We start from the raw sequence: 72,089 nt of genomic DNA, 5'->3' as shown, positions 1-72,089 counted from the left end.
GGATTATCATTAATGAGAAGGCTCTCATCTTTTTGTATAAATAGGAGGTCTCTCTCCTTCATTAGTTAGTCTCTTTTTAGTCTCTCTTTAGTCTTTCCTTTAGTCTTTTCTTAGTCCTTTTAGTTTGTTAGTCCCATGGCTTTTGAAAGCTTTGGAGAGCTTTGTTGTATTTTGCACTTTTGAAGAAATTGAATAAAGCTTTGATGTTCTCAACATGGAAGGAGATGTGAAGTAGATGTCATAGGATGTAAGTAGATTAGATTTCATTTTGTAAATATTGCTTTGTAGAATGTAAGGTAGATTAGATTTTCATTCATGCAATTTTAAGTATGCTTTGATTTCATAGGTAGAAGGGGGCCCCTGCCTTGTACAGTTTGAATTATTGCATTTTATTTTCTCCCGAGATTGTGTGTGTTGTATTTGCTTTAATATCTAATGGTAGTTGCAGTTGTCTTATTCATAGTGCTGATTTTTTGTAGCTGATTTTTAATCTTATTTCTTAAAGAGCTGCTAACACATGAATGATCTTCTATCATAAATTGTTATCTTTTAAGATCAGAATACCACTAACTTGCAGCTGGCTTTGAGTGCTTTTTAGACTATTCTTTCACTACTTTCTAATCATACTTTACATAGTACATATGGCTGAAGTAGAGAGTTAGAAAGAGCAAAACGTTATCACTAGTCTTTAAAGTAGATTTTCTCATTTTTAATCACTTTTCTAATTCAACTTAAGCTACTTTCTTTCCGTGCTTTACACAGTACATGTGTTTGAAGCAGCGAGTTAGAGAGAGATAATCTTTATCTTTGGTTTTAAAAGTGATTTTCTTATTTTCTTTTATTTGTAGCAATATGAATAGAGACTAATGCCATTAGAATGTGGTCATTTACTTTCAAGTCATTTCAAGTTCTTTGCTATCAGTTTCATTTCAAGTTATTTCTTTCAAGCTCTTTCTTTGCAACTTTAAAGATTGATTACTTTCTAGACTTATTTCTAACTACTTCTTAATCGTGTTTAACATAGTACTATATGTTGAAGCAGGGAGTTAGGAAGAGTTGAACATTATAACTGGTCTTTAAAGTGGTTTTTCTTACTTGTCACCTTAGAGCTTGATTACTTTTTGGACTTATTTCTGACTACTTCTTAATCATGTTTAACATAGTACTATATGTTGAAAGCAGAGAATTAGGAAGAGTTGAACATAAACTATAAAACAACGAAGTAAGAAAGAGGTTAACTAAGCACATATAGTGCACCACACTTCATCAGTTTACGATACTCGGATTGATAATTTATGTAGAGCAATTTAAGACGTTAAATTGACTAAACATTTTGGCGCCGTTGCCGGGGAAGTGTAATTAGGAGACCTTATTTCTTACATCTGAAAAAAAAATTAATAATCCTTGAGTATGCTCTCCTCCTGCACTTTGTGTGATCTAGAGGATCAGAAAAAGGATTGTTAAGTAAAAAAAGACAAAATAATAATTCTTGAGTATGCTCTCCTCCTGCACTCTGTGTGATCTGGAGGATCAGAAAAAGAATTGTTAAAAAATAAAATAATAGGAGACAAAATAAACTTCATCACTTCAATTGATTCAATAAAAAAAAAAAATGAAAAAAAAAAATGAAAAAAATGAAACTCAAGTGCTTTGATAGGTTCAAATTGTCCAAAATTGTCTGGTTATGCTTTGTAGTGGTCTTCAAAACACTGTGTCCTGTTCAAATAAGCCTTTGCAACTTAGCTGCAAAAACTGCCCTGATCCCGCAGCTATCTGACAATTCCGCAGCTAGCTGACAATTCCGCAACTGTTACAAGGTTTAACAGGTTACAGGCATCTAATGAAAAAACCGACCACATGGGCATCTCCAGAATTGTCCTGACATGGATTCTATCCTAGTCATCCAGCTCAGATCGATGAAAAACCAACCTAGGACCTCAGTCAAAGTCTTGGTTTTAGCATATTTTTCTTGAAGTGTTTGCTTGCCCTCTTTCTCTCTGTTACTAATGGAAACCTAGAGGGAATTAGTAACTTCTGATTAAAGAACCATTTGCTGATCAACGGCTTAGTAATCTGCTCCCCCAAGTCTTCTCCTAGGGTTTTAAAGTCCAGCCCCACATACTCTTCGTCTCTGTCTGTGACACTTTCCCTTTCACCATCTTCAAGCACTCCAGTGGTATCCAACACACCTTCTGCCAGCTCATCATGGTGAAAAATACCAGAACACTGAGTAATATAAGTGGGAGTTCTGAAGCTGCAAAAGAAAATTATACAGAGGGAATTCACACGTAGAAACTCCCTCTATGGATCTCGGCAGCAATTCTGGTACAGTAGACCAAAACAAGAATATTATACAAGAAATGTCTATGTTCTTGCAGCATTGCAGAGAATTGGATGAGAGGCAACAGTCATGGTTGGTGCACAAGAAAGAAACTTGCTGGAGACTGAAACGACTTGAGCAGCAGCTTGAAGCTGAGAAAATTCATAAACAGCCGAGTGCAGAACAGAAAATTAACTCAGAAAAAAAAAAACGCAAAACCTGAAAAACGTCAAACTTTACATGCTCGATTTGCCCAAATGGTAGCGAATTTCAAAAAAATAAAACATGGGTTTTTTTGCCAGGTGGGTTAATTAGATAACCCAGAAACCGTTTGGGAAACTTCGTGGTGGTCTGGGAGAAATGTTCGGTTCTTTGGAGCCCGTTTTTGACTGCCGCGCGTGAAAAATTGAGTTATTAACTGGTTGTTTGAATAACTCCGCGTGCCTGAGGGAAAGAGTTCTAATAGGGATCAATTACATGCTGGCATAAACAATAAATTACACGACTTTACACCTGTTAGAGACGTGTTTCAATTAAACACGACTCTCTGTCATTAATCGCTGCCGGTTAAATGTTGGGTATCCAAAACACTAACCCTCCTACGCTCATAACACTCCATTTCACGCTGTTCCATTCTCTCATTTCCTTCATTCCGTTCCATTCACTACGTTGCCCCCATAAACCATACTCTGTTTTCTCCTCTCTGCTAATTCTGAGAAACAGTGAATACATATAACCAGTGAACGTATGTTACGGTTGTATTACGACTGCTAAGCCACCGTTCCACTGTGTTAAAGCTGTTAATCCACCTTTTCACTATGTTCAAGCCGTGAATTCACTGTGTCCAAGGCTATTGCTGAAACCATACAACCTCTTTTCCACAAAATTCTGAACAGAGCTGAGAATTTACTGTGTAAAGCCACCATTGAAGTAGTGTTTTAGAACAGAGCCGTAGAGTCAATGGGGAAACTTTTAAGGGCTGAACCAGAAGGTTCAAAATTCCTGGAAGCATATCCTCAAGTTGAGGAGGCATTGCAGAAAGCCAACTGGCTACAGTGCATCAAGAAATTTAAAGGCTACCACAAGGAGGTTACAAAAGCCTTTGCAAGGTCATTCAGAGATAAAGATAGTCAAGTGGAGGTGGAGGTTATTAAACCCTGCAGCTCTGTTTCAAACTCCACAGTTCCATTTTTCAGCCGAAGTTTGAGATGGAGAAATTGCTTAGTTTGTTCGCACACAGCCACTCCATTTCACAGTATTTTTTACACTCTGCAATCCCGCAGCCATTTAGTGATCCCGCAGCTGTTTTGTTAAACTCTAGGTTGTAGGTGTCATCAGGCAAAACAGGTCACATGGGTAGCTAGCGAAATGTCAGTACATGGATGGTGTCCTATTCATTCGGTCAAATTTGATGAAAAAGACCCCAGTCAAAGGGAAGTCAAATTGGGTGTTATCATAAAGTCGCCACACTGAGTCGCCACATTAAGTCGCTGCATGTCAAGAAAAAATAATAATTTTGAATCGATGAAATGAATAAGTTATTTTCTCACTTTTCTGAAGGTATTGATTAATTTTGGACTGATAATGAAAATTGAATGGCTAACTTTTTATTCAAGATTTTTAGCTACAGAGCTGTTCCTCAATTCCGCAGCCAGAAAAACCTCATTGTTCAAATCAGTCTATCTTTCTCATACAGAATCAGATTTTGATGATTTAAGTACTATTGGAAAGATCTCAACAAGATCTATACAATAAGAAATATATCATTAGAGTTTGAAATGGCAAATAATGAAATAAATTGCTGAAAAGAAGCAACATCAAATTGAGGCACTAATTCCAAAGCAGGTATAAATTCCTTTGATTTTTCCTTTGAGAACTTGTTTCATTAATACAAATTCTTAGTTTTGTGTGTAAATATCATAACTAGAGAGATTGATCACCTCTCTCCTTTGATAATCTTACATTCCATTGCAGAAGAAGTATTAGTTTTTTTGCAGGTTCCAGGAGGAAGGACAAATGACTACAAGGGAATGATGTCTCTCTAAGAGACCAATTTGTTTCATAAGAGGATGATCAGCAACAAAGAGGAAATATGTTGATGCAAAATCAGATCCAAATACTTGAAAAACTTTCAGATACTATTGTCTCCATCACATCCATACTCCATAATAAACCATTCACCTCATTCCACTCCATATTTTCCATTTTCATTCACATACACTTTCCATCTCTTTTTGTCCATTCATAACCCACCAATAAAAGCAAAAGGCTCATTCACATGCTTATTGCTCATTGTCATTTCTGTTCTCCATTGCCATTTTCCATTTTCACTTTCCATTCCTTGTCATTTTCATTCCTTGTCATTTTCATTCCGCAAATAAGCCCTGCTTCAATACAAATTATTGAGTCCATAGTCCTTTGAGTCTAAGTTCTTTGTAAAAACACCTTGAGACTTGCATGCCTTAATGGCAAGTCCTCATGCTGACAAACAAGGGAATACATTAATGTCCCTTGTTCGTTAGATCTTCTAGGTGACTCGACATCAGCAAATTCATTCGTACCTAGCAAGATGTGTTTGGGCATCTTGACTCTCATTGACATCAATGGTGAGAGTACTCGTGTTGACTAGTGGCATCCATTAATGGCCACTAAGCCAACAATTTCCTACTATGTTCGACATCAGAACATCTTTTCACATAGTAGGAATTGTGCCAATGAGTTTTGAAGACATGAAGACTATTATTTTCAGCATTTTGGAGCAGATTCAGCAAGTTTTAGTAGAAGCAATAAAAAGCCATCTTATCTCTCTATCCATGACTCCTCTTGTTCAGCCACTTGAAGAAGAATATGATCAGAAGTTTTCAGCCACCACACACATACAATTCATCCATTCCAAAGGGTAAGTAAAGGTACGGCATTTTCTAACTTTTAACCATAGAATTCCATAAAAAGCTAGAATGATACTTGTTGGAAAAACATTTCTCTTCCTCATTGCATAAAATTGCCAATACCATCAGTTGGGGGGGGGGAAATACATTCATATTCATATCTTTCCATGTCCATAACATATTCAAGAGCTCACATACTTCCAACATATATTAATTATTACATTGCTATTATGAGCATACAATGGCTTTTGAAAAAGTGCTTAAAGGATAAATTGGATACAAACAAAATCATGGTTGTCACACAAGAACCAACCATCATGCAATCCAATAAAGATATACTTTGCAACAATAATCAAAATATCATTATGCAAAGTTCAAAGATCAAAATAGAAGGCAACAAAAAAAAAAAAAAAAATGGTTGTAACACAAGAACCAACCATGTTGCAATTCAAGTAAAACACTTTGCAGAAATATGAAGTTATCAAATGATATCATGCAAAGTTAAGCCAAAGCTCAAGGATCAAAAGAGTCAATGTAATATATGTTGCATGAGGACATGCAATAGCTTCAGTTGGGGGTATGTTGAGTCTTGAAAATGTCATTCATTTCCATTACACTTTCACTATTATGTCCATTATATCACCTCCATTTCACCTCCATTTCACTACTATGTCACCACATTCATTCCACTTTCATTGTCATTGGGCTACCTTTATGTTTTTCCAATATTTATTATTTCTAAGCCTTTTAAGTGAATTTGTGGTTAAACATTAGAAAATAATGTGCATATGCTTATACCTAACAAATGGGTTGAGTTTGTTGACATGTGTAGGTTGAAAGGAGACTTCTAGAAGACCCTTATGTGGCACTCTAAGGCCAAATTCGAATTTGGTTGGAAAGAATCATGGGATCATGAGGATATGTGTCACATCTCCTAATTGTATTGTAACTCTAAAAGACATGTGTCTTATCAGTTCCTATTTTGATTAGGACTCTAGAGGTAGAGGGTGAGATTCATGGATTATCATTAATGAGAAGGCTCTCATCTTTTTGTATAAATAGGAGGTCTCTCTCCTTCATTAGTTAGTCTCTTTTTAGTCTCTCTTTAGTCTTTCCTTTAGTCTTTTCTTAGTCCTTTTAGTTTGTTAGTCCCATGGCTTTTGAAAGCTTTGGAGAGCTTTGTTGTACTTTGCACTTTTGAAGAAATTGAATAAAGCTTTGATGTTCTCAACATGGAAGGAGATGTGAAGTAGATGTCATGGAGCATATTAGGATGTAAGTAGATTAGATTTCATTTTGTAAATATTGCTTTGTAGAATGTAAGGTAGATTAGATTTTCATTCATGCAATTTTAAGTATGCTTTGATTTCATAGGTAGAAGGGGGCCCCTGCCTTGTACAGTTTGAATTATTGCATTTTATTTTCTCCCGGGATTGTGTGTGTTGTATTTGCTTTAATATCTAATGGTAGTTGCAGTTGTCTTATTCATAGTGCTGATTTTTTATAGCTGATTTTTAATCTTATTTCTCAAAGAGCTGCTAACACATGAATGATCTTCTATCATAAATTGTTATCTTTTAAGATCAGAATACCACTAACTTGCAGCTAGCTTTGAGTGCTTTTTAGACTATTCTTTCACTACTTTCTAATCATACTTTGCATAGTACATATGGCTGAAGTAGAGAGTTAGAAAGAGCAAAACGTTATCACTAGTCTTTAAAGTAGATTTTCTCATTTTTAATCACTTTTCTAATTCAACTTAAGCTACTTTCTTTCCGTGCTTTACACAATACATGTGTTTGAAGCAGCGAGTTAGAGAGAGATAATCTTTATCTTTGGTTTTAAAAGTGATTTTCTTATTTTCTTTTATTTGCAGCAATATGAATAGAGATATTAGAATGTGGTCATTTACTTTCAAGTCATTTCAAGTTCTTTGCTGTCAGTTTCATTTCAAGTTATTTCTTTCAAGCTCTTTCTTTGCAAGTTTAAAGATTGATTACTTTCTAGACTTATTTCTAACTACTTCTTAATCGTGTTTAACATAGTACTATATGTTGAAGCAGGGAGTTAGGAAGAGTTGAACATTATAACTGGTCTTTAAAGTGGTTTTTCTTACTTGTCACCTTAGAGCTTGATTACTTTTTGGACTTATTTCTGACTACTTCTTAATCATGCTTAACATAGTACTATATGTTAAAAGCAGAGAATTAGGAAGAGTTGAACATAAACTATAAAACAACGAAGTAAGAAAGAGGTTAACTAAGCACATATAGTGCACCACACTTCATCAGTTTACGATACCCGGATTGATAATTTATGTAGAGCAATTTAAGACGTTAAATTGACTAAACAAGCACCTCTTCCACTCTCAGATGTGGTTAAAGGGTTTCCCGCTACAGTTCATTGTCGACAGTGGGAGCCAAAAGAACCTCATTTTGGCAGAGGTCGTGAAGCGGTTAGGCTTATCGACCACAGCACATCCACAACTATACACCATTGGGTGGCTTCACCAAGGATAGGATCTTCGTGTGAGCCAATAGTGCTACCTTCCATACAACATCAAGCCTTTAACAGATGAGATATTATGTGATGTTTCTCCCCTTAATGTTTGTTATGTATTATTAGGCCAACCATACTTATGGAAGCGATATGTTGTGTATGAGTCAAGGATTCATGTTGTTATTGTTACTTTGGGAAATAATTTGTACAGGATACCGGAGGTAGCACTGCCTACTGCCATGTCTTTGGTGAGTGCAAAGAAATGCAGTAAGCTCATTTCCAAAACTGGGAAATTTGTTTTCCTAATGATACGCCCTTAGGGAAAGAAGAAAATGATGGCCACGACCTACAGACAGGGCTCCTCCACACGACAACAACAGATGGACAAGGTTGTGGAGGAGCATGAAGACATCTTCACCTCCCCCGCAAGGGTTCCTTTGCACTGTCAGGTCAAGCACTCCATCAATCTAACCTCAGGTGCACCGCTACCCAATGGACCAATCTATCAGTGCTTCATTCTAGAGAATGACAGAATCAAGAGGTAGATTCAGGAGCTGCTGTAGAAAGGTCACATCCGTCCGAGTTCATCGCCATGTGGAAGCCTAATCGTGTTAGTATAGAAGAAAGATAGGACTTGGAGACTCTATATTGACTATCGGGCGCTGAACAAGATCACTCTCTAGAATAGTTACCCGATCCCATGGATTGATGACCTTCTGGACCAATTGAAGGGGGAAAAATATTTCAGAAAGATCGACTTGAAATTAGGATATCACCAGGTACCAATCGAACCCTCTGATGTGTGGAAGACTGCCTTCAAAGCCAAGGAGGGCCTTTTCGAATGGTTGGTTATGCTTTTCGGGTTGACAAATGCTCCTGCAACCTTCATGAGGCTAATGGATGACATATTGTGGCCATTCACCAACTCATTTGTAGTAGTATACTTGGATGACATCCTGAACTTCATCTAGAGTTCAGAAGAGCACCTCCACCACATCCGACAGGTGCTCCAAACACTATGGCAACACAAGCTATGTGCCAATTTGGAGAAATGAACTTTTGGCATGACCTAGGTTCAGTATCTGGGATACATTATTGATGGACGGCAGGTGCATGTGGATCCAACCAAGATCCAAGTCATTCGGGATTGGTCAGCTCCAACCACACTAAAAGAGCTCCACATCTTTCTGGGTCTTGCCAATTTCTACCGCAGGTTCGTGTTGGGATTCTCTCATATCACTTGGCCCTTGAATCAAGTCACCAAGGGAGGAGTGAAAGAAAAATTCTTTTGGTATGGATATCAAGAGAAGGCATTCACAGAACTGAAACATCGCCTCTCCTCTACACCAGTTCTCACATTACCAGGCTTGCAACATTTGAGATTGAGACAAATGCCTATGACTATGCTATTGGGGTAGTCCTTACTCAACAGGGGTATCTAGTGGCATATCCCAGTGAGACACTTTCAGACACAGCTCGGAAGTATCCCACTTATGACAAAGATATGTATTCCATTATGCAGGCCTATCGACAATGGAAGCATTATATTTTGGGGAAGGAAACGATCATCCACATAGACCACCATCCCTTACAGTTCATACAAATGCAAGGGAAGTTGCAGAATGATCGCCATGAGAATTGGTCCACATAACTGTAATAGTTCGATTTGAATATCAAGTATAAGAAGGGAAACACTAATAATGTTGCAGATTGCCTCAGTTGACCACCAATCATGGAGTTAACCACCGTGCTCAACTCTTATGGGCACGAGATTTCTAAATGGCCACTTCTCTACAAAAGCGACCCAGAATTCGGCCACACATACCATACGCTCTTGGAGGGTCAGCAAATTCTAGATTTTCACCTCCAGGATGCCCTATTATATCACCTGGGACACCTTTATGTTCCTTCAAGTGAGCATGCCAAGATGATTTGGGAAGCACACTACAGTAAAGCTGTTGGGCATTTTGGGGTCGAGAAAATGGTGGAACTATTATAGAAGTATTTCTATTGGCCGAATCTTCAACAGGATGTCGGGAAGTACATCCTATCTTGAACTGCCAATGTCATTGCCAAACCAACAATCAAGAATCAAGGCCTCTATATTGCGCTACCCACCCCTAGTCGACCTTGGGAATCCATCTCCATGGATTACATGGCGGGCCTTCCTTCTACTAAGCATGGCAACGATTGTGTTTTTGTGGTCGTCGACAGATTCTCAAAGATGGCCATTATGGTTGCCTACAAGAAGAATATCATAGTGGAAGCCACAACTAAACTCTTCTTTGAATGAGTGTGGATACACTTTGGGATTCAATAGTCTATCATCTCATATTGGGACAACAAGTTCCTCAGTACATTTTGGTCTAATCTCTGGTCGATGCTGGACACCAAGCTCACTAAGTCCACAGCTTTCCATCCCCAAACTGATGGCTAGACAGAGGTCGTCAACAGGATGATCGTACACATTCTACGCATGTACAACTCAAAGCATCCACGTACATGGGATGAGAGCCTCCCTTATGTCTAGCACAACTATAATCAGGCTCTCCACAGCTCGACTGGCCATAGCCCTTTTCAGGTGGGCTTGGGATTCCAACCACTATGTCCCATTGAAATAATGTAAACTTTGAAATGGGAAGTGATACTGTTACCCATTTCGTAGAGATAGCAAAAAATTGACCCAATTTTGAAATGGGGTGATCCAGAACACACATATTTTTTTTAGAGCATAGTTTTTGGCACTTTAAATAACTGATACGATTACCCATTTCGTAGGGGTAGTAAAAACGTGACTCGATTTTCAAAAGTGGTTAAACAGAATACACTTCATTTTGTTGGGAGCATATTTTTGACATTTTAAATTTTCTTATGTATCAAATATAAACATTTGTTTTTAAATATTAGTGATTTTCATTCTGATTTTGAAATGTGTAGATGCAACGTGTTGATGCAGCATACCTTCTTTTAGAGGACTTATTTTTCACACTTTAAAATTTATTATCTCCATTTTTTTTAATGTATGATTACTTAACGAATTTTCAGGTTGTTTAAATTTTCTTTTTTTAAATGCTGATTAGTTAAAAAACATAAAAATAAAAATATATATAAAAAACAAAAACAAAAAAAATAAAAAAAGTTAAAAATAAAAAATTATCTCATAAACCATAAAAGAATTTGGAAAAAAAAAAAAACAAAATTATATATATATATATATATATATATATATAAAGTTAAGTAACTAAAAATAGAAAAATTAAAAAAACATTAGAAAAACTAGGAAAAAAATTAAAAACAAACTAGATTAAACAAAAATAGAGAATTAACCCAAAAAAATTTAAAAAACTAGTAAAATTAATATTAAAAACATTTTAAAAAAATAAAAAAACAAAAATAAACTGAAATTACTAGAAAAAACTAAAAAAATATAAAAATTAAAAAAATATGTCTTTTTAAATTAAAAACAAAAAAAAATAATCAAAAAACATTTTAAATGTATAAAAAACTGTGTTTTTTGAAAAATTTAAAATAAAATATATTTCATTTTTTGTTTAAAATTTAAAAAACATAAAAACTTTAATTTTTTTTTATATTTTTTTATGTGTATTTATATTAAAAAATTAATAAAATAATGGGATGATGGCTGGAAGATTAGTGGCTGGAGGTAGAGCGTTGTCTTCCTAGCCTCCTCATTCCCCTTTGGTTAGGTCTTAGGGTTTCTGTCTTCCCTCTCCTCAATTTCTGTTTTTGGCGGGTGCGTCTTGGAATGCAGGAGGTAGTAATTTGGTATTAGTGGTTTTGGGCCAATTATGGTTTTAATCCTATCCGAGGGGGTAATTTAAAATTAGATTAGATTCTTTGCATTGTTTTTAACCTAGTTATTTCCTTTAACTGAATTCATATATATTTAATTAAAATAAACCTTTTTTAAACCTTGTAAGTAATAAAAAAGTTAGTAATAAATATTGATTGTTTAATGGATATAAATTACTAAGTTAGATAAACATGTACTTTAATTATGGTATTTACTTAACTAGAATACTATTTATAAGATAAAAATTATTAAGTAAATATAGAGTATTTAATAAACATAATTATTGTATGAACTTATCATAATTAATAAAAATGTTTTGGAGATCTAGTTCACCTTTGGACCCTGAATTTTAATAAATATTACACAGTTACCTATTGTAACTATATTATAAGAATAATAGTAATTTAATACTATTTATTATATCTAAATAATAATAAATTTAGGTTATTTGAAGATTTAATTTATTAATGACCTTTATATTTAGTTTACCATATTTATTAATGACCAATATTTCTAGTTTACCTTTGGACCCTTTGATTTAAACAGTTATTATTAAATTAATACACACTTACCTATTGTAACTAAATTCTAGGAATAATAGTAATTTAATACTATTTAATTATATTTAAATAATTTGGGGATAATATTAAATATAGGTTATTTAATAAATATGATGATATAATGACCATTATATTCATTACTTAATTAACTAATAATAATTAATTATATGCTTCTATTAATAAAAATCTAGGGTTTGACTTTGATCCTCAGGTCAAAATTAGCCGTTGCAATATAGCCGTTGGAGTCTCTGCACACTCTATTTAATCAAGCTTAGCCTGATCAGTTCTTCAACTTGTCCTGACGATGAACCACACTGGTTGGTTCGAAACGCGTCGACAAAAGATTGATTATGTGATTTTGCCGAAGATATCTAGACAATGTTATGGATCACAGAAGTCTAAATTCCTTAAAAATAAAAAATATTAAAAAATTTTCAATTTTTTCTTTTAAATTTTCAATTTTTTTTTTTAATTTTGTTTTTATATTAAAAAAAAAAATTAACCCGCCCCCACCGGGCGGCTGTCCGATTCTGAGAATCAGACCGCCCGCCCCCCGCTGCCCGTTGGGGGCGTGGCCGTGGGCGGAGGGGCTGGGCGCCGCCCGCCAGCCCGCCGCCCGGCGGGGGCGCGGCCATGGGCGAAGGGGCTGCACCCAGCCCTCCGCCCACAACCGCGCCCCCGCCGGGTGGCTGGAATCAGCCAGCCGCGCCCCCGCCGGGCAGCTGGAATTGGCCAGCCCCCCACCCGCCACCCGGTGGGGGCGTGTTAATTTTTTTTTTTTTAATATAAAAGCAAAACTTAAGTTCCCATTTCAAGGTTTACATTGTTTTGATGTGGCCATGCCATTTGCAGCTACTCAGACAGATTTAGCTCATGTCCATTCCAAAACCAATAAGGAAAAAAACTTCATTAAGAACATCCAACATATATACCAGCAGGTCCATGACATTCTAGAAAAATCAAATGCCAAGTACAAGCAGCGACATGATCAACATCAGGTTCCACACAAGTTTTAGGTGGGCAACAGAGTCTGGTTTCATTTGTAAAAGGAAGGCCTTACCAGAGCCTATCAAAAAATGAGACCACTCCAATATGGTCCTTACACCATTACCAAGGCTGTGGGAGATAATACATTTGAGCTCAGCATTCCCCCATTCCTTGGCCTGCACCTAGCTTTTAATGTGGGCCGCCTTCGACCATACTTTCTGCCATTGCTAGACACATCAGAAATTGTAGAACAACTCACACCTACAGAGTTAAATCCAGATTGCATGGAACAAGCCACAACTAATCGAATCATGGACACACAGATCAAGCACACTCGTCAGCAGAAGATCCAACTATATCGAGTTGTCAAAGTAGGCCAACTCCTTCACCAGGGCAAGTGGCTCACCAAGGACCAAGTTCACTAGATGTTTCCCCATCTCATAGAGGAAGTCAACACAATGGGGACCATTACTTCCTAAGGGGGGAGGAATGATCCAGGTGGATATTGGTGGCCACCTGATAATTCCACTTGAACCCCCACCATTGTTTCTTTTTATTTTTCAGTCTCCTTAATTGTAGCACAATTTACTATTTTTAGCAGTTTTTTGGATCCTAAATTTCTGGAGCCATTTTGAGGCCCTAAACGATGTTTTTTGGGAAAACTAGTAGCAATGTGGGTAATGAACCAATGTTGCTCACTCAAAAGTTGTATTCCTCAGATAGATCTTTCTAATGAGGTATTGTGTGCGTCAAACAAAAATCGTATGGCAAAGTTACGACCCAGGGAAGTTGATGTACCAATTTACCCAAACGGGGCCCACAGTTTTGCGTTTCATCTCCTAGGGTTAGGTTTTTGGATGTTTATGGTTTTCTGTTGTTTCTCAATAATAAATAGGCCTTTGAGCTTCATTATAACATAGTTCAAAGGCATATAGCCGCCACATCTCTTCTAAGAGATAAGCTACCATCGTCTGAGCTAGTCTTATTTCCATTCTGTTTGTAAGCATATTTCAGTATTTGATATTAATGAAATGAACTGTTATTTCTACTGCATCTTTGTATTTATGATTATATCTGTAATTGTTTGCGTTCCGTTTTAAAGCCGAATCAAACCTGCCCATATTTTTCTTAAAGCGCGCCAAACAATCTGACCTTTGGGGAGGGACACGTGGCGGCCTCTGGGCTTGCCACTTGTTTCCTTCTCATTGGCCCTTCATAAAACAATAAAATCAAGCCAATTCACCAACCTAAAAACTACTATAAATGCACCACTTAGTGAGTCGTAATTAAACATTGACCATCCTATTCACCTGCCCAGTTACCTTCCACGTCAGCAGTACAAACTACTGACTGTGCAGTGACTGTACTTTTTTTTGGCAAAAATTCTTTTGTCTGGCAAAGCGGACAGAACGCGATATCTTCCTCATATGAGCTCAGTTTGGAGTGAAACAAGTTGCGTTGGGATCGTATCATTGAGACGGATGCGGTCATTTAGTTTGTGGGAAATTCTGAGAACTTTGATTCTTGAGATAAATACTAAGCACCTGATCATTCCTCCCCACTGGAAGCCTTTTAGACCCCAAAAGATACTATCAATTGTTCATCAGGTGAGGGTACAACTCCCTCACCTTCTCGATCTACAATCATTTGGCCTTAGAAGGTTTTTTTCCCTTGAGTCCCACTTGAAGGTATTCGACATTCCCTCTCTGAGGTTTTGGTTCTTCTTTCAAGTATGAGATCTTGCTGAAGTTCATCGAGACATTCTACCGAGAAATCATCTATCGATGGCAGCTGAACATGCTCTCCTTGATCATCAATCAAAGGAGGCTCAAACAATCTCAAATTCTCAACATTAACAACAAAGTGTATTTGCATATAAGGAGGCAAGTCTAGCTTAAATGCATTGTTACCAATATTTTCCAGAATTTTAAAAGGACCATAATGGATTGGCTTCATATTTTTACCTTCCTTTTAAAGTCGCTCTTTGCTAATATATAACCAAACTTCGTCTCCAACTTGAAATTTATGATCGACATGGTGTTTGCCATGCCTTGCCTTGTAGCTACTTTGACTCTTTTCTAGTTGTTCTTGCATTGTGTGATGTATCAACTGAATTTTTTTTATGAACTTCCTTGCCTTATCGATGTCGCTATGACCATAGATGGCGACATATTTCTCAAAGATGAATTCTAATTGCTATCTTGGGAAGTACCCAAAACATGCCTCAAATGGCGATGTGCTTGTGGAATAATGCTTTGCCCTATTGTATGCATGCTTTATGTAATGCAACTGCTCATCCCACAACTTGGGATGTTTTCTACAATATCCTATAAGAAGATGAATGGCTGTCTTGTTGACCACCTCGGATTGTCCATCTATTTGAGGATGAAAGGCTGTACTCTTCTTCAACTTAGTGTCCATCATGTCCCACAAATTTGACCATAAATTCCCAACAAATAGAGAATCTTAATCACTTACAATGGAAGTAGAAAGACAAAAATGAACCCAAATATTTTGAAAGAAAAGATGAGCTGTTTTTTCAGCTGTAATTTTCTTTTTACATGGTGTTAGAATACACATTTTTCTAAACCTTTCTACAACTGCATATAAGTAATCATGACCTTTCCTTGACAATCACTACAAGAAAAAATGACATTGGTGAGGGTCGAAAATTGTCACCATAAGCTCATTGGTGACAGTTAAAAGAGCCTTCGTCACCAAAAACTGAACATCACCAAAGGTGGCGTCACCAAAAGTATAAGTGCTGTGGTGACATTCAAGTGACGGACAATGACCGTCACCATTTTATATGAGCAACGATGACATAGCTTAGTCTCCATCACAAAAAAATTGAACGATGCCAAAGGTGGTGTCACCAAAAGTATAGGTGTTGTGGTGACATTCAAGGTCCATCATAAATAATGATTATAATGACGGATACTAACCGTCACCATTTCATATGAACAATAATGATTTATTGTGATGGACCTTTCATGCCCGTCACTATTGATGCATATATACGATGATGTTCTTTTACCATCACCATTTCATATTTTGGTGAGGGTAAAAAAATGTCACTATAAGCTCATTGGCGATTCTCAAAAGAGCCTTTGTCACCAAAAATAGAATGTCGCCAAAGGCCACATCAAAAAAAGTATAGGTTTTATGGTGACATTCATAGTGCATCACGAATAATGATTATAATGACAGATAATGACCGTCATCATTTCATATGAACAATGATTTATGGTGATGGACCTTTCATGGCCATCACTATTGATGCATATATATATGGTGGCATCTATTTACCCTCACCATTTCATATTTTGGTGAGGTTCAAAAAATGTCACCATAAGCTCATTGGTGATGATCAAAAGAGCCCCTGTCACCAAAAACTAATCATCGTCATTCCATATGAATATCAAGGAATGATGGAATTGAACCACCAACCTCCTACTTGTAAGGTAGGTGCTCTTCCATTAAGCTAGCACCCTTTAAAGAATTAGACTTTAAAAAATTAGACCTTGAAACTTCATAAATTGTAAATTCTACAACTTTCAATAAATTATAAAACTTTGTAAAGTCTTGGAAAATCTTTTATTAAACAAGAAAAATAGCATCGAAGTTGCAGGTCCTTACCTAACAGTTATGGAAGTTATGAAAAGTGAGTGGAGGGAAAAATAGTTATGTATAAGATACTCAATATGTTCAGTTGAATACTCAATTAGAAGTGAAACTTTGAAGACATTTATAGCCTATAAATAACTTATAATTATCAAACCTAAAATTTGTAATTACACCAAAAATTGATTTCTCACCTTGTGAATCATGTAAATATGTTGTGACAACATAAAAATTTGCCTTCTAAACATTGGTTTGTATGCCAAAAAGTAAAAAACAATGAGTATATATGATGCAATTATGAATAATGAGCTACATGCTTGAATCCTACTGGCTATGGGGTCTAGAAAACTAATTGGGAGTGCTTCTCATTATTAATTAATTCAAGATGTTAAAATACAACAATCAATAATGACCCTGAAATTAAACCACTAAACAAATGTTAAAATTGTAAGCACAAATTTTGGCTAATATCTGTGACACCAACAAAATATCCAAGGGGCATTCAAACACTTCCAAATCCACACCAAGCACGAGTATCCAAAAATGAAATTGCATGGATACAAGGAAAGCACTCTCTACCTCTCAATGATAACTATGTCCTCCCACAAGTACTTCAATTGGAAAAGGGGTGTGAGGACAAGAACCTCAAAGAAAAAAGAAGTACACAATACAAAAATACACTTCATCCCCCTCTACCTTTATGGAATAGATCTAGGGGAATAACAAAAAAGATCCATAGAGAATAGGAATAAAAATTGCCCCTAAAGGTGCAAATATACACCAAAGGAATAGAATATTTGTGTCTTCCAAGCCCAAGCATGCAAAGAGACACCTTTTATGTAATTATGTTGCTTTGTCTCCATGTAGCTAAAAAGAGGTTAAATTCTCTTAACAAAAAATTGCAAAGTTTTCCATTGACATGCTTCTATTCTTTGCTAACAAGAGGATATTCTATAGTTCACTAAGTTCATGCTTCCCAAAACATTTTGGATGCTCCAATAGTTCCACTAAAAACATGCAAAGAGCCTATCCATAATACTAAAGGTAAATTTTGTCTGAAGTTGTTTGTTTCCCAAAAACAAAATTCAAGTTCAACCCAAGTTGCATACTAAACAAAAACAAGTCTTGCATCAGTTAATGAGGGAAATCAATTCTTTTGAAAACTAAACCATTCATGATCTCTTAGAATGATCAGTGATTCATTTCATGATCTATTTTGTTTACTGTATAAGGTCAATGACTACACCATCTTGTTTTCTGTATTGATTTCTTGCCAAAGACATGTCTTAATATCATCATGAAAGATAATAGGATATATTATGTTTAACAATTTATATACTCTCCACAAACTATAAGAGTTTTTTCTCTTACAATAACCATAGCTCAAATAACAAAAAAAAAATCAGTAAACTAGATTGACTATTTAGTGGAAGCTTATGGTTGGGCTCTGCATTTTACATGTGCATGTCACTTTATAAGGGCTAGAAAGTCCATGGTAGAATGAAATGTTACATCACTACAATGTAGTTGAATAAAAATAGTTAAAATGAAAAATGGTAGCTACGTCAGAGTAATAAATTCATATATGAATTTATATATAAAAATAAATAAATAAATAAAATAAATCTTGATTTTGGCACCAAGTGGAAATAAATCTTACCTTTGTGTTTCTTGGTTGAATGGGAAGCTCCCTTCTCATACTAATTAAAATGTACAAATCTAAACCAGGTCATATAATTAAAGGAAATTCTAGTAGGTTTTATCAAGAGACAACACCTCCTTACACTTATTCATTGTAGGTACATGTAGTGGTGTGTTTCCATTTATGTCAGGTATTATAATTGCTGTTGGATCAAACTGAAGTAGTTCCTTCACCACATCCAAGCAATTGGATCCATTAGTTTCCATGTGCATTATTGTATGGTCCTTTCTGTCTTTTCTTTGAGACATTTTTGGATCTTTTACTAGTAAAGCTCTCACAACATCTATGTAACCACTTCTTGCAGCCAAATGTAGGGCATTCTTTCCATTGCTTCTGGCAATCCCTGTCAACTAACTTTCTCTAGCAAGAAGCTCATTAACCACCTCAACATGAACCTTAGTTGTAGTAGAAATAAGAGGCGTGTCATTTCATAAATCTAAAGTTTTGCTCAGATTAGGGTTGTGGTTCTGAAGCTCCTTGACAACACCTGTCTACAATTTATTAACAAACTTCTTATATAACACAACACCTATCTACATATATACAAACATTCATAATATGTGATCCCATAAACCAATTCAACCTTAATAGATAAAAAAAATTAATTCCACTATTTATTAGTCCACAAGTCACATGCATCAAAAGAGAAAATGGCATAGAGATTTCTCCATGGCATGTCAAATAAATAATCACGCACATAACATAAGATAAGAATTTGATTTCATATGCATTATTTTTTTGAAACTTGATCTAAGAATTTGTTTGAGCAGCTTTTGAAGGTAGAGTATTGAGTATCATTTCTTCTATTGTGTCTCTCCAATGATAGCCAATAGCACATAAGAATCATGGAAGCTTTCTAGTGCAAATGGTGATGCTAAATCACCTTGGACTAGAGGTAGTTGTACTGCATTCTTTGTTTGGTAGAGGGGAAGTATTTTGATTGAAGGGTGGTTCTCTCACTTTTATTTAATCTATTGGATGCATGATGACCATCACTTTGCATTACACCCTTTTCTATCACTATTGAATCATGTTCCCGAGACTAGAAGTGGCGAAGTAAAGTATTTTCCCTATTTTGGAATTCATTGATTATTATTGTATACACATTTCTCTAAACCCCTTTACCCAATGAAATACTTTCATGATGAGAATGCACTAGGACCAAATGAAAATAGCCTCAGGTGTTTAGATAGCAAAAGCATAGCATGAATATTAGTCACAATTATTTTCTCCAAGTACACCTTAGCTAGAGAGGCTTCAGTTGGTTAAACTCAGTATTAGGGTTTGTCTCTATCAAAAGTGTGTTGTGTGGTTTTTAAAGGTTTGTGGCTTGTGGTTGGCCCTATGCATGCACTTGGCATGATGATGTGATATGGTATCAACCATGGGAAAATAACATATTGAATGTTGGATCCATTTCGTTATTTACATATATTAGTAATTTTTGAATTAGTAACTCAACACTGGGAATGCATAGGTGCTTCCCTGAATTCTTCCACACCTGAAATGCTTACATTGAAGAAGCTACTTCTATTGATTATGTCAATATCTGAAACGGGACACCAGAAAATGTTAATACAAGAATATAGCATGAGTCAACAATTTTGTAGAGGACTTTTGCATTCCACTTAGTAATAAGTAATAGGAATTTGTGGGTATCTTAATTGTTTTGGATCGTTCATCTAAAAAGTTATGTTAATTTTTTTTAATAGTACTGGACTATAATCTAAATCCTTATCTATGGTGTTTAAGTGAACTTGGAAGAAATATTATGGAAAAAAATGGGTTATACATCTATAGCAACCATTAGAGGGTATTTTTCTACAGTTATTATGCTTTGCAATGTTTACTCAAATAGTCAAAATGTGAAACAAGGTTAAGAAAAATGATCTAACAAGAAATACACTAGCCAATTCCCAAGAGTTGTTTAATAAAACTTGAAATTTATCATCATCTGCATCAAAAACATATGTACAAAGACTTTGATCATGACAATATGATAATGCAGAAGGAAATTAAAAATTGTATTCGTACTCGATGATAAAAGTCAAAATATAGCTTGGTAGATAATAACTGAGAACAACACAGGTTAATGCATAAGGACCATAACACCTTCACAGATGCCTTTAGTGGCGGATCATAAGAAGTTTAGATGCATCTAGTTTTCGCAATCATAACACAACTAGAGCATCATTTTTTTCACCTCCTAAGCCTACAAAAAGGGACAACAAACCCCTCCACTTGGCACAAAATTATCAAAAGCTTTGAAAAATTTTCCATCTCAATATTTGTGGGGCAAGCTAAAAAATATGTGGATGAGATTATTCAAGTGCATGTGATATGTAGAGATAGAAAGGAAGCTAGCAACGAGGAAAAGAAAAATATTTAGTAGGCAAGGAGAGATATAAATAATTCAAAAAGCTAATGTTGATAAGGACACCTATAGAAAAATATATCCCAATAAGGACACCTATAGAAAAATATATCCTAATAAGGACACCCTCTTAGTATGTGTACTCATTTGTAGTGTGTGTTACAGGTCTATTTGGTCACATCATTGCCGACATACAGATCAGTACAATTAGGGCTAATCAAACCCTAATTTAGTTGTTACATACCCTACACAAGTCATCACATTTAATGCTTCCATCCATGAAAGTTTCCTAGCCCGAAGCCTTGTTGAAATGCCTCCTTAGGACACCATCCCAACCTTGGTCAGGGGTAACTGCACTACAATGCAAGCAGGCCCATTCAGGCCTGCACTACAGTGCACTTATGCCCTCTTTGACCTGTGCTGGGCGAGAATGAGCGAAATTTGCATAGGGTTCTGGGAACATTCCTTGACTCTAGATCATTCTAGAAGGATCCCATCTCTTATCTCATCTTATGAGCTCGAATTTGGATAGGCTATGGATCAATTAATCTCCTATCCTCTCATCCCTTGCTCCATGGAAACTAAATCCAATTTTGGAAGGCCATTCAATACCCAATTTATGACAAAACCACCTCCATTTCCCTATAAATTGAGCACTCATCATAGTGATCAAGGGAGATAGAATTTGAAGTTTGTAAGGAAATACTGTTGGTTTGCTATTTGAGTTCATATAAAGTAATGTTATGCTGCTGGATTGGTGTGCTTTTGGTGTGACTAGGGTTGGACTGAAGCTGGAGGAGTGGCACAGGATCGAACTGTATTGGGTGAAGCTCTTCCTTCTACATTAATAAAGTGTTTATTCATATTTTCATATTATTATTCATATATATGATGATTATGTGTTTCAATGTCTTTTATTCCATTGGTTTATAGTAGATAGATCATGTATGTTTTGATCATTGGTGTTTCTATTTCTGTTGACACAGGTACCTATTGAGCGGATTTAGTTGAAGTGGAAGCAATGGAGGCAATTCAAAGGGGATTAAGGAAGTGAAAGACTACAAGTAAGTTCCTTCATCTCATCTATCTACTATAGCAAAAGGTTAAACTACTTTCTTTCTATTTTTCTAGGTGTATCTACCCACCTAGGGAAAATGTGTTTATCCGTAGATGCAAATTACATATAACGGTGTGGGTATCAAATTCTACAACCATATTTATGATTTTTCTTACAAAACAATAGAAATAAGCTCGAATATCAATGTTGTTAAAACTCAAGTAGAAGGATGAAGGCAAAGAAATGGCCAAGGAGAATGCATAATGCCCCAAAAGCTAAAGAAGAAAAGGATGCAACTACTACAGCTGAAGCAAACAAGAGAGGAGGAAAGGAATCAAAATGGGGGATTTCAAGAGGAGGCATGGAACAGGACGACCTGGGTCATTCCAGAACCAAGAAAAATATTTTACTTTGTAGAAGATGTCCAAGATAAAGCTTGAAAATTTCTCTTAGGAATTAGGCGAGAAGTTTTCAAAATTTAACAAGACTATTATCAATCTATGGAGTATAGTAAAGCACAGAGATGATCTATGGGGCATGAAAAAACAACCGCAACATATGATAGAAAATATAATAAAACAACAAAAACAGGTTGAGGAACAAACATACAATTTGACAAGGTATTAGAAATGTTGTATGAGACATGAACAAAATGAGTGCATTGATTTACAATGTCAAGGGAGTGAAAGAAAATTTAGACTGGGGATGAGGAAAAACTCCTTAAGCTGCTGGAAAAACACCATAGCCTTGACCCAAAGGGTATATCCCTTAGAGAAGTTTGGGTTTGAGCCAGGAGGTTATAACTGTAATTTTGGGATTTTTGGGTTGCAGTTAGCCTAGCTTCTTGTCTAGGATTTCTGTATAAATAAATAAATAAAATTCTTTTATTGTTTAAAAAGAAAATTTGTGCCAAAATATGCTGCTCTACTTGGCTCCTTTTACAAAAGGACCATGGATGAATAATATTTTAAACCAATCAGATTAGGAGCTTGTAATTAATACATGGTGCTGACTCCTAACATCTAGGATCTACTAGAGAAAAGATAATCATAATGAACTGATTTGTTCACCATGAGAGAAGATATGTGCATGGCCCAGTGATGGAAAATATCCATCCTCAGAGGGGATTTCTCATACACCAAAGGTGAGAGAGCCCAAAGAGTGAATTCCATTTTTATCGATACATATCCAATGACTGTTACAATAGGTTCATTTATAATTATATTGTCTTCATATCTCTTCATCAAATAGTCACATTGTTGTCTCTCTATTAATAGCTATTAAAGAATGCTATTATTATTTATTCAGTTGTGATTGTCCTATTCATAATTACCAATATGGTACGTAATATCTTGACACAATGTTTTCCCTTATGCTTCTATTTTTTCTCAACAAAGAAACTATAAAATCTATAGTCCTATGCCACCATACACTACTCATAGCTTCCCATAATGGACTTCACATTTCTACTGTCCCTTGTCAGACATGTGAGAAATATCCATGGTATAGGACATCAAAATAACCTATAAATTTTGTATATCCTACAATTAAATGTGTCTAACTAATTATTATACTCAGAATTATCTAGAAGCCCCACTGCACAGTCATCAAAATAACCTTAAGTGACACCCTAATGAAAAATAATTCCCTAACTCATCTCTGTAATAATAGTAAATACCATCTTACCAACAAGAGACCATTATCCTATGATTGATGCCTAACTAATCTTTAGAAGAAAGATAGGGAAGTGTATTATCAGTTCCAATTTCCATATCATTGCATGATTAGTTTACAAAAAACATCTTCTCAAAAGGGGCATGTTAAAGGGAGTTTGTATATATGTTAAGTACAACACTTAAGATAGATCAAACTGCAAAGAGAAGAAAATGGACAGGAAAAAAATTGGATAGACAAAATTGTGAATGAAAAACTTGTCCTTCCAGCATTCTAGTAGTGTAAGGTGACATCTAGCATGTAGCCCATGTAGGGAAGACTGACAGCTTATAAGTTTTTTCAAATTTATAAAGTTCAAATCTTATGTTTCAAATCTTAGTAGATGGTTATAAATCTTATAAATTGATAAAGTTCAACTTATAGGTTTCTAGGTTGCAATGTAAGATGCATACTCAGATTGCTAGTGGCATACACATGTGATTTACAAGGTTCCAATTTTTCCAACACCTAGATCCATATCATATTCTTTGAGGAAATCTCACCTATAACATACATGAGCAAGGCATACTGATTAAGATTTTCAGAGGCACATTTGTATTCAATAATATCAAAAAATAATCATCTCTGGTTCAAACTCACTTTGTTGTAGACTTTAGGGACAAAATTTTGGGTTCTCTTTTGTGTTTTTGTCCTTTCCACCTATAGTAGGAACTAAAATAAGTGGTTGTATGATCCATACAAGGCTAACCACCCAAAGGGTTGAAATTTGTAGGCCTAAAACACTAGAAAGTACACACTAGAATAAATTCTAAATGGACACATTAAATATAGATTCAATATAGAAGCATGAGAAAACACTTACCCTCATCCTCTGTTGACCCTAAGTTCATATATTGAATATTTTTTTTATAATAACGAAAGTTATTTAAAATTGAAAACAAAAAGGAAACAATTGCCTGAATAATAGTTTCAGATCATATAAAATATGTTTCACATTATTGGATATTGGCATTGGTCATATGACATTATAAACATAGAGAACTTCTCATAAATGTTTGCATACCTAAGTGCTCAAATACACTGGTGAAAAACACCACGTTATAGGACTACCCAATTAAAAAGGAAATCAAGGAATTTTTGAAGCAAATACCTGTATTCCCCATGAGATCTCTACTCTCGCACTAGCAGCTAAAGTTTTGAGCTTCCCAAGTCTCACAACATGTGGATTGAATCATAAATATGACCCTTAGATGTAACAACCTTTTTTCCCTTTCAAGTTGAACAAGTAGGAGAAATGGTAGAAGCCACACTTGCTACCTTCTTTGTTGCCTTTGCTCTCCTAGCTCTTCTTTCCATTTGTCGACTAGATCTTGCCTTTATATTATATGTCTTATACAAAGGGGATATGGAAGTGTCATTTCAATTTGTTCAAATATATTACACTCCCTTCCAATTGCAGGTGTAGAACTGGTGGAGCTTGAATATTGAGATTCACATTCCTCTTCTGAGTGAATTACAAACAATTGAACTCTTTTTGAAAAGATCATATCTTCTAATCATTCCATTTCAATGAGTCTATCCCTTCCAATCCTTAATAATTCCACCTCGGAAGGAAATTCCTTCAAGTACTCACTTTATTATGGTGTTTGACCTTCTAATAAAGAAACCACCTCTCTGGCATCCTTCACAACTACCTTTGCTAAAGCCACAACTAATCTATTAAACTAGGAAATAAAAAAATGGCCTTTTCGAGAAAAACAATTTGAATGGCTTACAAAATCTTCCTAAGGTTAAAAGACTATTTCATTTATAGATCAGAGAATTGTTTTTGCAATTATCACATATTCTTTTCTTTTAGCATAATCTAAACCTATATGTAAATGCAAATTTCCACAATTATTCATGTTGGATATTGCTTTTGAATTTAGATTGTGGGTGAGCAAAAGTGATGTCTGATGTTTCAGGTGGACACTCCAACCATTTCCTTTTTAACTTCTTTTCCCCTGATGATGGGTGGAGTGTTCACCCAAAATGGAGGACACCACTTTTGCTCACTCTAAATCCAGAGACAATATCCAATTTGTCTAAACCTTCTACATTTTCGCCTTTTATTTGGGCATATTTTCTGATGAGTTTTTCTCAAAGTCCAACAAAAAATTGTTCGACTGACAAATTTTAGTTGTTAAATCAGTAAAGACTCAGTGCCCCAGAGGTTTTTCTAGACTCTGAATACATTTATGTTTTCAAAAAAAATTCTCAACAATGAAAAATAACGACCTCACCAAGAATTTATCGCCAGATTTCAGTGAAAAAGATAAAAATGTAGAATAGTTACACTTCACCCTTAACTTCTTCTGGTTCATACAAATGGTCTATTTAGATATACATTTCTTTGAGAAATATAAAACCTATACCAATTTTTCTATAAATCTATTGGAACGTGATTGGAACAAACCATTGTTTCATTCACTCCTTCGTATGCTTAAAATGTTGATGTTCTATATTTAGCACAACATCAGGCAATAGCTCAGACAGGTCTATGACTTATCCTTCCAATTAATAAATTTCTTGAAATGCTTTATCCTTTGACTTCGTGATTGTTATGTTTGAATTTGGGTCCATCTTTCCAAATTTTACAATCACTGGATTGTTGAATTGAGTTTTTTGTATGACAATTTTCTTGAACTGGATTTGTGATGTTGTTCATTTCTTGAACATAAGCTTTTATTTTGATTTATACTTTTCTAATACTTTTAGGATAACAATAAATTTCAAATCTAGGTTAAGTGTTGTCTTGACAAAATGGGCATCTTTGCAAACTAACTTTTCAATGTGGCAGATCTATTCAGGAGGGTGTTTCTCCATCGTTGATTTTTGAAGTATTCCTTTACCTAATAACATGGAATTTCTAAAATGGTCTTCAACTTTTCACCATTGCACTTATAACAAATTGTATTCTATAAGAGCTGCAATATAAACTTGGCTTGAACAAACCTTGCAATTGCAGCAACATGCAGATAAAGATGCAGCTCTAATGTGTTTGGAAGAAAGTCGGCTCATGCTTCTAAGAAGGCTCACAGAACATTTTGGCAGACAATTCATCGTTATTCAAGAAACTCTAACATTTTCTAGTGACAGAGATGAGGCAAAGGATATACATTCAAACCATTGTGCTCACCAAAATTATAATCAAGTGTTCAATATATCTTGAATCATGGTCTAATCTAAATAAAAAATAAAAATACAAGAAAGGTATCAAGAGTTAGACAAATTCATTACTTGAACATTCTATGTGAAATGTTCTCAAAAAATTAATCAAATTCCATTCATATAGAAATACAAATTTGCAAGAAAAAGCTAACAAAATCATCATTTTAAAATTGTATTGAGAATTGTTTTACAAATTGTGATCATCGAACATAAATTTCACATACAACACTAGGATTATACTATTCTACCTGAGCATTTAGTACACATAATTGTGTCCAACATTATTAAAATTTAAATCTATAGAAAAAAGATGCAAGCAACCACACATGTAATATTTTTTCCGAAAGTGCCATAGTTTTGTTTGTTAAGAAGATGAAACTAAGGAAACAAACATATTCCCACATGGAAATCAGAATATCTATAAAGCAAAACAATACATTGATAGGTAAATACCAACACTCTTCTATAATAGAAATTTTTTAATGCTAAGCACGAATTGTTAAATATGACCATTGAAATTAAAACCCAACTATTGAAGGGATGCTAATGTGAGGCCATCTCATGAATATCTTCAAATTAGATCTATTTCCTCACATGTTAGACACTTGCAATGTTCAATAAGGCTACAAAGGATAATCCAATAAAGCAAAAAGAGGAGGGATTAGCTACGATTCAAAAAGGAATCTTTTGATAGCCTTATGTTTGGAGCTAGGGATGACATCCAATAGAAAAAGCATAATTGTCTTCCCTTACTCAAATTTTGAAGATTTGTAATCTAAACTCATCAACAAGGCTTTGGTTCATAGGTGATTTTGATGGAGAGTTAGACTATCCACCAAGGTTGCATTCTTGTTGTAGTCCGCCCCAACCTAGTGGCATGTCAAAAGGCGATGATGTTAGATACAAATCCTAACCAAATTTGTCAGGATAGATAATCCTCAAGCTTGGAACATAATTCAAAGGAAGTCCATGTTATGTGGTAAGACGGTGATCTTGGGGTGTGTTTATTGAACAATCTTCCAAAAAAAATTACTAGCCTCCTTGTGGTAGAAAACTACAAGACTATTTTAAAGAGACCAAGCTTAGTCTTTCCATTGAAAACATTGATTTTCTCTACATCAAGATATGTTTAAAAATTTTGGCTGATGAAAATTCCAAGAGGGAAGTTAAGTTATTGGAGGGAAAGGTGGTAATTTCAACATATCCTACGCTATCAGTGAATCCCAACTTTTTGGTTCACAACATAATTTAATGAAGGAAAATAACAAGAGGTTTGTGTGGAGGATTAACTCACACCAACATGAGAGTTCCTGCATTGACAACATTCATGTGTGCACTGTAGGCAGGACAATTGTTATATGGCAACTTGCCTTAGGAAAATGTATTGGTTTTATGTTCTCTAGAGACTCTCCTTCTCATTGTTGGTCTATTGAAACTTGAAAGTCACAGGGGATGGGACAATATGCATAATTTGAAAGGCAAAAAAAAGAAAATTAATCCTAAAATTCAACCAAAGAAGCAAATAAAATAGGTTTTTATAATAAAAGTGACAAAACCGATAAAAATAGTAAAAACTTACAAAACAAATGCCCCTCATGAAGCAATTGATGGAGGTCCCCATTTTGCATAAATTCACAGATTAGCAATTTCTCTTTCCCTGCAATGTAGTACCCTAAAAGAGGCAAAATGTTGGGATAGTTAAGGCAACCCAATGCATCTAGCATTGAGACAACTTCCTCTGCATTTAGATCATTTTCCTGCTTTAATACCTTGATTCTACATGGATTTCTCCCGGTAATATGGCTCTGTAAATGGGGTCATTTTGTCCTTCAGCCAGCTGGGATTCTTTGCTGAAATGAGAAGTTAAGGCTAGGAGATTAGAGAAGGTGAGGTTGAGCAGGGGTTTTTCAAAAATGATTACTGGAGCTAAGGATGAGTCCTTGATGTCAACTACCCACGTACTAGAATCTGTCTCGAACGAGAATGGCCCCGATTCAGTTATGGATCTGTCAGTTTTCCATGTAAATGGAGGCTTTTGGACCACCAATTTCTTCTTAGCTCGGGCTCTTCATCTTTTATAGAAGCAAAACAAGAAGAATGCCATGGTAGTCATTGTTACTGCAACAACTTATACAATTGCTACCATTTCTCCTTTCCTCAAAGAATGGAATATCGTATAATGCGGAAGAGGGGGAGGCAAGAGAGGCTTGAAATGGGCATTGTTCGAATAGGGGGTTTTGGATGGATTGTTATAGAGTCTAGAATTAATAAATGCCGCGGGACCAAATTTCCTGACATCCTCTTCATTGGCTCTTCCCGAGAAGTTATTGAAGGAAATGTCGAGGAATTGAAATTTTTGAGCATCAATTGGGAATGACCCGGTTAGATTATTATGAGAGAGATCAAGATAGAGTAGAGAACTAATGCAAGCCAGAGAAGAAATGGTTCTGCTGAGATTGTTGTTGGAAAGATCCAGATATTTAACCCTCCTTGAATTCTTTGAAAACAATGGTATTGAAAGCAAACTATATCGAGACACAAAAATATTAGTGAGGCTTACCAAATTGAACAACTCAGCAAGTATATTGTTACCGATAATCTGGTTGTGGGATAAGTCCACCATCGTAAGATTTTTGAAGCCAGAGAGATCCAGCATGTTTTTGAATGTATGCAATCAATTTAAAGAAAGATTCAGAGTCTGTAAAGCTGAGCACGTTGGACGATTTTCGATAGCCCAATTAAAATTCAAGCTTCTAATGAATAAATTCTTCACCAAAATCAAGTATGTTAGATTACCCATCGTCCATAGGTCTTGATTTATTTTACCAGAGAGGGAATTGTTTGAGAAATTGAGGGTTTTCGGATGGGCTAATTGAGTGATCACTCACCAGTTCACAGCTCCTGATAGGTTCCAAGAATTTAATTTAATTTCTCAGATGGTGTATAAATGGCCTCCCAAAGTCATCAAATGCACATGCCATCCCTACAAAAGTAACAAAGTGAAACACAAACATTAAAGCATAAACGTAAAATCAAGGATGCAAAAAAATAGTGGATTTTGAACCAGAGATCTGAGGTGTGTACTCCTCTCTATGTGGAAGAATACTGAAAATGGGGTGGAAATGCAGCGAAGTTAGAAATGAAACATACCTAGGCGTCGTTAATGGAATGAAGATCCAATGGTGGGGTTCCATATCAAATCTGCTACTGGTAAAACCCTAATTCACAACTCTTCAATTTCATTTTCCCTCAGGCCCTATGAAAAGTGAAAATACACTACTTGTAGTTTGGAGGGATTTTGTACATCAAAATTAAACTTTTTCAAAAATGTTAAAGTTTTCTCCCTAAAAAACAATAAATGCAATATTTTATTTAATATGTTTGTAGTTGTATTTGACAAACTAACCCCCCTTTTTTCTAATGTTTGTGTTTGAAAACATTTCTTCCATATTTTGTGTATTTATCATAATAACAATAATATAATTTTAAGATTACATTTCTTATGCAATGATTTTGTTGTTAGTTTATATAGGTAGACATGTACTTTGGAATTTGAAAATGAAACATGTGCTCCTAACTTGTTTGTATTGAAAACTTTTAAGTTAAAGAAGGAAATATGCCCTCTTAACTTGGTTGTATTGAAAGCATTTAAGTGTTCTTATATATTATGTGGGTGCAAACAAGAGAGAGTATATGGTAAGTGGATTTAATAGCTAAAAACAAGTGTTAGTTTCTTAAAATTCATATGACAAATTTGCAAGGAGTAGGGTATGTACCCTTCTTTAGGTTAAATATATTCAAATTGTTGTGTGAATAGGGTTGTAAGTCAATGGAGTCCTCTCCAAGTCACTCACATAGCTTAAGTTTCCATAAGAAAAGTAGGTGTTTTTCCTTAAGATGTGAACATTTCATTTTAAGTAGTGTGATAATGTGGTTTCAACGAGGCATTCAAAGATGGAACAAGCATGCACATTTGGGATGCTAGTGTTATGTTCTACTTGAGGCATGAGTGCATGTCTAAGAAGACTCTAACAAGGGTTGAAGAGGTGGAATAGTTAGAGAGGTTGGGGGGTTTTAGTCTCACTTAGAGGTGTATACAAGCAAGTTAAGCACCATGAGAAGTTGTGAAGAAAACTTAAGACATTTGATGAGTTGCATGAAGGCAACGGTACTAAGTGAACATTCCTTGATCGAAGTTGATACCCTCTCCTTGGCACTACCACTTTGCAAGACAAAGAAGAAACATGAAATATATGTGCAACCCACTAAAGAAGTTGGCAAGGTTGTTGCAACATATATAGGTGGTTTTGTCGTGTTGCAAAAGGAGGTGTTGGAACTTGGAAGGTGACCATTGGAGTATATTTTTCATGGAGTGTCAAGGAGGTGCAAGGATTTGATAAGGAGTAAATTACACAAATCTAACAAATAGGCTATATTGGGTTAGGATATTACTATTTTGGGACATCCAAAGTTGAAGGTACATTTTATGGAGGTGTAGTCTAAGCACTTGGGTGTAGGGCACATCTTATGGGTATCTTGGACTTTTGGTGTGTGTTAGTGGTGTTAGTGCATTATGTTTGATGAGCACTAGCTAGAATGTGTTCCATGAAGACAAAAATCCCACAAGTTTGAGATGGCTTAACCATTTGGCATTGTAAGGTGTGTTATGCCCTAGTTTTGAGGAGACAATTAAAACCATCTTAGAGTGTGATGGGTTGTACCATGGACTTAGGTCCACTTGCATGGGTTGAGGTGTAAAGGTACCCCATGAGTTGAGGAAAATTATTGCAATGTTTACCTATATAAATCGTTTATAATATAAGATTAATGAGTTTGTTTTGGAGAATGGAAGAGGAAGATAATAAAGGAGAGGCATTGAGGTTTGTTGTAAATCAATCAAAAGGAAGGAAAAATGTCTCCTATTAGCAGGATTTTTCAAGTTTCCTCTTCAATAGGACTAAATTTTAGTTGGAGCTAGGGAGTTGGCCTCAAAAGTATTGATTCAGTACTTTAGAAATCCAGGACTTGACATATCCAAGCTAGTCCATTAAACAGATTTGTCTTAGGAAAAGGTTGAAAAGGCTAAGGTGAAAATATCCCCCTTTTAATGTGGGTTTTAAACCTTCCATTTGAAAATGATAAAAAAACTCAATGCCAATCCTTAATCCAAGGATGAGGGGCAATGGAGTTTACCTCCTATTACAACATCTACTATTCCACCATTTGATGTGTTAGAGGGCACTGACTTTAAGGGTCATAGGTGAAATCTCACAAGGATCTTAAAAATGAGAATGTATGTGTGATTTAGGATATGATTGATTCTTCAACAATTGACTTTTTGGGTGATATTTCCTATTAAATGGAAAAAATTGAAGCCCTACCACCTCCATATTTTTTCCATCTCTCCATATTTTGTCCATGAGATACATGGAAGTTATGTTCAAGTGTTGATAACTTGTGTTAAGATATCATCTTTGATTTAAGGCACAAATAGTTCTTCAACTAGTGGTGGAGAGTCCAACCAATGAGTAGGCAAAGTTGTTCATTTGCAAGGTCGGAATCATTCATGTATTCTGCCTATATACCCAACTCTAAGATGAGGAGTATGGATAATGGACTTATTATTGTAATAAATTGCAAATATTGGATTATATTTAAGTTCAAGGGCTTGAAGTGGTTGCCTCAACCTACACATATTTAAAGGAACTATTTGTTTTTCAATTAAACCCTTGTGATCAAGGAGCTGCAAAAGAGGAAGACCTTATGGCTATTTCTAAGGGGTTGTAATGACCCTAGTCTTGGGGTAAATATGTAACTATGATGCTAATGGTATTGACCTTAGCACATTCATGTATATAACGTAAATATTTTCCTATCACCTTGCATTGTATAAATATGATAAATATTTTGTGGTTACCTTGATGTACACGTTGAAGTTGCACTTGCATGATTATTGGAAACACTTCTCAATTATTCTTGTGTACGTGGGGAAGATCATAATTACACTATGCCCAAAAATATAATAATGAATAGTGTCTAACTGAATCAAAACCCTAGCCATCCACCCAACCTCCATTGATGAAGCTTCAACCAATGGTCCTTCCTTAAGGTAACCACCTATAATTATTGATGGCACATTTTTCTAACTCACGGAACCTTGTGTTAACTAGGGGGAGTTATATGGAACCTCAATGACTTCAAGGTGAGGGTAATAAGAAAAGTTAAACATATACCACAATAACCTAGACATGTGTATTTATACCAAGGGCATGATTTAAGTACAAGGAACTCTATCAATGGGGGGGGTACAGAGCATATAGCTCGACTCATATAGTTAAAAGAGAGAAAATAATTCCACCCAAGACCTAAGAAGAGACTTGCAGACACTCACATGCATACGATTTACAGGCCTTGATGCAACCAACAAGGGTTGGGAGATATTTTGCAACCTATTAGCACACGTGAATATATTTTTCTCCTCCCTCACACCTTGTCAATTCTAGAACATGCCTAGGAAGAGGGAAAATGACAAATAGGGAGAAAATGGGAGGCCAAATGGTAGGAAAGGGAAAATGCAGTTAGCCAAGCCCTAATTAATCAGAAGCATGGAGCGAGAAATAGAAAAAGGAGAGAAATTGGGATAAGGAGAACATGAAGCAAAATAGAACAGTGAGGGGAGAGTAATGGAGAAGGAACAAAGGCTGAAAAAGATGAGGAGAGGGAAATCAAAGGCAAGGAATTCATTGGGTAACTACTTGAATAACTTTGTTGCAAAGAGGGTATCACACTTGGACATCGTGGGGTCTGCACCACGAAGATAGAAAATTGAATTATGATGTCAAAGGTAAGCCTCCATCATGTTGTTGAACTATACATTTGACATTTACTACATCAAACTACCACTTCTCTACATCTAATTAACAATCGAGTTCTTAGGTCTAGTGGAATGGAAAAATCACTACCATGACTCTCTTCTGAGCACTACAATTTCCCAAAGATATTATAGTCATATAATTGTTGGTTAGTTTTACAATCCAAGATTTAGGAATCTTACCGTCATGCTTGTTTCTTAGCCACCTTCCAACTGGTGTGGTAAAGACACCTAGTAATATTTTCACACTGAACACTATACAATAAACTTAACCCTAGTCTCTTAGTGAAGAACACATAACTATCTAGCCTCTGGAAGGGTTTTTGGATTGTCTATTGGTGAAACTCATTATAGTTAAGTGTGCCAATGTGTACTGAGTGTTAGCAAGTGTTAGGGAAACACAAGGGAGCACTAGGTCAAAGTGCATGGAAATTAATAAATAAGAGTGTGTGGCAGTGAGTGTCAGGGAATTCCAGGTGTGGTAAGGGGGGAATGACATGGTATGCTAAGCAGCATTAAGTCATGCTAGTGTGCCAAAGGGGCATGTAGCCAATATGTTCTAGGTGCTAAGGTGTGCCAAAATGTGTCAGGAAGTGTTAGGGAGTGCTAGGGAAACACAAGGGAGCACTAGGTGAAAATAATCCATGAAAATTAATGATTAAGGGTTTTTTACAGGAAGTGTCAGTGAGTTCAAGGTGTGCTAAGGAGGGAGTGACAAGGCATGCTAGGCAGTGCTAAGGCATGCTAGAGGGCATGGAAAGATGCCAACATGTGCCAGGTGCTAGGGTGTGCCAATGCAAGCTAGGGAGAGTTATGGAGTGTCAGGGAAAAACAAGGGAGCACTAGTTTCAAATGCATGGAAATGAATGAATAAGAGTGTGTGATAGGGATTTTTAGTGAATTCTAGGTGTGCTAAGGAGAGAGTGACAAGGTATGCTAGGTAGTGTCAAGGAATGCTAGAGTGCCAAGGCGACATGCCAAGATGTGCCAAGTAGTAGGGTGTGCTAATGTGTGTCAGGGAGTGTTAGGAAGTGCCACAAGAACACAAGGGAGAACTAGTTAAAAATGCATGGAAATGAATGAATAAGAGTGTGTGATACGGAGTGTTAGTGAGTTCCAATTGTGCTAAGGAGGGAGTGACAAGGTTTTATGCTAGGCAGTGCCAAGGCATGCTAGAGTGCAAGGGTGATGTTATGGAGTAGTATGGTGTGCTAGAGAGTGCCAAAGAATTCCAAGGAATGTAGGGTATTGTAATACTTTCCATGCAATTCCAAGGGATTGTTAGATGTGCCAGTTGCTATGGCATGTGAAGATGTAAACTATGTTGCTTAGTTGTTTTATGGGCATGACTCGATATGAGCCTTGACTTGGGAAATTGTTAAGTGGGATGAGTTAATATTGGACATGAGAAGCCTAAGAAGAGTTATAGGACATTCTTAGGTCAAAAAGGCATAGTCTATTTGTAGTAAATGTAACTTGGTCAAGTTGTTGTAGTTGAGGCAAGAATTGGTTGGGTTCCCAAGTCTAAAAACAAATCAGGGTAGTTATGAGGGGATGATAGATAAGGAGTTCCAGGGTGTTTCAAGGAATGAAAAGGCATGCTAACATATTCCAGATAGTTTCAATGCATGTCGAGGAGTGTTTTAGAGTGTCAGGGCATCACAATGGAGAACTAGGTCAAAGTGCAAGGAAATGAATGAATAAGAGATTATGACAGGGAGTGTCAGTGAATTCTAGTTCTCCCATAAACGAAGTGTGTTAGAATAATTTCATAATAGGACTTGGAGGAGGAAAGCCTACGTTTGTGATAATAGGATGTAAAATGTAGTTTCAGACAAAAGGAGACTATGAGCTAGGCATAACACTATTTTTTCAATGACTTGGTTAGGTCCCCAAGTAGCAAAAAAAGTAAGGCTATCTATGAGGTCATGACAACTAGGGAGTGCCAAGGTGTACAAGGAATGCCAAGTGATAAGGCATGCTAAGATGTGCTAGGTTCTAGGATGTGGCACCAATGCATGCTAGGGATTTCCAAGGAAACAAAAGGGAGGACTAGCTTATATTGCGTGGAAATGAATGAATAAGAGTATGTGATAGGGAGTGTTAGCAAATTATAGGTGTGCTAAGGAGTTAGTGACAAATTATGTTAGGAAGTGACAAGGCATGATAGAGTGCTATGAAATCTTTCTAAAATGTGCCAAGTTCTATGGTGCACCAATGTGTGTCAAGGAGTGTTAGGGTGTGCTAGGGAAACACAAGGGAGCACTAGGTCATAATGCTTGGAAATCAATGAATAAGACTGTGTGACAGGGAGTGTCAGTGAGTTCCAAGTGTGCTAAGGAGGAGTGACAAGGAATTATTGGCAATGCTAAGGAATGCTAGAGTTCTAGGGTAGCATATGACCAAGATGTGCCAATGTGTAGAAGCAAGTGTTAGCTGGGAGTGTTAGGGAAAGACAAGGGAGCACTATGTCAAAATGCACGGAAATGAAAAAATAAGAGTCTATGATTAGAAGTTTCAGTGAGTTCCAAGTGTGCTGAGGGAGTGACAAGTTAAGCTAGGAAGTGTTAAGGCATGCTAGAGGCCAGGGCGACATGCCAAGATGTCATACATGCTAGGGTGTACCAACATGTGTCAATGAGTGATAAGGAGTGCTAGGGAAACATAATGGAGCACTACGTAAAAATTCATGGAAATGAATGAGTAAGATTTTTTGACCGGGAGTGTTAGTGAGCTCTAGGTGTGCTAAGGAGAGAGTGACAAGGTATGCTAGGTAGTTCCAAGGAATGTTAGAGTGCTAGGGTGGTAGGCCAAGATGTTTCAGGTTCTAGGGTGTGCCAATGTGTGCTAGGGAGTGTTAGGGAGTGTCAAGGAAACATAAGGAAGCACTAGGTCAAAATGCATGGAAATGAATGAATGAGAGTGTGTGAGAGGGAGTTTCAATGAGTTCTAGGTGTGTTAAGGAGGGAGTGACAAGGTTATATGTTAGGCAGTTCCAATGTATACTAAACTACCAAGGTGTGTTAGGAAGTGCTACGGTGTGATAGGGAGTGTCAAACCATGCCAAGGAATGTAGGGGATGTTTACACATTTCACATACTGACAAGGCATTCTAAGACATGTTAAGTGATATGGCATGTCAAGATGTAAACTGTGTTGCTTAGTTGTTTTACAACCATGGTTAAATGTGATGAGCCTTGTCTTGCTAACTTGTTAAGTGGGATGAGTTGAGATTGGACATGAGTATCCTAAGATGAGTGACATGTAGTTCTTAGGTGAACAAGGCATATGTTGAACTTCCATGACACATGAGAATCTTGGTTTGGTTGTAGAATCTTTGATGTGAACACACTCAAGTGCCACAACACATCTACTTTGTAGAACGAAATCTAGACACACAGGGAATCAACTAGTGCACATGACAATTTTTAACTTTTTCAAACCCTTCTTCGTTATATTACAAAATATAATAGAATAGGCTAGAGCTTCCATACCAGGGATGATGACCCTTTATAATCACAATGATACAAAGAATACAACTAAGACTTGGTGTTTATCCTTTGACAACCAATCTACCTTGAACAAGACAATACTTGACCTACTTGCTAATGGTGGCCACACACAACCCTTTCAATCCACATGTCCTGAACACATCTAGCAGGTCCTCTTTCCTCCCATTTTGCAACTCCTAAATCTACCTCTATCAATGAACTCAACTCCTTTAGGCTACTGAACTCGACTCAACAAAATTTTCCCTCTAGCTACCTCCTTTTTCATTCAAGGTCTGCAACATTTAAGGTGTTTGATCAACTGTTCACAACTTCGTTTGTGAACAACTCTTTCGTCTACTAATTTTTCCATACTGTTGTTCCAAGATGACAAGTCTAGGGCTATTGAGGTTTCCCTTCTTCTTGCTAACTCAATCCTCTACAATACAGTGAACTAGGGCTAGTTTTCTAGCCCACTTTACTGTTACTTTAGTCCTTCAAAGTTTGCACATCCTTAGGGTCAATACACCTACCCTTTTACCAGTGTTGTTGTACTTCACAAGTATAGGACTTAGGTCTCCTCTATGATAGCCACCTAATAACCCTCCAACTGTACTTGGATCTCCATCAATTTTCCTAGCCACGGTCAATTCTTTTACTGATATAGGGCCCACAACACTTCCCTCATCTAGGGCTCTTCAAATATGCACCTAATAGTGATTTGTGTCCTCTCAAAATCACTATTCTTGTGTGTAAATTTCTTTTTTGTCCAATCTATGAACAAATCTAAACTATTCCTCTTATCATCCTTCTAATAATTTGTAGATGACTGAACTAGGGTCACAAATCATCCACTAACAGTCCATTGACTAACTGTTTATAGGTTGCTTCAGATCTTTGTCCAAAACTCTATGGAAAATCCACCAAAATCAACTCCTCTTCATGTCAATCCATTCCTCATATGGCACATTTCTTCTGCTCAATCTTCTACTCAAGTTCCACCCTCCTTTGGATCTGCTATCTCCACACATACTTCTGCAAACCATCTTCCAGATATGTGGTCTATATTGTAGAGATAAACCTTACTCTAAGGGTCACGACCCCTCTTATTCTACACATATTTTTCACAGTCTTAAGGGCATACCTTATGGACTAAACATGCTAGGAAACCACCCTAACTAGGGCATTATACTTTTGTTCTAATTGCTTTAGAACAAACCCTATCCACCCATAGAAAAAACAACAACTCTTGCCTCCATAAGAGACTCGGCCTAGCTCATATGGATCCATAGATTCTGGGCATTTCTTTGACTAAATCTTGACCTGAACTTTAGATATCTATGACCCTCAAACTATGATTACCTTAGTCAATATTACACTTGTGACTACTTCTGTTCTAGCCCTAAATTCCAGTGCAGGCCCTCCTCCATTTTTGTTATTCTTTATCACAGAAATTGTGGCCTACTAACCACCACAAGATAGGGTCTCAACCCTCTCTATTATTTCATGATTTGATGCAGCCTTCACACAGAAACACCACTGAAATCACATGCCCAAATTCTCATGAGCCACCTCTCTTAAGCTCAATCTGCCAAAAGAGAACCAACAGTATGTCATCCTACTTCCTAGCTCGAACCCATTAAGGTATGCAACATTATTTTGAACCCTCACATGATGATATTGCTCTTGGTGGATGATCATGGCCTCCCTTTAGAAACCCTTACTCAGCCCTCTAACTCAACCTACTTTAGGACTACATATCTCCTCGCCTCCTTGATCAAATGAGGTCCTTCTCACTTGATGTTCTTGCCTTCATACTAAGGCATACTTAAATATATTTTCCTAGCTAGGCCTCCTAGGAACCCTCTAGAACTTACGGGTTTTATCCACTTAGACCTTAGGAAATATTAATTTTCCTTTTTAATTTTCTTTTATATTTTAAACCCCATCTTGGGTCCAAAACCCCTTCACTTGGGTTCTTTTCCCACAAATCCTTTTGTGACCAAACTCATAAACCCATCTCACTAGGCTTATGGAGTACCTCCCAAGCTACATAATTCAACAACATAGTCTAGTTGTAGTAACCGTAACTTGGTCAAGCTCTTGTAGTCAAGCGAGGACTTGGTTGGGTTCCCAAGTTGCAAATTAAGTAAGGGTAGTTATGAGGGCATGATATCTAGGGGGGGTCAAGGCATGCCACAAAATGAAAAGGTGTGCTAACACATGCAAGACAATGTTAATGCATGATGAGGAGTGTTAGGGAGTGTTGAGGCATCACAAGGGAGAACTAGGTCAAAATGCATGGAAATGAACAAATAAGAGCGTGTTCCAGGGAGTGTCAGTGAATTCAAGTGTGCCAAGGACGAAGTGTGTTAGAAGAAGTTCATAATAGGATTGCCGAAGGCAAGCATGTAGTTGTGATAAGGGACCCACACAAAATTTTTAGATAAAGGGAGACTTTGTTCTAGGCACAACATTGTTTTCCCTTTATCTATTATTTTTATATGACATGTAGCACACTTTGGCTTAATTCTCATGTTTTAAACTATTTTAGACAATTTCATATTGTACATTGTTGTGTATAATTTTTGGGGCACTCGACTTGTGTCAACTTATATATTGTATGTCTTGTGCATCTTGTGGTTCTTACAAACTCTCAGTTAATGCTCTATTGTTTATATGAACTAGACATACATGTGAAATATTTCCTATGTAAGCTATGTTTCTTAGTTGTTTTATGGACATGGCTAGATGTGATCCTTGTCTTGGTAATTTATTAAGTGGGACAAGTTGAGCTTGGACATGAGTGGCCTAAGATGAGTTATAGGTAGTTCTTAGGTGAACAAGGCACAATCTACTTGTAGTAGGTGAAATTGGTCAAGTTGTTGTGGTTGAAGCAGGCCAATGTCACAAGAACTGCAATAAGGACTTGATTGGGTTCCCAAGTCATGAAAAAATGTAAGGCTAGTTGTGAGGGCATGAGTGCCAATGTGTACTAGGGAATGCTAACATGTGCTAGATATTTCAAAGGCATGTCAAATATGCTAAGATGTGTCAAGTGTTAAGGCATGCCAAGATGTGAAAGGGTGTTACAATATGTGCCAAGGACTGTCAAGGACACAAAAAGGAGAAACAAGTTAAACTATAAGGAAGTGAACACATAAGAGGGTTAATAAGTCATTAATTTACCTTTTCCAAGGAGGGTATGCTAGGCACACCAACACTAGGTTCCAATTGGTGCCAAGTGCCTAGTGTTAGTGCATTCTAAGTGCTAAATCTTCCTCTATTACTTCTCATCTACTTTCCAATAATTGATCTCAAATAAATTTAATATTGAACCATGCAAAAGCATACACATGCATCTCAATGAATGTTAGACATGCTAGTACTTGTCATGCGCCATCATGTGCCATGTGCCAATATGTGTTAGGGAGTGATACACATGTTATGAAGTGGCAGGGCATGTTGAAGAGTGTCAAGGTGTGCCAGAGAGTGCTAATGCATGATGAGGAGTGCTAGGGAGTACTAGGGAAATAAAAGGGAGCACTAGGTCAAAATGCATGGAAGTGAATGAATATGAGGGCATGCCATGGAGTGTCAATGAGTGCTAGCTAGAATGCCAAGGAGGGAGTGACAAGTTATGTTAAGAATTGGTAAGGCATGGTAGGGAATATCAGGGCATGTGAAGAAGTGCCAGAGTGTGCTAGGGAGTTATAGTGTGTGTTAACATGTGCCAAATAGTACCAAGGCATGCTAGGATTTGTAGGGTGTCAAGGTATGCCAATATGTGTCAAGGAGTTTCAAGGCAACAAAAGGAAGAACCAAGCTAAAATAGAAGGAAATTAATGCATAAGAGGTTTAATAAGCCTTTATATTTTTCAAAAGGGGCATGCTATGCACACTAATAATAGGTTCCAATACATGACAAGTTATAATGTATGTTAATGCATGCCATAGTGTTCCAGGGCATGGTAGGGACTACAAAGCATGCCAACACATGCTAGGAGAGCTTTATGTTATGCTAGGGCCTACCAACATGTGCTTGGGTGTCCTAGTCATGGACATATGTTCTAAGTATAAATATGTTCCAAGACATGCGAGGTGCCAATGAATTTTAGTGTGTGCCAAAGCATGTTAAGTTGTGCCAAGAGTGTAGAGGAATGATAGGTATCTATCGTTAATAAAATTGATAAAGATTGATTATGTATTAAATAATATAGTTCCTACATGCACTAGTGGAACTTTATCTAAAGGGAATTTGTTAGATAATAACCATAATAAAGATGAATCAGGTAATGACTCATAAGAAAACTATATTCTCATTACTTGAGGGAAATGATACACACTAATTAATTCTTAACAAATTGACTAACTCTAACCACTATGGCATTGGACACATAATGAAAAATAATCCACAACAATGGTCCTACATCATTATCTTTTGATAAAAAATATAGTAACATGCACATAGCATTTTCAAAAACTCATTGGAATGATCAATGTTGACGAACATTTTTTGACCATCACCAAAAGTAACAAAAAAGAGAATTGGTCAAGGTCAATAAAAGATCGTCACTAGAAGTGTCACCAAAGAGAGAATTAGGGACGGGCCTTTAACAACCCTCACCAAAAGTGTCACTGAAAATTTCTTTGGTGACAAACCTTAAAGGAACATCAATAAATGCACTTACAAAAACACTTTTTTAAGGACCGTAATCATATGTGAAATGGGTGATGAACCTTAAAGGTACATCATAGGCATGACCCTCATCAATGACCTTTTTTGTTGTAGTGAATGGAAGACCTCCTACAAAATCCATTGAGATACTCTCCCATGGATGTGAAGGTACCAGAAGTGGTGTGTACAATCCTAGTTTCCTATTGCTAGGCTTACTTGTTGCACACAAAGAAAATCCTCTAATGAAATGAGATACATGATCAAACATGCATGGCCAATAACAATACCTTTGGAGATTTGCTATTGTCTTGCCTACACCAAAGTGTCCAACCATAAATGAAGTGTGTGCCTCCCTAATGATAATGTTTCTTTCTCCCTGTGGAATAAATAACTTTCCAAAGTGATACAACAAACTGTTATGTACATGGTAATCTAACTCTTCAATTTGGTTTCCTTGCCTCAAGCTTGCATACACATCTTGAAAGTCATTATCATATGCATATTTCTCAATGTACCTTTCATGTAAAAGAGAATTGCGCTTAAGTATAATAGATGAATTTACAATAGGCCTAGAAAGCATATCAAAAACCTTATTGTAGATTCCCTTTTTGTACTTGATAAACAAATGAAACTGTTGTAGAAAACCCATCCATATGAAGTGTCATGATTGCTGCAACTTTGACTATGACTGTAAGTACTGCAATGGTTGATGGTCGGTATGGATAAATGTCTCCTTCACCGTCAAGTAGTGTTTCAATTTTTTGACACTTTGTACCAATGTGTAAAGTTCTTTGTCATAAGAGGGATAGTTGGTCATAGCTCCATTAAAAATTTCATAATGAAATGAAATGGGCTTATTGTGCTGCATAAGAACTTCTCCCATGGCCTAATCACTAGCATCTTGTTTGAATCTCAAATGGCAGTCTAAGATCAGGAAGAGCCAATATCGGTGTTGCACTGATCTTTTGTTTTAAAGAAGCAACTACTTTCTACTATACATCTCCCCAATGGAAGGCTTTCTTGACACTAGTTGATGCATGTAGTGGAGCTACAATGGAAGAAAAATTAGCAATAAATTTTCTCCAATATTGTGTTGCACCTAGAAAGGTTCTTACCTCTGTAACTGTATTGGTCTTGGGCAAATTTAAAATGACCTCAACCTTAGAGGGGTCTATCATTAGCTCACCTCCTCCAAAAATGTGTCCCAAATACACTAAAGAAGTCTTGCCAAATTAACACTTTGAAATCTTTAAAAAAAACTATTCTTTTCTCAAGACATCAGGTAATTTATTCACATGCATGACATGTTCATCTCTGGATTTGCTGAATATGAGAATATCATCTAAGTACAAAATGAAAATTTCATCTAGAAATGGTCTCAATACATCGTTTATAACTCTCATGAAAGTAGTTGGAGCATTTGTAAGACAGAAAGGAATAACAAGCCACTCAAACAATCCTTGTTTAGTTTTAAATGTGCTTTTCCAAATGTCCTCTTCAGCTATTCTAAATTGATGATAACCACTTCGTAAGTCTAACTTAGTGAAATAGTTTTCATACCTCAACTAATCAGGAAAATCATCAATTCTTGGGAGTGGATAATGATTCTTTACCATTATTTTGTGTAGTGCACAGAAATCCACACACGTGTCAAGTCCCATCCTTCTTTGGCACCAAGACAATGGGTGAACCACATGGCGAAGTAGATGGGCGTATGATACCTATGTTCAACAATTCTAGAATTTTCTTCTTGATTTTCATGCTCTCCATAATCGACATATGATACATGAAGTGGAACATCCTGATGCAGTTGTATTTCATGCTGAATTCCCCTCTTGGGAGGTAACCCCTTTGGTTCTTGAAACATCCCTCCATGCTTTCTTTTTTCTGTGTGGTTCACGAGGCACCTGAGGTGGGCCGCTACGTCCACGTAGATAATCGGGGCAGCTCCACCCGAAGGGAACTCCCGTTCGGCCAGATCGGGCCTAACCCCGAGGGCGTCGAGGAGATTTGACCCCGTGACCTCCCAAACCGGGAGAGTACTATCAACGGGAACTCGACCATTTGAGCTATCCCTCGGGGCTCCCTCCATGCTTTCTTACCACATTAAACAAATCATATTTTAATTTATCATCACAACCTTCAAAATATTCATAATCAATATCATTATTTTTCTTGATAATGAGAAGCACAAAATTTTTACTTGCATTTACTAGTCTCTTCATCTGCCCTGCATTAACCAAAGAAACATTTAACATTTTGCAATGGGCTCTCACAATATACTCCACTCCATCCTTGAGAAATAGATATTTGTTCTCATGGCAATAAAATACTACTTTCCTATCATACAAATAAGGACTTCCCAAAATTATTCTTGAGATGTCAAGTGAAAATACATCTAACTCAACTTCATCAATGAATTTTTCAGTGATGGCAAACCTGAATAAGCATTTCCTTGTAACCTGTAAATTTGCATTATTGACTATCCAGCCCAATGGATATGGCTTATGATGATGATCTAGGTGGATATTGGTGGCCACCCACCTATTCCAATTGGACTCCCACCATTGTTTCTTTTAGTTTTTCAGTTTCCTTATTTGTACCACAATTTACTATTTTTTGCAATTTTTCGAGTCCTGAACTTCCAGAGCCATTTTGAGGCCCTAAATGACATTTTGTTTAGAAAACTGGGACCAAGGACCAATGTTTGTCACTCAAAAGTTGTATTACTCAGATATATATTTCTAACAAGGTATTGTGTGCTTCAAACGGAGATCGTATGCCAAAGTTACGACCCCGGGAAGTTGATTTACCAATTTACCCAAATGGGGCCCATAGTTTGGCACTTCATCTCCTAGGGTTAGGTTTTTGGATTTTTAGGGTTTTCCATTGTTTCTCAATAATAAATAGGCCTTTGAGCCTCATTGTAACACAGTTCAAAGGCATGTAGCCGCTACATCTCTTCTCAGAGATAAGCTACCATCGCCAGAGCTAGTCTTATTTCCATTCTGCTTGTAAGCATATTTCAATATTTGATATTAATGAAATTAAGTGTTATTTCTTCTACATATTGGTATTGATGGTTATATCTGTAATTTGTTGCATTCTTGTTTAAATCTGGATCAGATGAGGTATAGTTTCAAGGTTAATATTTCTGACCAAGTCTTCTGAAATTAAGTTCGATTGTAACCCAATATCAAATAATGCATCAATCTTTGTATGATTTGAAATTACCCTTACATGGAACAACTTTATCCTTGATTCTTCATTTGGAGTGTTGTTATTATTATGTGAGGAACTAGTGCTTACAATAACTTCTTTTCCTTTTGTGACCATGGCTAAAATCTTGGTCTCATCACCAGAATCGGATCCAAGGTCATGTTGTGTTGTAGCAGTCATCTTTTTTTTCCCTTATTGTTTGGTTTCCTAGGGCTTAGTTTGGGATGTAGTTTCCAACAATGGGTTTCATCATGCCCCGCTTTGGAACAATGTTGGCATATAGTTTTCTCCCCTTCTTTCTTCACATTTGCATTCTTCTTTCCTTTTCATTTTCCACCCTTCTCTTTCTCCTTGCCCTTGAATGGATTTTTCTTACTACCCTATTCCTGAATGTTCTTCCCTCTTGCTTCAAGGTGTGTGGCTTGCACACATTCCTCATCTAAGTTTCTTGGCTTGAACATAAGGATAGTATGTTTTAAGTAGGAATGTAAACCCCCAATATATTTCAAAAATGTATCTTGGGAATTCAAGTTTACTCCTAACAACAAAGCCCTCTTTCTAAACTCCTAGGTATAGTCTTGAACTATTTGACCCTTGAGTTGCCTAAAATTTTTCCAACTCATAATGACTTTTTGCATATAAGCTAAAGGATAAAACTGTATCTTAATTGCAGAAACAAATTCAAAGCAAGAAATGGATATCTAACCATGAATTTGCATTTCCTCTTAAATCTTTTCTTCCCACCAAACTAGTGTTGCCCCTTCTAGCCTCAATGAAGCTAACTGGATTTTTGTGTCATCTTCTTGAAGGTTATGAATTATGCAATAAACCTCCAATTGTCAAATCCAATTGTCTAACTTTTTGCATTCACCTCACCATTGTACATGGGAAGTTCAAACTTAATGTCCAATTTGAGTAATGGAGTTTTTTCCTTTGGGGTTTTTGAATGAGTATGAACAATTTTTTTGGTGGAAGTGGAATATGATGTTGTTTGAGATGATGAGGAAGATGAACATGGTGGAGATGGAGGAGGCTTTCCTCCATTACCCTTTAAATCGTTCTTTTCATCTTTTTTATCCCTGAGCTTCCCTCTCCATGTGGGGGCTTAGAACTCTCTCCAGCCATTCTAGTATTCCTCTCTTCATAGAGGACTCTAACCATGTCAGTTAAGTCATATAAAGCTTTCTTGATTACTTCCTATTCTGAAAGACCTTCAGTCTCTCTTGCTCAAACCATGATGGCTTTGGATTCAATCTCAACTTCGGGTACTTCTTGTACTTCCTCAGTCTCAATTGAAGGCTTGAGGTGTTTCAAGTGCAGCTAGGATTGAAACTTTGGGTGGCGATTGTGGCCTTGTGGCTCTCCTTCTTCTAGGCATTACCTCATGAGTTGCAACCAATAGTTTCCCTTCTCCTCTCTGCAACTTTAACCTTGTAAGCATCACAAATTTGCAACCATTAAAACCCTACTTGCATAGAACTCAAGCAATCAAGAAAATAACCTTTTCTCTGATACCAACTTCGTCTATTGTTCAATGTTATTTTTGTTGTGCTAATTTCAACTTTAGAATTAAAAACAATTGTTTATAATTTGCTTCATGTGCATAGGTTTCCTTTATGGTGTTTGTGAATGAACAAGTAAATTTATGTCAAGTTTTATGTCAAATTCATGAGAAAAATAGCATAAAAGTAAAGTTTCGAACAACGGCAATAAAATGTACAACAAAACATCAAAATGAACATTTAACATAGTGTTTTGATGAAGGAGTTCACCCCTCCTAGGCTACATCTCCTTGGTTCAAATTCCATGGCTTTGGCCTCTATATTAGCTCAAAATGGAAAAAAGTGTTGTTTACATTACTGTATTGCTCCTAAAACCTTATTTAATGTGCTAAGAGCATCAAAATCATCTAGGAACACCTTTTCATGTTCCCAATTTGGTCAAATTTTTCAAAAGTTATGACAAAAACTGTTTCTCCTAGTAAAACTCCACTAAAACTAGAGGAACTCCAATTAATCCAGCTAACACTAGAGGAATCACTGAATTTGGAGGGACAGCAAAAAACTCCTCCATCTTAACTATAGTTTAATTAAATTTTAAGCATGATTTAATTACAGACTAATCTGTAGTTGGCGCATTTAATTGCAGTTAATCTAACTGTCAGCCTGCAGTTTAAGCAGTAGTGGTTACATGTGACATAAATGCTAACGGTTTTGTGTTTGCTTCGGCCATTGGTTATGGATAGCTATTAGCTGGCGGTTAGTGGAGTGATCACATGGGAGGGGTTGGCCTATGGGTTGGCCCTCTCCTCCCCCCAACCATTAACATGTTACATAACAAATATAACTTAAACCCGTTATATGTTAAGTCTTATGTGTGCAGTGTAGTGGTAATGCATGGAGTTTGTTAGGGCAAGGTCATGGGTTCGACTCTGCCGCCCTGCCTATAAAGCACACCAAATAATCTAACCTTTGGGGAGGGACACGTGGCGGCCTTCGGGCTTGCCACTTGTCCCCTTCTCATTGACCTTTCATAAACCAATAAAATCGAGCCAATTCACCAACCTGTAAACCAATAGAAATGCACCACTTGGCGAGTCCTGATTGAAAGTTGACCATCCCGTTCACCTGCCTAGTCACTTGCCACGTCAACAATATGGACTGTTGACTATGTAGTGACTGTACTTTTTTTGCAAAAAAATCTTTTGTTTGGCAAAGCGGACAGAACGTGATATCTTCCTCATACATGCTCAGTATGGAGTGAAACAAGTTGTGTTGGGATCATATTGTTGAGACGAACGTGATCATTTAGGTTTCAAGAAATTATGAGAACTTTGATTTTTGAGCTAAATACTAAGCACCTGATCAGGAACCAAGTGGGAAGAGTAGCCTTGACAGATCTACAAGGTCAGTGTCATGAGGATATGAATTGATATTATGTGTTTATACTATGTCTATGTTTATGCTATGAAAAGTAACATTGAGGGATACATCAACTAAATGAAAGTAGTGTGATCTACAACATGTTAGGACAAGCATGGATCATGGAAAGAAACTAGATGCAAGGTTTCTTGGTAGATTCAGTGTGTGGTCTCTGGATGTGCAATACTACTATTGTCTATATGTTGTACATGTTGTACCTATGATGTTCTATATATATGGTTTTTGTACATACTGTATATGTGATGCTATATACATATGGTGTTGTGTACGTATTTTATATGTGTTTTTGTGTACATGTGGGATATGTGGTGTTGTCTACATATGTTATCGTGGGCATGTTGGATATGCAGTGCTCTATACATATGGTGTTGTGCGCATATTGAATATGTGGTTTTGTGTGCATATGGTGCTATTTACATGTTATATATGCAGTATTGTGTACATATGGTTTTGTGTGCATGTTGTACATGTGGTGCTGTGTACATGTGGTGTTGTGTGCATGTGGTGTTGTGTACATGTTGTACATGGGGTGTGATGTGCAAGTGATGTGGTGTACATGTCATGCATGTTGTACTATATACATGAGGTTCTATGTACATGTCATGCATGTGGTGTTGTGTACATGTTGTGTTGTGCACACGCTGTGCAGGTGGTGTTGCATACATGTGGTGCTATGTACAAGGTGAGCGGGTGGTATCATGTACATGTAATGTTGTGTACACGTTGTGTATGTGGTGTTGTATATAGGTGGTACTATGTACATGTTTTACATGTGGTACTGTTGTACATGTAGTATTGTGTGCATATCATACATGCTCTATTGTTCACGTGTGGTATTGTGTGCATGTCGTACATGCAGTGTTGTGAACATGCAGTATTGCGTGCATGTCATACACATTTTGTTGTATACATGTGGTACTATTTTTTGTGCATTGTGTAGCCATTGTATCATAACATGTGTAATCGTTGTGTTGTACTATGTGTACACATATGTATTGTGTTGTAACCGAGTGTAGATGTATGTATTGTGTTGTTGGGTACACCGAGTGTAGGTGTATGTGTTGTGTGGCACACTGTGTGTGGGTGTGTATGCATATGATGTACATTATATGTATGTGTACGTGATTGAATAGGAGAGAAGGTTACTGGGTGCTTATCAGGTGCGGCAATCGATCTAGCGTGTACGGAATTGCCAAAGAACAAAAGAAGAAGTGAGGACCAATTAAAGGATAAGTATCATTACCTTATTTCAGTTTTATTATGCATGTGATCTATGATTCTCATTTATGATGGTTACTTGTGATATATTATTTTGATTATGTTGATTGCATTTTGAGCTAACTAGATTTTGTATGTTTATTCATGATGATTTGATCAAAGAGCTAGCTTGATTTGTTGTGATAGGAAGTAAGGAGAATTGCAAGTGAACCTTATTGACAGGCCACCAATGATGTATGATGTGAATTTATTCTAATTTATTTTAAATATAATATCATTTATATGCTTGGTATAGGAAATCATGGTTTAAAATTACCGGTTTGGATGGATGGAACCAACTATAAGAATGTTAGCAGCAACGGTGAAAGGAATTGGAGAAAGTAGTAGTATGTTGGTAAAGCACTTCAGGAGTAGGGCCATTGTGGGACACTGGTACCCAATAGTGTCCATCGATTTCCATGAGCATGTTATGATTGGTATGATGTTATGAAATTAGCTCAAGAAAAAGATAGTAAAGATAGATCAACGCCTTAGAATTCAGCCTCTTCGAGGGGGCAACCTCCTTTACATTACATAAATGAACAAATCTTCGATGATTCAAATGAAAAAACCTCCTTTCTATATATAGGACTCTAAGGAGTCACAAAATAACCCAGCCGACCTAACAATAATAATATAGAGCCGAAAAAATAACAATAGAGGGATTCTATGGGGCACAGTAATAACAATATGGGGACAATAGGGGCACAACAATATTAATAAGGGATACAACTACAGTAGTAATGGGGTAATCACTAGTATTATAGGGACCCAACATGCTCCTCTCCTTCAAAAAAGTGTTGTCCTCAACGCTTGAGTAGTTCTGGATTCTTCTATATAAAATTCTCATCCTCCCATGTGGAATCTTCAGCGGATAAGTTCTTCCACTTGATAAGATACTCCGAAATTGATCGATTTCGTAGCTGTCGAGTTCTTGTTTCTGTGACTGCTTCCAGTTCCAATATAATTTTTCCTTCCTCATCAAGTTCTGGCAATATTGTTTGAACTGGGAGCTTGTCACCTATAACCTTCTTTAAACATGAAACATGGAAAACTGGGTGCAATCGAGAAGCTGCAGGAAGCTCCAATTTGTATGCCATAGTACCAATATTTTGCAACACCTTATACGGACCATAATACTTTGGTGATAATTTATTATCCTTCTTATCTTGCTTGAGGAACATTTGCTTATATGGTTGTAGCCGTCGGAATACCCAATCACCTACATTAAAACTTCTTTTGCTGCAATGTTGATCTGCCTGTTGTTTCATTCTATTCTGTGCCAACACGAGGTTATCCTTTAAGAGTTGGAGGACTTCTTGTTGATGTTCGATGTGATGTTCCACTGCTTGAACCTTAGAATTTTCTCTTAAATATGATGTGATGGATGGTGGCTGATATCCATAAAGTGCCATAAAAGGGGTCATTTTTGTTGTTGTATGGAAGGAAGTGTTATACCACCATTTAGCTAGAGGCAACCATTTGACCCAGTGTTTCTATTTATTAGATACAAAGCAACAAAGATATGCTTCCAAACATTTGTTTACTATCTCAGTTTGCCATCAGATTGAGGATGATAAGATGAGCTATGAGCTAATTGAGTACCAAGACAAGAAAATAATTCTGTCCAAAAATTTCCAGTGAAAATGGGATCTCTATCACTTACAACAATCTTTGGGTTTCCATGTAGCCTTTGAATTGTTTCCATAAATGCAGTAGAAATTGTACTCGCTTTAAATGGATATAATAATGCACAAAGTGTGCATACTTGGTAAGTATGTCAACTACCACCATGATGACACTCTTTCCCTCAAACTTGGGTAAACCTGTGATAAAATCCATTGAAACCTCCTCCCAACGTTGGCTTGGAATGGATAAAGGTTGTAATAGACTCGGTGACTTAATTATTTCAACTTTATTTTGTTGGCAAATGAAACATTCCGCCACAAACTTTTGAATATCTGATTTAAGGCTATCCCAAAAAAATTCCTTCTTAACCCTGTGGTAATTTTTTAAAAATCCTGAGTGCCCTCCTAAGGGAGAAATGTGCAATTCCATAAGAATGTTTTGTTTTGGCTGGGAATTCTTATAGAGGTATAAGCGATCTTTGTCCCATAACGAATCATTTTGCCAGCTAAATGTATCAAACGTACTGGAATCTTGTTGTAACTTTCGAATAAGTGCCCACACTTCTTCGTCATTCTTCCATTCCTCCCTTGCTTCGTTTATCCATTCTGGTTGGATAATAAAAATGGCGCACAACAATGCTTCCACATCCTCATCCTTTCTTGAGAGTGCATCTGCCACCACATTTTGCTTCCCCTTTTTGTAGATGATTTCAAAGTCATAACCCAACATCTTTGTGACCCACTTTTGTTGCTCTTCAGAGGATAATCTTTGTTCTAAAAAATATTTAAGGCTATCATGATCCGTTTTTACCTTGAAGTGTCTTCCTATTAGGTACGGTCACCATTTCTTAAGTGCATGGAGTATTGCCAACATTTCCTTCTCATAAATAGCTTTGTGTAAAAACTTTCCCTTGATTGGACGACTTTCAAAAGAAATGGGTCTTTCATCTTGCATTAAAACAGCACCAATTCCATTTCCTGAAGCATCACATCCACAATAAAGGTTTTTGTGAAGTCCAGTGTAGCTAAGGTCGGTGCTTGGCACATTGCCTCTTTAAGATGTTCGAAGGCCTTTGTTGCTTCTGGAGTCCATGAAAATGCATCTTTCTTCAATAATGTTGTTAGAGGTGCTGCTATTCTCCCATAATTCTTAACAAACTTGCGATAATACCCTATCAACCCGAGAAATCCTCGCAGATGCTTTATGGATGTGGGGATTTTCCATTCCTTAATGGCTTTAATTTTGCTAGGGTCTACCTTAACTCCTTCATGAGATACAATATAACCCAGATATTCCACCTCTTGTACTCCAAAGAAACATTTAGATCTTTTTGCATATAACGGTTTCTCCTCCAATAGTTGTAGCACCCTGTCAACATGTTCAACATGATCCTTAGAAGACTTGTTGTAGATTAGTATATCATCAAAAAATACTAACACAAATTTTCTAAGGAATGGTTTGAAAATGGAATTCATCAAACCTTGAAATGTTGAAGGTGCATTGGTAAGGCCAAAAGGCATGACCAAAAATTCATAATGACCCTCATGAGTTCTAAATGCTGTTTTCGAAATGTCTTCAGTCTTCATTCTAATTTGATGATATCCTGAACGAAGATCCAACTTGGTGAAGTAAATTGATCCATGCAATTCATCCAATAAGTCATCAATGACAGGAATGGGAAACTTATCTTTAATAGTGAGCTTGTTGAGTTCCCTATAGTCTGGACACATGCGCCATGATCCATCCTTCTTGTGCACCAATACTACTGGAGTAGAGAAAGAACTTTGACTCAATTGAATTATACCAACGTCTAGCATTTCTGCAACCATAAGTTCAATTCCACTCTTTTGGACATAGGGATATTTGTACGGCCTGATGTTTGGAGGAACACTTCCTGGAATCAGATGAATACCTTGATCATGATCACGAATAGGTGGGAGACCTTTGGGAGTCTCAAATACCTTGGAATGATTGTCCAAGACTTTTTGGAGATCTAGAGAAATAGATGATTCCAATGTGGAAACATCTAGCGAACATAATTGTGCAATTACACATCTTTGTTCCTTTTTAGAAGCTTTGTCATACCGTTAGAGATGATTACCTTTCCCAGTTTCCCTGCAATACCCCTTAATTCAACTTCCTTTCCTTCCACAAAAAATTTGATGAAAAGTTCTTGAGAATTAAAAGCTATTGTACCCAAGGATTGTAGCCATTGGACTCCTAGTACAACATCAGCACCTCCCATTGGAATGGAAAGCATTGGGCTAGTCAATACATATTCTCCCATGGATAGCTTGATATTATGGCACTTTCTGGAGCAATTTATTGTTCCTCCATTTGCAACCATCACTTGACACTCTGGTGCTGGATATAAGAAGCAATTCAATTCTTTTGCTACCTTACAATGAATAAAATTGTGGGTACTTCCTGAATCAATCAACACTATTACCTTTTTCTTCTTGATTTGTCCTTCTATCTTGATGGTTTGAGGAGTGGTAATTCCCACCAATGCATTACAAGATATGGTCGGATTCATTTCTTCTTTATCTAGGCTTTGTTCCTGGAGCATATCCTCTTCTTTTGACCTTTCTTGCTCCTTTTCTTCTTCCTCTTCACAATCTATGTAGAACAATTTCTTCTCAGCACACTTATGACCTTTAGTGTATTTGCTATCACAACTGTAACAAAGCCCTTTTGCTCTTTTTTCTTCCAATTGTTTTAGTGTCAACCTTATAGGTTGTGGAAGACTAGGGGCAATAACACTTCCATCTTTATAGTTGTGAGTGGTATGCTTCCTGGTTGCCATAATTTTTCTTTCCATTTTTCTTGCTAACCTGAATGCCTTCTCTAATGAATCTGGTTCCCAAAGGTGAACATCATGTTGGATATTATCCTTTAAAGTCCCTATGAACACATCAATCCTATGCTCCTCTGGATATTTTTTACTCTTATGTTCAATTTTTGGAACTCCTCAATGTGCTCCATTATTGAACCCTTTTGTTTTAGACTTATCAATTGGCTAAAAAAAGTGTTCCTTTTTGTATCCTCATAATGTGTTGTCAATTCTTCCATAAAAATTTCCCAAGTGATAATTCGTTTACGAGAGCAAAGCCATTGATACCATACAAACTGATTTGGTTCCAAATATAAAGTTGCAATACGTACCTTTTGTGTGTTTTGCACATTATTGAGATCGAAAAATTGCTCCATCTGTAATATCCATGTTGCGGGATCCTTTCCATCAAACTTCCTCATATCGATTTTTAGAATATGGTGGGTCTTCGATCCCACATTAGAGTCTATGAAATCATGATTAACATTTCTTTTGTTCGCATCATGAGTTTCCTTTACTACCTTTTCACCATTAGTAAGTATTTCTTGTAGAAAATTTGTCAAATTTGTCATCAAATTTGCCATGTCTCTCTTCAAATCTATCTTCAAATCATCCATCTTAGCTTCCATGCCCTTTATCTTAGCTTCTATTAGCTTTTGTGAGAGTGACATTTGTTGCACTTGGTCTTGTAATTTTGATATATCATGTAGCATTTCTTCCTCTTCTTCATGAGTCATGCTAGAGCTTTCAGGTTGCTTACTAGGTGTTAGCATTTTCTTTCCTCGGGGCATCAATTACTGATAATAATGCTCTACTATCCCCTTTGAATTCCTTCAAAATAAATTTTCAAACCAAGCTTAAGCAAAAATTAAAAAAAATATACACACCGTTTTTCACTTTGTAGGAGCTCGATATTGCCTCTGATGTATCTCTGTACTTTCGGATCATACAGTTCTGAAATTGCGACCTGCAGTATCCCTCTGTGTCCTCTTTCCAATGCCACCAGTGTGATCCAAATTGGATTCTCCAAGGAAGAGTTATGCGAAATCTCCCACAGTGACCTGATTGTAGACTAGTTCAGTAGAGCGAAGTTGTACAACATGCCACGAGTCACTGTTTTGACCTTTGGCTCTGAAAGATATATACAAGAAACTACAGTCCATCCTCTTTCTGTACCTTCTTACAAAATTTCAATTTGATGCTCAGAGAGAAAGTTATGAAGATTTTTCCCCAGGTCACCTATTTGGAATGTAATTCAGGAGTCTGCAAAAAGACCAACTTCCTTAGATCATATCTCCGCAAATATAGTGCGAAAAGCTCTGAAATTCGGATCCGAGATTCAGCACGATTTCTTCTCAAATGGGTTATTTTTTTAGCTTCTGAAAGGTCTCACAAAAAATTTATAGCAAAAATTCCATGATGACCTATTTGGAGCAGCGAAACCCTAGAATCCAAAGCTCTGATACCAAATGTTATGAAACCAGCTCAAGAAAAAGATAGTAAAGATAGGTCAATGCCTTAGAATTCAGCCTCTTCGAGGGGGCAACCTCCTTGTACCAGATTCAAATGACAAAACCTCCTTTCTATATATAGGAGTCTAAGGAGTCACAATATAACCCAGTCGACCTAACAATAATAATATAAAGCCACAAAAATAACAATAGAGGGATTCTATGGGGCACAGTAATAACAATATGGGGACAATAGGGGCACAACAATATTAATAAGGGATACAACTACAGTAGTAATAGGGTAATCACTAGTATTATAGGGACCCAACATATGATGGTTTTGAGGTAGGTATATGCCTTGGTTTTTGGACCTTCTGATGCGAAGAAATCTTGCCAATCGAGGGGTTTCCTGAGGGATTGCGTAGCAAAGAAGGGGATGGCTAAAAAACTTGGAAGGTGAGTGAATTCATAGAACAGGGTGACCAGATTTCCTAAGGGACTATGTAGCAGATAAGGGAAGGTCAGGGAATAAATTGATTTTGGTCATTAGCATTGCCAGATGGAATCAGAAGCACATTGGGATTGTTCCCTAGAACAATGAGCCAGTAATTGTTCACTGGGAGAACAAGTAGCACAGGATTGTAGCGCTAGCCACTGGATGCATGTTTGACTTGGGCAATGGATTTTAGACTTCCTGTGAAGGATGTGAATCCTAGTACTACTTTGAGGGTGGAGATGCGAGCCTCTAAATTCCCTTGTTGGGAAAATGTGTATATGTGTATATTATTATAAATACTATATCAAGTTGCATTTATAAACATCCATAGACATATGATTATTTCCTAGTTGAAGAAAATGTGTGTGAGTATATATGTGGTTGTTATTGTAAATATCGTAATGAGTTATGTTATAAAGCTCCATTAAACGATACGCTTGTCATGTTTTCGCCAGTTGATCAATGTAAATACTGTAACAAGAAGTGTTATAAATATCCATAATTATTATGTTTTGTTCATTACAAGAATCATTGAACACCAAGGACAGTGTTCCCCCAAGGTGGAGGGGTTTGTAACAACCCCTAGTTTATTTTTCCATGTAAAAAAAAATAAGAGAGAGACCAAGGTCATGGGACACATATTCCAAGCTTAATGGTGCGAAAAGACATCCTAGAGGGTGTTCATATGGTTTATTATGGCTAAGGAAATTGGCAAAGGCATTTGAAAAGGAAAAGAGGCATTGATTGGAATTTACTTATGAAAATAAAGGAAATTGGGAGAAAAATAAGGTGAAAAGTTATAGATTTGCATGTGAGGAAAGTTGAAGGAATAATAAAGGAAAATGAATAAATTAGAGGCCTCAATGATAAAAAGGATTTTAAGGATCGGTTCAAGGATTTTTTCATTGTCAATTTGGCGAGTTTAGTTTTGGATCTCTCTTCTGTTCTCTCATTCTCTCACACTTAGAGCATTCTTGGAGCATGCTTATAGCACTCTAGCATTCACTTAGATTGGAGAAGAAGGCAAACAAAAGCGGGAAAGAAAAAGGGAATAGAAGGATCAACAACTACAACATGATTACTTTGCAAGTATATAGTTGCATGTATGATTTCCTTGCTAGTTTTGGCATGCATGGTGCATGCATGTGGTTTCTTGGTTATGATCTGTCATTGGCATGGAGGTTTCCTTGAATTGATAGTGGTTTTTCCTAGCCTTTCCATTTCCTGGATATCCATGGTGTTGTGGGTTTTTCCATTTGTTTATGATTAGTTCTCATGTTCCTTATTTGTTGTGGGTTGAGTTATTAGTTCATTTTTCCTTGGTTGGGAAAATGCTCTGGAAGCCCTATAACAACTTGGGTTAATTTACTAGTCCTAGAAGCCTTTGTTGGAAAAACGATCTGGATCCTGTTGATGGTGTTGCACCCACCAACATGTCAAGGGGATCTCCATAGTAAGAAGTCTCAATTAGACCTCAGACTGTTTGGTGTAGGAGTCCTAGCAGTGGGTCGTAAGGTAATGCCTTGACTGCGATGTCGCTTAGAGGCAAGTAAGATAACTCTGTCAGTAGCAAGCATGTGACCATTGCAGTGTCAAGGAAGGTGAATGAGAGGTTCTAACACAAAGGGGGTGGGATGAGTGTGCCCCTTGACAAACTGTATCATTACTCAGTTGGGAAGGGAACACATGAGCAAAGATGCATCACAAGCTGGAAAGCAAAGCAGTCGACAATCGAAAGTGATGGTTAAACCAATAGCACATTTGCAACAAGATTCTTATAATTTCATATGAATCAGTTCATACACAAATATGTAAGTTAAACAACATATATCATTAAGGTAACTGGAACAATCCAACTACAATAACAAAATATGCATGAAAATGTGTTAGCTCTTATTATATAAATAAGTGTAAGTTCCAATCATACAATACATCCATGTAAACCTACTAGCCCCATCAGTGGAATGTTACAGCCACATCCGCCTGCTCCTCCAAAGAGATATACTAGCTTCATGCAGTGGAGAAGCCAAGGTGCATTACAATACTATCCAATCTTTCTTCAAGATAGTATTAGTAGAAGTTCAGTTGACCAAAAGCTTGTACAATGACTTATGAGGGACTATTCATAGCAAAGGGTGGGGTGACCCTTAACATTCCCCTTTGTGACCATTCAACTACCCTCATGACTCTTCACCTACTCTATGACTGTTACACCCACTATTGAGACTTGACTTACACTTGACATGACTCAAAATTACAATGCACATGTACCCATGTTAACAATGGCTTGAACAAGCCAAACTAGACATCATTCTGACTTAGACAACCATAGAAATCCAACTGCTTGACATCCTCATGCTGATCAATAGTAACATATTCATGCCAAGATTGGTAGTCCTTGATAGTGTCTGTGTGTTTCGCTATGACATCTGTCTGAAACCTGAACCTTGCCTCCATAGCATCTAGGTACACTATTCGGGCTCCTCTGTCCAACTCGTCTGAAAGCATGCACATCATTTTCTTCAATGTGGCTGGAACAGCAACATACTTGTGCATGATGTCTGCACTGATAGGAAAGTCTAGGCTAGTGGCAATGCACATCAACTCGTTGAAGTACGATTCAAGCTCCTATCGGACCTGCTTCTTTGTCTTCGCCTGGGTGAGATTCCCGAGTGATAGGATTGCGTGTGTGTGCACCACAACATCCATGCTCTTGAATACTCATGCATGGGAAGCCTATATGCTAGTGATGACTTGTGGTAGATCTTCATAGTTTCGGATCTGACTCTGAATACATGCTTTTAGCTCGAATGCATTGGCCCTCATCATCTTTGGTAAGTGAAGCAGGGCTCCATTGTACTTCATCATCCATTCTTGCATGTTATCAATGGTAGCATGTATGTTCTTCAAGATGCATATTCTTCTCGTGCATTGCTGCTGCCATCTGTGGAGATGGATGACTGCTTGGTGCATGGTACCAAACTTGGAGTACAATGCTCGCATAACTTTGTCAAGGGACAATATTTCATCTAGTATTGCCTTCTTTAGCTCAGCTCAGGTATACATTGTCACCAAGTGTCCTCCTTGCTTGGCCACCTGTAGTTCCTTCGCCATTCGCTCATTCTCAACTATGAGGAAGCGAACACTTGAGCTAGTAGCTTCATCATACACTGTAGTTGCATCAGCCAATGCAGCTAGATGCTTATGCACGTCAATAACGATAACTTGTTCTTCAACTTGCGCAAGAGATGTTTGGTCCTCTAGAAGTCGGTATTCTAAGACTGCACAACTCTGGGATGAGATTCGTCAAAGGAGATATTGTGCACCTCTGCTTCCAGCTAACCAAAAAGGAAATGAGTGCCTCCTTGGTCATTCGAAACTTTCTCATCATCTGGATGAATTGAAGCAGGTGAGTTGAACTCTTTTTTGTGAGGCATGAGGTCATTGTCCTGTTCCAACTCCTGTTGCTCCATGTCGGCATCCAACTATTCAAGTGCCTATTCTATCTCATGAGAAAATTCTTGCCCCTACGATGTTTCACCTTGTTCTCCTAATGCCATCTGTTCAGATGAATCAACTACTTGTACGGGCGTTGCTTCATCCGTCTGTACATGATGCGCCCCCTACTATATCTGTTGCTGTTGCACTTCCTTCTCTTGTTGGCACATCTCTTGTTCTTTCCGAAGTTTCTCCCTCAACTCATGCAACTCCTTCACTGCTTCTTCCATTCTCTTCTTATCCCTCTGCCTTCGCACGATGTGCTTGTCATGTTGCTACCTCTTTTCCTGAATAGCCATAGTTTCCTACTCTACAAGTGGATCTGCTTGAAACTTGCAGCTTTGCTCCCCCTCCATGTGCTTGAAAAATATTCCTCTTCCCTTTGTCGCACACAAGTATGCTTGGCTCTACTACTTTGTTGCTTCTACTACTGTTCCTACTGTTGGTGCTCTCTGTGATGTTGTTTCATGCTTCTTTCCTAACCACTCTACGGTGAAGTCGACCTGTTCATTGGGTTTAGAGGAATTGTAGAAATACCTCCATGAGTCTTCCTCTGCCCAATGAAATGCCCCATGGATCCAATTGAACTAAACTCTCATGCAGTGATACTTCAAAATGCAATGTGGGTCATACGGGTTGAAGCTTCAGAGGTCAAATGGGTACTTCTTCATCTGTTCTGCTTCAACATCTACTTGCTTGATACTTCGGATCTCATATAGCCCAATCCACAACGTAAGAGTGGGCCAAGGTGCCTTCTTCACCCCTTGTAGTCTAGTTCCTGCATGAGAAGTATGTCCAAGGAAAACTTTGGCAAAATATGCGGAGGCTTCTCTGCACTGAACATTCGAATGAAAGTGTCGGACAGTGAGGCATACCAATCTGTAATGCCTAAAAACACCTCCATTTATTCCTTTGACATGGAGGGTGGATCCTGTTCAAATATCATCCTGCATACTGGGGTGACAAAATGGTCGGACAGTCATATGATTACTCCCCTGAAGTTGCATTCGAACAATAACTTGAAATGTGTGTTCACAACAGTCTCCACCGCTGACCATGCCCACTCCAAGCCCAGGAACTCATGTCGGGCATAGACTCCATCTAGGATGTACGCGGACATGTAAATCTCTCCAGGCATACCCTCGGGTGAATTTTGAACCTTCATGACTTGTTCCTTTAGCTGATGAGCTAGTATGCCAGACTAGTTGCATGGTCTTCCTTCTCTAGCCAGTTGGTCCAATGCGATCACCCAACTCTAAGGAAAGGTTTCAGTGCTAGCTTGGCCACTCAGTCAACATGCGAATATGACCAAGTATTGGTACACCTTCCTTAATATATTTGTCTTGTAGATCTGATTGGGTGTCATCCTAAAACAAGCTAGCTCCTTTACCCAATCCTTTAGAATGTCGCTGGAGTTAGCTCTGTTGTTGGGCAAGCTAAATGGACGACTCATGAAAGTCACAAGCTCTGACATATGATACATATCATGATAATCTCATGCCCAGAAAGTTGCAAGCTTCATCCCACTGACACTACTCAAGGTCATCCTCTTGGGATCAGTGTGAGAGATGATCTAGTGGATCATGTCTGCGCATGAGAACGCGGGGTATTTGCATGCAATTTGGTACAAGCCAAACTTATGAATGTTCATGTACACCTGAGGTCTTCGAAGTCTTCCCCAAAAGTTCTTGCAAATGTTTCATTAACCTCTTTCCACTTCAGTTTGATTTCCTTGTCTAGATATAGCTTCGTATATTCATAGATCGACATACCAAAGGACACCTACTCAACTACTGCTCCAGCTGCAACTCCATCAGTGTCCTGTGATCCTGTTCTCTTGGAAACCATTGAGACATATGAACACCTAAAAGATATAGAAACAAGAAGCATGCATGGCAGGAAATATGTCAGTGGAAACAAATAAAATCCGGGGAAGGACACAGCACATACCTGAGAAACTGATGAGCAATATTGTGCAAATTTACTGGGAGGTTGGGTGACTAGCTACCAAAAATGTGAAAAAAGTAGTCTCAGCTATCTGGGAGGCATGATTGGCTACTGGATCTGTGAAATGCACAATCCAGTCAGGCAGCTAGCTGCTAGGATTGTGTAATGCACAATTCCAGCTTAGAAGGACTACTGGCCCACGGACAGATTTGCGAAATTTCTTAGGCCAAGTAGCCACTGTCCTCAAGAAATGCGCAAAACAATCTCGAAGGCGAGTGCTGGGCATGAATGCACATTTCTAGAGAGGAAGGTGATTCTTCCTTCCCCATATGGTACAATGCATCCTTGGTGAAGGCAGAGTTCGGGCCAAGGTTGGCCGAACTCGCTGATGGGCAACTAAAACAAACTAAGATAGTGCATGCATGATGACTCTAAGTGATAGTAGAAGTGATTGAAAATGCATGCAAAACATGAATGAAAGATTCAACAAACAGATCAACATGCATGTGGGTGAGGAGTTTGTCGTTCGGTGACGCCTGTGCAAAACAATTTCATGCATGCGACAACGGTGAGATAGCAATGAAAATTGAAACAGAGCTAGAAAATCTATTATACATGTAAACGACAACAAGCATTCAAAGAAATCAAGCAAATAGCACTCACACAAGCAAATACACAAAAAGCGACAGAAATGCTGAAAAAGACAAGTTTAGGCCACTTATCCGTGAATAGCTGAGCTAGATGTGTCAAAGAGTCCTAGATGTGTTGTATGATGTCAGAGCTCCAAGATCAATGTGAATGAATGAGCTCTAATGCTTAATAAATAATTTTGGTCTCATGACGCGCATGTCACAAATCTAGGAAAAAGCGACCCTTGGAGGGAAACTTCTAAAACAACTTTGCATGTAACCCCCGGCTGCTAAAAATAGCTCCTTGAATCATGTGATTCCTTTTGCATGTTTCCTCTTGCTATTCTAGGAAGAGAAATTCATGCATGCATGCAAGTCAAGTTTCCTCGGTCCCATGTGGAACTAGTCAACTGGACTGTTCATGCATGCAGTTGCTCAATTACTTGGGAAAATTCGCATTCCTAGATGGGAGATGGGCTAAATGCCCAGGAGGGCTACACAATTTCTAGGTAGAGTAGATGACTGCTACCCAAATTTGTGCAAATCCTGGGCTGAAGAGCCCTGCTAAGGAAATTTGCGCAAATCTCGCTGGGAGTGTTGGCTGGCAGGATTGCGCAATCCTGGAGTCCAGCAGGCTGCCAGAGAGGACTACGTAATTTATGGAGGGAAGGCTGGTTGCCCTCCAGAAATGCACAATTTTCTATGGGAAGCTACTCAAGCCGTAGCTGGCCAAGTTTGGATGAACAACCTGTGAGGGGAATGGATCAACTGTGATTGACAGACTGTCTTTGTGCAAGGAAAACATTGAAACTTGAGTACTTGACAAAGCAAGACAAAGTGCCATGAAAGGTTGGTCGGGAGGCTCCAAAATAGGCTAAGGAAAAATTTTAGATGGTGGTTGTAGCTGCTACAACACTTGGTGACACACTGGTTGAATTCCAGCTCTCTGAATGGACCTTTTTCGTGAAAAGCAAGTCTAACACCTCAGGAAGTATTTTTTAGTTCTCAGCTCATCTTGGTTTCACACTAACTTGATTGTAAGATGTAGCATCTTCCAAGCCCTTGGTCGATTGACACACATTCCAATCCAAGGCAACACAGTTGTTTCAATTGGGGTTGAGGGGTATATAAGTGCACAAGAAGTATAGTCGTCAGAGTCTTAGGTTCATCTCTAGTGTTACTCCACTGCCAGCGGGCCTAGACAATACCATGAGGGAGTCACATAGGAACAGAAGCATGGCTCCACTACCAACGAGTTTAGTCAGTACCCCGATAGAGTTACTTGCATCACCTCCCTGCACAGGAAGCCTTTCTCTTCTTTCGCCTTATTAATTTTTCATTTTAAATTTTTTTACTTTTCATTTTTTCATTTTCCACTATGCATAGCACTTATTCATTTTAGAGGTGAAAGAGGGAGCCTGACTTATTGAGAGCAGAAGAGGTTGTTCTAGTAGAGAATTAGTTTATTGTATCTCTGACATGCCTATTAAGGTTTTACCCCTCACCTTACTCTACTTGACTGAGCTGACAAGGGTTAACCCAAAAACAACCGACTAGAGAAGGTGACACTAGTTAGCACACAAGCTTTGTGTTATCACCAAGGTTCACTTCAAACAATACATATTTTCCTTCGACGTATCATGGACAAAGAGTAACAAGCTCATCATACAGAGGCAAGATGAGAGATAACCAAGAAGTGATAATTGTACAAGCCCTCTTGTACTTTATCCATCTCGCTTCAAGAGTCATACATGGTTTCATGCAATACTAACCTACGAACGAAACAAATCAACTAACAAACATCAAAGCAAAGCAAAATCATAAGTGAAAGTGAAAGCAAAGCAAGTAAGAAAACAAGCAAACAGACAAACCAACAAACAAAGCATGTAAGCAGACAAGCATGCAAGCAAACAACTGAAAGAAAACACTACTCCTACTCCTACACTAACGGTGCATGGGCCTGATCACGTGAAGTGATACTTCCAATGAAGCCACCAGTGCATTGGTAAACCCATGTTGGTGAAGGCTTGGTTTGTAAGCAATCCAGTTGTGCAGACTAGCAAGCAAGAAATATATAACAATGAAGACACCCACACTTCATGTTTCAAAGTGCCCACAGGACATAAGTTAGTGCATGTGCATTACGGGAAGAGTGTGGACTTATCATGGTGCTATGTGACACTATGTACATCTTTGAAGCATAAGCGCAATCTTGACTATGACATGCCAGCAAATGAAAGAAACAAAGATAACTTGAGTCGTGAATGAGTGCTAGCAACATAAGACTCCTCCAATGCATGAGAAATGGGATCGTGTATTTTGAGCGGAGGAAGTGTGATCTGTGTGTTAGATAGAACATTAATGCATACAGACGAGTGACGAGGAGCCTTGGGTGATTGAACAATCTCATGATCAAAAGTGAGACTAACCCCAAGATAGCGAGGACTTGACATAACCATCAGCTTGGGCTGAAGTGCCTCGACAGCCTTGGGTGTCTCAACTTCATCATCAGGTAGATCATCATAAACCGATGGATTCAAAAGATCAACTATGATAGATTCATAATCGTGATAAAAAATGGAAGTAAACAGATCATGACTGCCATGATCAGAAAAAATCAATGAATTCTTCGGCATCCTCATGATTAGATAAATCAAATAGAGGGGTATATGAAAAAAGAAAAAACTCATCCTCTGTGTCTCTAGAAAAGACAGATGAAGGATCAAGAGGATCTTCAATGAGTAACTTATCCTCTCCATTGTTGAATGATGGACCAACATCTGGTGAGTCCTGTGAGTGATTAACAATGGGTGCATCGGTGGATGAAGACACACATGCAAAATCATGGATGGCAGGTTCACCAAAGTGGTTAGGAAAGAATGGAGGGTGCTCAGACAAAAAGGAGTCATCCTTCACTAAGTGTTGATGCTCAAGCTCCCACTCATACTCTTCATGACTGACAGCGCATGTTGGTTGTGCAAAACCAACTCCGTCAATGGGTTGCTCCTCATTCACAACAAGTGAAGAGTCCAGAATGGACGAACACAAGACAACATCATTCGGAGGAACACCCAAGTGTGAATATGTAGGTCGTAGACAAGCATGCATATGAGAACTCGAAGGACTCACAACCAAATCTACACGAAAATTGAGTGAAGTGACGTTGGGAGAGTGTGAAAGATGAATAGGTGTGTGAGCATGATATTCAACATCACTTGGCAGTGGTGGAGCTGTTGAATGAGAGGAAGGTGGACAATGAGTTGAGATGGTGTCCGCATTGCTATAGGATAAAATGCACGGTGTATGGAGAATGGAGATACCCTCAAAGGTCTTCCCGGGACCTTTGGCAGATTGTAAGATTATCTGCAACTGTCACAAAGTTACATGCATGTTCATAAATAATAACTAACTATAAATGTAGGACAAATAGATTACCTCAAGCCTCTGTGTAGATTTGCTGGAGAGCACAATGCAGCTAGGTGGAAGTCCCCTGAGCTGGCTCCAGATCAGGTCCTACACATAGAAGAGACAAGCATAATCATAGAATGCAACTTTGATAACTAATACATGAATACATAAAAGAACATCTAGTTACACATAACTAAGCTACTCATGATAAAAGGTATTGGATAAACAAATGAATGAATGATAGCACCAACACCACGGAGTAGATAGTACAACTACAGTTCTATATTAATGTCGAAAGAATGATTACAACTATATGTTGCATTAGCCTTTCCTTACCCCTCCAGCGTCTCTCTCTCTCCCTTCTTACCAACTTCCTCTGATTTGAGACAATGTTGAACAATCAAGTATGCTATCCTTTCAAATGATCTGACCTCTATCACTATAGCCCTAGCCTTGCTTATGTAGCAATTGAGTTAGGGTTTCCAAGTTCCTCCATGAGTTCCTTAGGGTAAAAGCAATGAAGTTGCCATGCTTTTCAGCTCTTTCCCATTTGCCTCCTTCATTAGGATTAGAAATCCCCCAAATAGGTCAAACTTGAGATGTTTCCTTGCTTTTCTTGAGTAGATCTAGGAGCAAATATCTAGATATTTATGAGTCAATTCACTCCTTTGACCCTTAGAACTTCATTAGGGTCCACTAATGTTGTTCCCGAACTAGCAACTAGAGTTAGTTGGGTCACTAACGCACCCTTAGGCTTGCAGAGAAGCTTTATAAAGCAGGTTGTCAGTGCATAGCCAGCGTTAGTGTGGAAACAAGGCATGTGATCTTGGTCTTTGCTTCAGCTATCATGTCTTTCCCCTCTGAGCTGATGAGGGGGTCAATTTTTTGTATAATAGATGCCCCCTAAAGTGTGAGATTAGAGGCTACGATGATGGCCAAAATACTTTACTTAACTGTAATTTTCCTTCTTCGACAAAAAGAGAGAGAGGATCAGAGCTTTGGGTGGTACGGGAAACCTGATACAACACATATATATAAAACTACTAAAATCATGTCCTGAATCGGGCGTTCCCATGCTCAGTAGATATTTTAGATTGATTTTCTCCAAAGAGATATGACGATGTTGGAAGCCGATAAGCACAATGCGGATCCGGTGTCATAATAGAATCATCCTGATAAGCTGTCTCCAAAAAACAATATACGCAACTTGGGAGAGGAAACAAGGCTCAGTGATGCAAGCCTCTACCCAAGGTCTTGATTTCCACTTTACTGAACAACATAGATCGATACATGTGAATATATGCATTGATGTCAAACATGCACAAAATCATCTAATTACCAGTCAATAATGGAGACCGTTAACAAATGCGATGAAGGCTACCAATAATGGTGATGGTCTCCAAGATGCATAGTACAATCTAACAAGTGTGAAAGATGCTTTTGTTGTCGAACACCCATAGAATCGTTTAACCATGAGCCAATAATGAGAACCCCTAATCAAACAAAAGGAAACCTGCCACTAATGTCTGCAAGTACCAAGGCATTGAATGTGTTTCTGGGTTGTCTTCCTAGATAGAGTGTTGAAGTTGATAGGAAGATACCTGTTGAACAGTAGGAAATAATGTGTCCTACCTCAATCGACACGAAACATGACAAGAATGATTTGTTTTTTGAGGAATATTTGAGCATTGGGTCTAAACAACAGAGGGCATGATGAAAGGATATGCTTGATGGGTTGATGGAGGAAACAAAAGGTTAACCCTTGAACAATGGAAGGAACGACAATGATTTTAACCATGCAGCACTAGACTCATGAACACCAAATAGTGTTAGGATACAAAGATGTAAGAACATCGAGGTATGTAGGCTAAACTCAAAGGATGGTAGGATTCATATTGAGAGGCCATCACAAGGAAGGTTTATCTGAGGGCGTGCCATGTTCAAGGGAACGACTGCTGCCAAACCACACTTTCTAATACTGAATGTAGTTGTATTGTCTACTTTCCCCATATGATTAGTTTAGTGAGTCCAGATAGGTAAACTCATCGATCTTTTCATATTTTAAGAGTCTGAAAAGGACCACGAAAAGAGCAACTCTATGCTCTATCTAATTAGTTTAATGAGTCTAGACAGGCAAACTCGTCGATCTTTTCATGTTTTGAGAGTCTGAAAAGGATCGTAAAAAGAGAGACTCTATATCTTGTCTGTGTAATTTAAAGAGTCTAGACTAGACAACTCGTTGGTCTTTTCATATTTAGAGAGTCTAAAAAGATCATAAAGAATGACTCCATGGTGGTCCCTTTGTCATAGTTGTTAACCAGGTGCGAAAAAAGGTCAATAGTATACCCAGATCGGTTACTTTTCCGTGAGTTAATCTATTGAATCTGGATAAAGAGAAACTTATGTTCAATAGATGTCAACCTCATTTTGTTACGATTACGAGGAGATGGACTAAACTCATTTTTCGTCGTGAATTTTTAATGAGTCACGCGATGACAAACTCGATACCTTCAAAATGAAGAAAACTCAAGGTATCTTTTTCAGTTTATTGAACATGGAAAAAGAGGTAAAAGAACTACTCATTCCTTCTTCGTAGATTTAACGAGCCTGAAGAAGGGGAAAAACTCAGGGATTTTTCGATTTAAGAGCGAGAAATGGTCCCAAAAAAGCAAGTTCTCTTGTTGCTGTCGTAGATTTTTAACGAGCTCGGTGACAAAAACTTGGGATTTTTCAATTTAACGAGCGAGAAAAGTACCTAAAAGAATGCTCAGGTCATCTTTATAAATTTTTAATGAGCCTAAAGAAAAACTTGGGACTTTTTCAGTTTTATGAGTGAGAAAAAAGTGCCCAAAAAGAATGCTCTAATGATCTTTTTCAGTTTAATGAGCTAGAAAGAGAGCAAAAAAGAGTTTCTTGGACCATTGTCGTATATGTTTAATGAGCCCAAAGATGAAAAACTCGAGGATTTTTCAGTTTTTAGAGCAAGAAAACATCCCATAAAAAGAACATGCTCATATCTTCTTTGTAGTAGCTTAACGAGCCCAAAGAAGGAGACTCGAGGTTTTTTGGTTTAAGGAGCAAGAAAAATACCATAAAAATAATGCTCGATCTTCTTCGTGGTAGTTTAATGAGCCCGAAGAAGGAGACTCGAGGATTTTTTGGATTAACAAGCAAGAAAAATACCATAAAAAGAATGCTCACTCTTCTTCATGGTAGTTTAACGAGCCTAAAGAAGGAGACTTAAGGATTTTTCAGATTAACGGGCAAGAAAAATACCATAAAAAGAATGCTCAATCTTCTTTATCTCATGCTTGACAATAGAAGGGTATATGCCATGCATTTTCTCATAAGACCAAGGGAAAACATTGCGGAAATCCTTAAGAGGGTAGCTGAAGCTCACAATTTTCTCAGGATTGTGATTGGCTCCAATCTGTTTGTTTTCCACGATGCCTGTCTTGACTGAAATATTGATGAGAAATGTCTTTGAAAGATGGCCCATGTTTCCCTCCGAGTCCAAAGTTTGGATAGTCGTATAAGGTGAGGAAATGATTTTAGATGTGTTAGATGATAGGATTTGAAGAGGCATCATGTCCAAATCAGATATCAAAACATGATGGTGCGAGTCCTCCCAAGGTCGCTCTTCTAAACTCATGATCTCTCTAATAGCTTCATCCATAGGTAGGACTTGATTGAGGGGATCGAAAGAAGGAGTTGTTATGGGAGGGGCAGTGGTACTGTTGGCCGTGACCAAAGTGACTAGAGACTCAGATGCAAATTGAATGGCCTGGTAGGCCAATTCAGCTAGTGACAACGACATTTTTTCTCCGTAAGTGTCAATGTCTGAAGGGGCCATGAGGATCCAAGGATCGGTCAGTTCGTGAGGAATGGATGAAACCATAGAGACCATTTATGGAACCGTGGGCAGCGGAAGAGGGAAACAACCCATCAGGGAAGAGCCCTTCAATAGACTAGTACCGATACTGAAGTAAGAGTCAGGTACACCACCCACTGAGGGTACAAAGCCGCTAGGTAACGGGGAGTAATCTGGGGTGAAAAAGGATAGCTGGTCCACTATGACTATCTTTCCATCTAAGGGAAATAGGATGATATGGAAGACCGAAGACATAATGGAATTCATGGCATAAGTGCAAGTGTGGCCCAAAAGCAGATTATAGTTGAGTTTATGATCCATGACTTTGATATCCACCATTACCGTTTTCCCACTCAGAGTGATGGGGTAGTCCGCAAGGTAACCTTTTGGGATGAAAGTGTGGCCATCGAAAGATTTAAGGGAATTCCACGGCGGGGATAGGGTTGGGGAACCCAGAGCGATCCAACATGAAGCCGACATGACACAGGTAGAAGTACCTTCATCAATGACAGTTATGTGTATACCTTTACCTTTCAAAAAAATTTGCACTTGAAATGCAAGCTGGTGGGAAAGGGGAGGTTTACACTTTTCCATGTTGAAAACTGCAAGCATGGAGTCCTGTGGGTCAATACCACCAATAGCTGAAAGCAAAGCTTTCCTTTGTATTGGGCATGTTTGTAATACTTTGAACACTGACATAGCCAATGGCGCTTGCGCCAAGTTTTCTACAATGATGTAGTTTTGGGCGACACATGCAGATGTATTGTGTGTTGTTCGTCGAAGTGCTCCTTTGGGGGGTTGAATAGGTCAGCAACTGGCCTTCCGATATGCAAATCATTGGGTGGCGATGGATTTTGACTTGAGGAAGATTCCTCTGCATGAGCAACAGGAGCTCCATAGGATTTGGCTCTTGTTTTGTAGATCTACCATTTCGAAGGTGTAAATGGTAGAAGATCCTTCACCAGCTAAAGGATGTTGCGAACCACCATTGCCCACTTGTGGGGGTTGGGGTTGGTTTGTGATAAGGTTTTGCTACTGATAAGTGGGGAAAGGATTATTAAGGATAGCGGGGGTCCTACCAGTATCTTTTTTAGCAATGTATTCTGTGCATTCCAGAAGACGCAGGCAACAATAGGTCATGTGATCTTCAACACAGATTTTTCAAGGGAACCTGGTGGGATTATCCTTTCCATCATTAGGAGGTGCAGCGGGCTTCTATTTTGGGTTTTTCTTCTTTGTTGACTACTCCTCAGAAGGAGCAGTCTTTTTCTTATTCTTCTTGTTCTTACCACTGGGTTTTTGCATAGACTACATAGAGTTTATCGCGGTGGTAGGAAGAGCAATCAATTTGGTAGAGGGGTCCACTAACATCTAGGCAATGTGACCGCTGAGTTGTTTTACAGTAGCCCCAAAGGTTGCGTTGATAATCCCATTGGCGTGCGCTCTGGGTTGCTGAGTAGCGGAGACATTGGAGTTACGAGGGGCATTGGGGATTATGTCGTAAAGAGTGCCAGACTATGAATATATCAGATCTAAGTGTTGGGCACGATGTATGGATTGGTATTCTATGACTGCACCACCTAAAGCGACATCTTTAGCAATTTGTGGGAGTAGGGACTTGCAGAACTAGTCCGCTAAGAGATAGTCTGGGAGGGGAGCTTTAACTAACCTCTGCCTACATCTCCATTCATGTATATGATCAGAGATGTGGGTGGCGGTATCCTGATGTAGTGAAGTGAGGAGCTCTGTCCCAGTCTCATAGTGGATGGGTAGCTGGAAGTGCTTTAGGAATTCCATTGCTAGAGCGTCGAAGGTATTTACTGACGCACGTGGTAACTCAATGTACCACTTAGCTGCATTGCCAGTGAGGGTGTGGGGAAAAGACATAACTAGACACTATCGTCCACCATGGAGTTGGAAACACACCAAAGATGGTAGGTGGTGATGTGAGTGCCTAGATCCTCCCCTTGTTTCCCTTTGAACTTGGGGATGTCTGTTGGTATCTTATGCGGGATCGGCGGCCAAAGTAAGTTGTGGTAGATGGGGTCATTTGTAAGTTTGTACAAGTCGAGGATATCCAACGTTGCTAAGAAAGGAAAAGTGTGTGGTGCCCCTGACTCAGACCAAGGCGATGACATATGACTTGAGGAACCTTGCTGTCCTCCCATCGTTTGAGTCCCAATATTATACATAGGCTGCGTGGTATAGTAGTTGCCTTGGGGTATGGAATTGTAGTGTGGGTTTCCATGGGGAATTTGATGTTGGGGTATAGAATTGCCCCCAAGATAAGTAGTGCCCCCTTGACTCATTTGAATTTATGAGTAGGGTGCCCCCATGAATTAGTTGGGACCTCCTTGAGGATTCCCGCCTGCCACAGAACGAACCATATGTCCTTGATTGATAGAAGAAACACTCATGTCAATCAATGACTGACCATGTGTTATCACTGAAAATGCTGTTGTCAAAATTTTTTTAGTCTAGCTTAAAGTCACGGTGTTTTCGCAGCGCCTGAATTCTGTTTAGCAGTTTCGCAGCGCTACCTGTTTGAGTGGTTTCGTAGCGTGCTACGAAACTGGGGATTTGTTCGAGTTTTCAGTGGAGGCCCGAATCCTAGCATGCTTATTGTACAGAGTTCTACTTCCCTCCAGGAATGTTGATGAGAGCAGTGACAGTGTGTTCAAGGAGACACCCTATGATGATGCAGCTATTGTGGGATTGCCATCAAATGCATTAAGGGAGTTATCTCTGAATTCTGGCTCATGGGTGATTGTGAAAGATGTACATACTAATGTGGGAGACTTGCAGGAGATTTTGTGTTGAATCCTCCAGACAAAGAATCTATTAAATTCCATAAGTCATAGAGTGTTTGACATTTAGGATTGTCTTTTCACAATCTGTAACCTCTTTCACAAAACAGGGCGCCACAATGGATTGAAAGATTTGAAAAATATTTATGATAAAGTTCATGTTCACACCTTGTTCAAGGATAAAGATAAGGATACTTCGGCGTTTCAATCTGAGGATGATTGATTTTTCTGTCATAGGTGACCTCTAAGGTAGGTAAGTGCCATGCAGGTGTTGATATTGATGCATTGAAGGAATTATTTTTAATCAGTTTGCTGCCAGATAGGAAACTGAAGTATTTTGGCCAGCAATCTCTCCA

General features: G+C 37.7%; 1 pseudogene; it reads right to left on the bottom strand.

Annotated features, from left to right (window-relative positions):
* Positions 1-28,837: 28,837 nt before the first annotated feature.
* LOC149218333 (calmodulin-binding receptor kinase CaMRLK-like) lies at positions 28,838-68,872 on the bottom strand (annotated as a pseudogene).
* Between the last annotated feature and the right edge of the window lie 3,217 nt (positions 68,873-72,089).

The sequence above is a fragment of the Pinus tabuliformis genome, chromosome Q, assembly GCF_031772625.1.
Source record: "Pinus tabuliformis cultivar Carrire ecotype Pingquan chromosome Q, CPIR1, whole genome shotgun sequence".
Lineage (NCBI taxonomy): Eukaryota > Viridiplantae > Streptophyta > Pinopsida > Pinales > Pinaceae > Pinus > Pinus tabuliformis.
Note: the sequence above shows the minus strand (reverse complement) of the source record. Positions and strands in the feature narration are given on the sequence as shown.